The 72089-nt window shown below is 34.4% G+C and overlaps 5 protein-coding genes across 6 annotated transcripts; 1 reads left to right on the top strand and 4 right to left on the bottom strand.

Moving 5' to 3' along the window:
* Window positions 1-20925: 20925 nt before the first annotated feature.
* Window positions 20926-23133, bottom strand: LOC141537851 (uncharacterized). 2 transcript variants are annotated; one of them, XM_074259035.1, is made up of 3 exons: window positions 22032-23133; window positions 21271-21867; window positions 20926-21083 (listed from the first exon to the last, which is right to left on the bottom strand). In XM_074259035.1, exons 1-3 carry the CDS (start codon window positions 22213-22215, stop codon window positions 21025-21027), a joined length of 840 nt encoding a protein of 279 aa, XP_074115136.1. In that variant the 5' UTR covers window positions 22216-23133; the 3' UTR covers window positions 20926-21024. The 2 variants fall into 2 exon arrangements, with proteins under 2 accessions (XP_074115136.1, XP_074115137.1); XM_074259036.1 differs by having other exon boundaries at window positions 21271-21855.
* A 2049-nt stretch (window positions 23134-25182) lies between these two features.
* LOC141537834 (uncharacterized) lies at window positions 25183-27385 on the bottom strand. Its single transcript, XM_074259015.1, has 2 exons — window positions 27094-27385; window positions 25183-26945 (listed from the first exon to the last, which is right to left on the bottom strand). Exons 1-2 carry the CDS (start codon window positions 27383-27385, stop codon window positions 25183-25185), a joined length of 2055 nt encoding a protein of 684 aa, XP_074115116.1.
* Window positions 27386-38627: 11242 nt separating this feature from the next.
* On the top strand, window positions 38628-41476 carry LOC141537833 (uncharacterized). Its single transcript, XM_074259014.1, has 5 exons — window positions 38628-38843; window positions 38928-39123; window positions 39175-39914; window positions 40326-40873; window positions 41047-41476. The coding sequence occupies exons 1-5, from the start codon at window positions 38628-38630 to the stop codon at window positions 41474-41476; spliced, it is 2130 nt and encodes a 709-aa protein (XP_074115115.1).
* A 3035-nt stretch (window positions 41477-44511) lies between these two features.
* On the bottom strand, window positions 44512-45540 carry LOC141537832 (ATP-dependent DNA helicase PIF1-like). Its single transcript, XM_074259013.1, has one exon. The coding sequence runs from the start codon at window positions 45538-45540 to the stop codon at window positions 44512-44514; it is 1029 nt and encodes a 342-aa protein (XP_074115114.1).
* A 415-nt stretch (window positions 45541-45955) lies between these two features.
* On the bottom strand, window positions 45956-49625 carry LOC141537831 (uncharacterized). Its single transcript, XM_074259012.1, has 5 exons — window positions 49618-49625; window positions 49366-49527; window positions 47970-49099; window positions 46135-47274; window positions 45956-46077 (listed from the first exon to the last, which is right to left on the bottom strand). The coding sequence occupies exons 1-5, from the start codon at window positions 49623-49625 to the stop codon at window positions 45956-45958; spliced, it is 2562 nt and encodes an 853-aa protein (XP_074115113.1).
* Between the last annotated feature and the right edge of the window lie 22464 nt (window positions 49626-72089).

Here is a 72089-nt window from a genome sequence, read left to right as displayed (position 1 = left end):
ACATTTTCGGCGATAAGTTGATCCTTCATATACATATTCAAATCCTTCATTGCTCAAGACTGTTGCTTCTGCCACGAAGGGCTTAATATACTCATTCATGTCGGGTTTTTTGGATCCAATGTACACACTACATAGTAAAATGTTCTGTTTACGAAATCGGATTTGTAATTTATTTATGGTACAAACAATAGGTATTATTGAAGTATTGGAACTTTTAAATAGAGGAGCCCCATCAACGCTAAAATTTAGACTTATACAACTTTCGTAATTTTCTTCTGGAAGAGGAGCTTTAAACAGCTTTCCATCAAAAATATCTTCCACTGCGTATGAGCACAACGTTTTACGTGGAGTTTCAAATAATAAACTATCTGAATAACGTCCATAAAATTCTTTTAATTGCTCAGTAAGTGATAAATACATGAATATATTCCGCGAATTATGATTTTCCTTAATGTTCACATCTACTTCACAATTGGAACACTTGATTGTTATTTCAACTCCATCATTAGAATCAGGAGATGTCTTGAGAACCAATTCTTCGCCGATATAAGAACAACAATTCGGACATAGGTGGTGAATTTGAATTGGTATTGAATGGTAGTTGATAATTTTTTTTAAATGATACAACGATGTGAATCCAAAATGTTCACTATTCAATGCTTCTGTAAGTTTAATAACATTTTCAGCAGCTTTATTAATAACATTAAACTTTAATTTGAAGGCTAATACAAGTAATGTCCATATCAAAACTTGAATTGGGTACTTATCACACACATAAGTTTCAGATGACAATCTTTCATAATTTGCTTCTTCTGCAATATCTGTTTCTTCTTCTTCATCTTCATCCGAAACAAATCTATAAAATTCATTGCATAATAAACCATTTGAATCGCTAGATCCAGCAGATTCATCACTGCATTCATCGTAACTCGAAAAACAAATTTCTTCGTTATTACTATCCTCATAGTAGTTGTCCTAAAATGGAATAAATAAAAACTACAATTTTCGCCATAATTAAATATAAAATTAGATATGATACATATATTAGGTTGGGTCGAAAAATCAACTTTTTTTTTTTTACAACTGACACGGAAAAATGGATTGCTAGACATCTTAAAGAAATCTCACCAAATATGAGCTCTTAATTTTAATAAGAAGATCCTCCATATCGCAGTTTTTTTTTTCTCTCAAATAGAAAAAAATGCATACCTTATCATTAATTGATTGTACAGAAAAATGTTTTTGAAAAATTTTGTAGGAAATTTAACGCTCGACAAAAAAGGTGTCTTATACTTTTTACGTAAGCCTCACCATTTGAATGATATTAAAGATGTAAGTTTGATTATTTGAAGTCAAATGTCATTTTTGTTCATGAATTTTATAACTCGACAAGAAATGGCTGCGCAAATTTTTGTAGGAAATTAATTGCTCTATAAAAATGGCATATGATATTTTGGCGATTAAATTAAGCGTTCAAAGATATTCATCATCAAAACTTTAATGTGTACTTTAAAAACTTTTTTCTGTACAATCAATTGATGATGAGGTATGAATATTTTTCTATTGGACTGAGAAAAAAAAACTGCGATGCGGAGGTCTAGCAACCCATTTGTCCGTGTCACTTGTGAAAAAAAAAATAGTCGATGATTTTGATCCACCCTAATATATATATATATATATATATATATATATATATATATATATATATATATATATATATATAAATACACATAAAATTTATATATATAAACATATATATTTGAATATATCGCTGAATATATCTTACGATGTTAATAGCTGGCTGGTCCGGTTCTAAGTCTATTTTATTGGATGTGTTATCTACAACTATTGTTGAATTTCTGTCTGTGTCGCTGATTTCGTCCTAATAATATTGAAAGAGCCATATCATCTACTGAATTAAATTACGGTTCATATAGAAAAAAATAGGCATACCTCTGATTATACTTCATTGACGGCAGTAACTGGTTCATCAGAATCGGAAGATCTGTCAGATAAAATTATTTATAATAGAATTGTATAAAATTAATCATTACTCGAGTTAAGAATGAAAATAACAAACGTACGAAGTAGACGGGCAGTTTCTTGAGATTTCCAATAATTTAGAGTACGATTGGGAATTTTTTCAGTACTGCCATAATAAAGATATCTTTAATACGGTACTCTTTTTCGTTTTACTGATTGGTTATCCATTATTACAAAAACAAGACTAATCAATACGGATGGTTATAAAACAGCTACGATAAATAAAAAAACAAACTAAAAATCTACAGGACTACAAAGTATTAAACCTTATTAAAGAAATAGAGCCACTACAGATAACAGTTACCAACAGAGCAACGATGCCAAAACATAATTTTATCATTAAAAATAAATGTAAAATTTATAATAAAAATAATTTTTAATTAAATAATAATAAATAAATGTGTATTATTTTATAAAAAATTTTATCATTTTTAATGAACATATAACATAACAGCTCTACTCATCCCGCCAAAATACGATATAGAGTTGTGTTGATAACAATGCAGACGCTCGGAGAGAGTAAGATCAAATAGTATTATTTTACAGTGTTCTTTATCCAAGTCGAGTAGCAGCAGCAACAAGCATCTTTATTGTTACAGTTGACATTATTTAATTATTATTGTCAATAGTAATTAAATATTAATGTAAGTCGTAATTAATATAATAATGTCAACAATATAATTTTATTCATAGATAAGACGTGTAAAATAATCAGTTAAATGTCAAAATAATCTTAAATAATTTTTTAGAACTTTGTGCTGTTAATTACTATATACATACTATTTATTTAATAGATAATTAAAATACCAAAAACAATATATGCCTTGATAAAATGGGTCGGAGAAGATGATGATGGCCAATACAGCGTTGGCATCGATACTTCATGGATAAATGATCTTGATTACGACAAATTTAAAGATGATGCCGAGAATCTTGATCAAGTATTTGTCATTGAGTGGCATGAGACGAGAAATGAACCACTTGGTGGATGGCCATGCTTTAATGGTATAATTGTAGCAATATCAGGTAAAATAATTTTTTTTGATATGAAAACGAAAAAAAAATTTACATGCATGACATTTTTCAATAAATTTATAATTACTTTTTTTTCTTATTTAGATCTTAGTCCATTCGAGTTTTGGATAAGAAACTAGATATTTTGAGTGGAATCATATCGCCATTAAAAATTATTTCTCATGACAATGGTAACGTTAGAACTGATGAAAAGCGTTCAGTAAATCAGGTATGATTGATAGCTTATAAATAGTATAAAATAAGGTTTTTAATTAATGAGATGTCGTAAAAAGATAGTCGACATTAAAAATTTCATCGAATTCTATTGTAAATGGTTAAAATTTAAAGGTTCTAAGTTTTAACTCTTTCATTAAATAATAATAGGCAACATAATATTTATTCGTTTAATTGATAGGATTATGACCAAGCAAATAATGGATCTGTGGCCAAAAAAATTAGCTTTGACAACTCGTCTGTAGAGATTATTGATTGCAAGGAAGTAAATAAACACTCAGTTATTGTTCTAGTTTTTTTTTTTTTTTTTTTTTTTAATAATATTTGATCCTAACATATTTTATCATTTCAGGAAGTTGAGATAATGAATGATGCTGAGAAAAAACTTTAGGAACCTGAGATAATTATTGATGCTCAGTAAAAACTTCCAGAACCTGAAATAATTATTGATGCTGAAAAAAAAAAAAAAGAAGAAAAAGAACCGATAGAAACTGTTGAACTTGATAATGATGGAGTTCCTGGATCCTTATTACAAACTTTTGTGACAAAATCAGATTTAAAACAAAGTATACATAATTTTATTTTTTCATTTCTGTATTACAAGTACATCATCAATGTATTTATAATTTTTTAATTTAAGTTTTGTCAGATATATTATCAAAGCAGTCAGGATTTCAAGGTCACTCTAGTCAAGATACTTGATCACAATGTAACAAACATAATAAAATAAAAAATCGAATTCTCATGACGTTGGCAATCATGATGATGAAACTGATGATCGAGTAATTAACTTAAAAATATTTGATGGAAATTTATACATATGCTGTTATACTCAATATTGTTTGTATTTTTTAGCAAGAACTTGGAACGGAAGTGGAGTTTTTATTACCTTGGAACAGTGGAATGCTGTCAAAAAGAAAGCTACTTACACATCAATGGCATTAAGACTATTGGTGGCTGTATTTGATTGATTACTTTACTCAAAATTAATTATAATGGAGGTAAAAGTAAACTTGAAAGCGAAGAAAATGTTCAGTACACTGCATTGGTTTCTAAAAAAATAGATGCAATTAAAGGTTTGTTGAAAAATTACTACGGTTTATTTTTATTGACTTATTATTAAATTATAAACTTACGTTAATATATATTATAATTAATATTTTCCAGAAACTGTGAAGCGCGAATTTAAAAATACCTTCGATGGAGCAAAATTTGGAACTTTAATAAACAATAAATTGGCTGGGATGAGAAGAGAAGCTCAGAAGCATTATGTAATTTAACAATCAATAATTGATTATTATGAGTAGTACGTGAGCATTTTTGTATATCAATAGGTCTATATTTTACTTAATTTATTTTGCAGAAAAAACATGACAAAATTAAAGAAAAAGATGCTTCAGGACATCTCAATAATTTTAATCTATCATCAATGAAGCACGGCATACTTTTAGCACATTGATATATTTTTTTTTTACTTTTTATTGATAGATATTAACATTTATCCTTATTATTATAAGTTTATCTTATCTTTTTTGTATATATCACTCAACTTGAAGTTTTTAAACTGAATTAATTGCTTTTTTATTTAGAGTAGTAGGTACAAAAATATCCTGATTTCAATAACCCATACTTTTACTAAAATATTTTTTGACACATAGTTTCACGTATATTAAAAATATTTTTGCGTAAATTTGTCTATGGATTCCTCCATAAATTTACAAATTTATTTCCCATTTAATTATATATATTTTTGTATATATTTTCAAATATATTTTTGCATATATTTTCGTATATATTCGTGCATATATTTTGGCATATATTTCTGGGCAAATTTTCATATCGTTTTTGTATAATTTTTTTATATACCACATTCTTTTTCGCATATATATTTATAAATATACTTAAAAATATATTTTCTTTTGGTGTGGGTGGATGCGTGTGAGTACTTGATGCCTAGGGATTCATGAAATTCTTTTCTGTTTCTAAGACAGTCACTCAGAAACCATTGCATAGTCACCCAAGTTGAGAATGAAAAACGGTCGTTTCGAGATCTAGATGAAAAAAAGTTAACTAAAATGAATGATGAATCTAATACTCGAGCAAGCAAGGGCAAAATTGTGAATTTTCTGTTGCTCAACGAATGTATGTATATGTCTACTCGAAGTTTTATTATGTAGAATTACCGTAATTGGATGCTGATTTTCCACTACAGAATTTGGGAATCTACTATTCTGAAGGTCCTGCTCTTGCAATAGATTCGATGATGTACGAAGATCCCTTATAAACGGTGAGTTGATGATACAGTGATTGGTTTCCATACTTGTATGTTGCGTTCGGTGGGGAGAATTCGTAGTCTGCACTCCAATATCTAGAACGTTGTTTAATGTAATTACTTTTCTCTTAGTGGTCTAAATAACTTTCATTAGACATCTAGTTCACGATTCTCGTTGTATACTTTTTTTTGTCTTCTTAGTGGAAGGCCAATGGAAAATCTCCCTTTTTAGAGTAGAATCCCACGTTTCGTTATCTTCGTCGGATGTAGAAGAATCTGAGCTGAAAGTAATATGATAAACATGAACTCGTATTAAATGTGTTTTTTACATAAAGACTCCATCCAAACATTTGATTCTTTGTGTTTAATATTCTTTAAACTTTTAGATTATTTCACATTGTTATATCCGGAATACCGTATACAATACAGGGCCCCGCATTCCCATATTTAGGGAACAACAACTAGGACTGCGCAACAACTCACTCGTGGCCGAAGAATACACATTACCGCGCATTGTCACCTCATCAAAAGAACCAATTGTTTAATTAGTATCCTCCCTTGTAAATCGCGACCGTGGTGATAAAAACCGCAAATACCATAATTCGACAGCTTATTTACTAGATAACAGTTCTGCCTTAAAGCCCGAATGAGTCCTATACCCCGACACGTATAGACGGACTTCAAATATTAAATTGTTATGTCCAAGGGCGTTTTTAGAGCAGTAGCGTAAACGGTGGAGGTTTGGAATAACGACTTAAAGAATACGAAACGGAGGTTTTAATTCCATTGTTTTAATTATTTATGTGGGACGTTTTCGATGTACGAACTTACCGCGCCTTCGTTTGAGACAGACGGAATTTTAAAGTAGATAGATGTACTGACTACTTGTCAGATTACGTATTATCGCTGGATTGGTGATTCCAGGGGCTGCTCTCAGCGCCTCTTCTTTTGATTAGGCCCTTCGGTCGTTTCTTGCAGCAGATGGAGTAGGGTGGATTGAGCTGCATATTTTAAGGGCTTCTTATTTATGAATGAGAATAGCTTATTTTTCTTCTGGTTTTTAAATTTATTTATAAACACTAAAACTTACACCTTCACAATTGCATTTTTAGACGTAATAATATTAGTGAATTTTAATCATTTGAGCTAACGTCCTCCAGTCCCCCATAGGGTAAAATGCGCAAATTTAGCTTTAGAAATATTTTAAATAAACTTATTGGCCGGATTCTCGCTCAAGTGCAGAGCAAATTAGAACTTTGAGAATACGACTCTCTATGATAATTTTTATAAGTAATACGTGGCCTGCCGGTTGAACCGAGTCTGAACTTGTCTTAAGTGCAGCGCAAATTAAGATAAGGGACTTTTACAAGGCATGGGCCCGTCAAGTTGAACGCGGAAGTCGAATTAACTAACAATGTAAAAGAGTTGTGAGGAAAGTCATCTGACATAAATATTTGATTTTAAGTTGTTGGAAATTTGTGAAATATCTGAGACGTACGAGACAAGCTAAAAACTTTAAAAACAAGCTGTAACTTACAACTAGATGACTGGGGCTCTCTCCACGGTCCGCGTCTTTTTCGGTACCTAATTTTCCAACTTTTCTAAGTCTCTCTCATTGGTCGAAATGTCCCCTGCGCGGTCATATGAACTAGCCATCTCATTGGCACTCACTTTATTCCCCTACTACTCGCAGCGACAGTATATCAGTAGCAGCGCAGAGGGCCTCGGGCCATTCGTTTCTGTGCCTTCGAGACCAGTTCCAGCCACTAACAGCGAGACTTCAGCAAGCGCGGAAGGCTTGCACGTATAGTGAAATACGAATAAGCAAGCGAGCACGGCTTGCTTATCACCAACTACCGAGCGCAACTACTAACCAAGGACCATCTCAGTGATACCGACCATTTCATCAGCCCGAGTCAGCGTCAAGGGCTTACTCAAACCGCTTCGTAGACTGCAGCAAGCGCGCGAGGCTTGCCTCTTCAGTTAAACACGGAATAGCAAGCGCGCAAGGCTTGACTATTTCCAACGACTTCTCAACAAGTTACGGACCATCTCAACTGCACATATTTATTTAAACAAATAGTTCTCATTAGAACTAAACAACTAGCTTTCTTTTGAGAGCGAGTGACCTTGAGTCACAGCTTAGCTATCATTTAGCTATAATTGTCATCTCGACAAAACTCAGTTCGTCTCGCAGTCTCATCTCAACCAAAAGGCCTTTCACAAGGTCGCCAATTAGTTGGACGGTGTGGCTTAATTTATATTGAATAAACGAAAGTGAAATTTAGTATAGACCGGATAGCTCAAATGGTAGAGTAGCCGACATGTCATCGGAAGGTTCTGGGTTCGAATCCCAGTACGAGCTATTTGAATTTTTTCTCGCATATTCTATACACTCACATCAAGAAGTTACTCTCCTTAATCCCTTCTCAAACCTTTCCCACCAAAATATCCCGTTACGTGAATGTTGGAACCCTTCACGTAATAATTATCTGTAACTCCTATTCTTTCCCGCTTCACAGCATCATGTCGGCTACTCTACCATTTGAGCTATCCGGTCTATACTGAATTTTTATTTTCGTTTATTCTATATACATTAAGCCTCACCGTCCATCGTACGGTTAGCATTTTTCAAATTCGAAAATACTGCTGTGAGGCGGAAAAGAATATAAAAGAATATAAAAGAATATATTTATATATAAAAGAATATATAAGTATTGTCTGAATCGTGAGCGAGTTGACTTGAAAAAAAAAAATTATGTTTCCGACGAAAAAAAATTTTAAGGGATATGGTACTTGGTACCAGATGGTGGTCCGGGTTCACAGTGAGAAGGGAAGTTTCGAATTTGGTATATCTTTTAATAGGGAGACCGGAGGATAGGGGGGGGAGAAAAAGGGTGATCTTAAGGGAAAGAGGAAAAGTTTTTCTGTTTTAAAATTTTGTTTTTTTTTTTCTTTTTTTTAGGACATAAGAACAGGTATCACGATCTTGGAGGCGTTTGCGCATTCATTGAATCCGGGCAGGACGCTCCGCTTGGCGTCCAGGCTCCTGGACCTGTTTGGTCCTCTTCCTCTCGAGGTGGTTGAGGCGATAACGCTCTTCTGCCTCCAGGTCGTCGAGGGTGCCTATCCAGGGGAGTTCGATAAGGTGGTCGCTCCCAACAGTGGGGACGTGGAACGGTTAAGGATCGCCTTGATGGAGGCGATCTTCAACGGGTTGGTGACCATGCCTTAATAATAAGTTGTTTCCAAAAGGGTTTTCCTATGGATTTCTTTAATATCATAATATTTTAATTAATTTTATCTCTTTCCTCTCTCTTTTTTTTCTCTTTATGCAAGTATCAGGTTTCGTTGGAGGCTGGCCGGTGTTGTGGGCGCCAAGCTGCCTCAGCGTTCCTCTCTCTTTTTTTTTTTTTTTTTTATTGTGATTTATATAAAAAAATTTTATTAAACTTTTATGATGAGTAAATAAAAAAAATTTGATCCAATCGAATTTGTCCCTTTATATATATATATATATATATATATATATATATATATATATATATATATATATATATATATATATATATATATATATATATATATCGCGTTAAGCACGCGGAGCAGCGCGTTGACTAATGGGCGTGGCTTTACCGAGACGTGGTTGCAGTCGAGCGGGCGTCGGTAAGCTATCCCGCTTGATTTGTTGGTTTCGTTACGGTTGTCGTTAGATGATTCTTCCTGTACTCTTTATTATTTTATTTCTACTTGTTGAATGTTAAGCGTTCAAAATAAGAATTGTACGAAAAAATTTTCATGATTTCCTAAAAAAAAATTTTTTGAAAAGTTTCATATGGGTGGCGTTAGCTCGATTTATAAAATTTTTCTAATGTATATAAAATTGTTGGGTATATATATTTGGTGATTTGATATAATAATAGTATTAATAGATAATTATATGATTAAATACAATAGTAGATATTAAAAGTGGTAAAATATGTGAAAAAAATTTAAATTAAGTATAATTGGATTATTTATATGAAATTTTTTATAAATTAAATATGGAATATAATTAAATAATTAAATCATGTGTAATGTATTGATATAGTAATAGTCAAATGAAAAAAATGATTTTAAATAGAATTGATAAAATTTATAACGAGAAAAAAAATTTCTCATCGGGATTTTGCGCTGTTTCCACTCGTCCCTTCAAGGCCGGGGATAATCTCATCTTCGTTCTTGTGAGTCCTGCTGCCGCAAAAAAAATTTTGTAAATTAAATAAAAGAATTTGTTAATTAAATAAATGTATGTTTTACATTTTACTATATACTTTTCTTTGAAGATATTCATAGAAACTGTTGGCTCGTTTTTGGCGTTTCTAAATTTTGTTAAGGCGAAATTTCTTAAATAAGAGATTTCTGTGATTATTATTTTAAATTATTGATTTTCAGTTTTCCGCAAATGAGCCATCAGTTTGTATTTAACAATTCTTTAATTAGTAATCTTATTTTCTACGATGTCGATGTTGGGATTGTCGTCTAGATCGGTGATTTTTAGTTTCTTAGTCGAAATGTTTTCGGCTTCTTTGTTTTCTCGACGGTCTCGGGCTAACTCCTTGATTCGCTTGGTTATGTATGTTTCATGTTTTAGGATTTCGTTGATTTCGCTCCTAATAATGTGAGTGTTATTTCGGGACAGGTGTACTAATTCTCTGTTATCTTGATATAACTTGTCTAGCTCTTTGATAATATGTTCCTTGTCGCTGTAGTCCATGGTTCCGAATAATTTTCGTGCGATTGAGCCTACGAAACCGAACCACGGTGCTCTCTTTGTGCGGTTTGGTGAATTTGATTCTTCGAGTAGTGGATCTTCGAGGAACTGTCTTAGCCGGTGTTTTGCTTGTTCGATTTCGGCATATATTTCTCGATAGGTGTTAGTCCTTAGGTACGACATGCATGATGAATAGTTGAATTTCAAGAATCATATCCAATATGCCTCTCATATATTTTGATTCAAGTTTGGATACAGAGTTATTAGTTTCTTGATGTTAATTGAGCTAACTAGTTGCCATTCTTCTCTGATGAGATGGATTCTGTTGAATGGGTCGTACAATAGGCCCGGATTCGTTTCCATTGGTTTTATTTTCACTTTCTCTGCGCCCCATGCCAGGTATCCAAGCCTCAGGAGGAGAAGTAGTACACTGTTCATATTTTCTTTTATAAAAAAAAATTTTGCGTATATATACTGAAACAAACAACTTAAGTTCTTTTTAGTCGAATTTTTCGCGGCTGACAGGTTTAGCCTTCTCCGGGTGGAGTAATTTCCGTTTTCCGTTTTCTTTCTATATTATTAAGTTTCTTTTATTTCGTTTATTTCAACTATCTCGTCTGAGCCGGTATAATAAAGATATAATTTATTTTTTCTAGGTTTTTTTAAAGTATATATGAGGTCTCTAACACTAAATTTCGCCGGGTGCATATGTTTGTCGAATCGGACTTTTGACTCGTGTTTAGCTTTCGTTAAATTTTCCGCGGATATTCTTTGGATTTCAGATATTCGACTGTTTAGATCAGCTAAATAGTCGTTATATGATTCGATTTTACTGAAATCCGGAAATTGAGTCGGGCTCTTGGCTTTTCTTCCGTTCAAAATTTCGTAGGGTGTAAATTTTGTGGTCGTGTATACCGTGGTATTATAATTTAACGTTGCTATTGCAATGTACCGATCTCAGTTATTGAATTAATCTATATACGCCCGGAGGTAGTCGACTAAAGGCTGATGAGATCTTTCTAAGGCTCTGTTTGCTTGTGAATAATAGGAGGAAGTAGTTATTCTTTAGATTTTTAAAGCTTTAGCTAGTTGTTGGATGAGTTTGCTTGTAAATGAGGTGCCTTTATCTGAGAGAATTACTCGGGGGCACCCGTAAAGAGCGATGTAATGGTTTGATAAAGCGTATGTAACAGTTACTGCTATGATATCGGGAAGAGGAACTGTAGCTGCGGCTTTGGAAAAATTATTTTGGATGGTTAAGATGTGTACGTTTCCATCGATGGTCATCGGTAAAGGTCCTACTGTGTCTATACTAATTTCTTCGAAGCGCTCGAAAGTTGTATCTGTGATGGACATAGGTTGTTTTATTTTTATTCGCGTGAGTTTATTTTTCTGACTTATTTCACAAGCTCGGATGTAATTATAGATATTATCTGTTATTCCCGGCCAGTAATATTTTTCGCAAATACGCCAATAAGTTTTCACCACACCTTTATGGCCCCCCATTAGACTATTGTGATTTTCCTCGATTATTTTTGTTCGTAGGGATTCATCCGGTACTTCGATATTCCCTTCGCACAGAGTGATTGTTATCGGACAGTCTTTTAAGTCGTGTGATAAGTAGGCTCGAATGTCAAGGTTGTCAAATTCGTCTCCCTGTTTTTGCACAGCGAAGCGAATGAATGTCGTGTTTATGCATAGACTGTCGGAGATTTTTCACTCCTTCGATCAAGTCAATTGGGTCTAATTTTAAAAAATGCTTTGTTTTGATGAATACCGTGAAGATTTTACAACGCCTTAATTTGGTGACAAATACGTCTCCTATCGTAGGTTTTGATGCTTAAAGATCATCCGCGTTTATAAATTTGAGGTCGAGGAGCAGTTTAGCTACGGGTTTCATCACTTCGCAGTCGGCTGATAGAAAGTGTACTAAATGGTCTCGAGCCTAAGTGAGCCGATCTCGGCTAGTTCTAAAATTAATTTTCATTTCGGAACCCTTCTGGGGTATATTTTCATCTGAGCTGGAGGGTGAGGATATTTTCGACCGATGACGCCTTTCGGCAAAGATGTCTTCTGCCCTTTCGAAGGTCGGCGGGTTATAGGCGACGACGGGTGGTCGAAATGGGCGGTTCCCTACGTCATCCCCCACTGTTACATTCCCGCTTGTAGTTGTACCGCGTTTGGTTTTATCTAAATCGCTAGATTTTTCTGGGCTACCTTGCGGCTTATTATTATTATTATTATTATTATTATTATTATTATTATTATTATTATTATTATTATTATTATTATTTTGTGGACTTGTTAACTTTATTATATACGGTGATATTTTATTTGTTCATCCTCGATCGGTTTCATTAAAGAAGTTATTAGGGGTGGTTAGATCGGTTTCAACTCTTTCGTTTATGACTTTACCGTTTTCACCTACTATTTGGCCGGTCGTGTGATCGTAAAGGATCCCCATGGCCGCTAACTCGTCAGAAATGAGGACTCTTCCGAAGATAGGTGTTCGGGGTTCAGGACCGTCACCTAAATATCCTGTGAATCGGGATTTAATTATATTCTGAGGCGTTAGAGAATTTTTATTTAGTTGATTTTCTTTTTCATCGTGTGTATTGACGACGTTTCTTGTATTAATAATTTCTGCTGAGGTCGAAGGCTTTGGTTCTATGACGACAGAATATTCCGTTTCGCTGGGATTTCCGCTTCTTCCTGTCTCTTCTGGACTGATGTCGCTGCTTGATCCCTTCTCAGGGTTGTCGCTGTCATCTCTAAGAAATTTCAGGTGCTGTGTCGTTATCTAAGGAATCTTCTTCACTTTGCCAGAGTGGAGGCATTTTACTTAATGATTGACGGATTGTTTTCGCAGTTTCGAAACTAGTTCTTTTCATTTTGGCTAATGTTTGGGAGGTGTAATTGAATATTGCTTCTTCTAGACGCATTTTTTCTAGAGCTTTTTTCCTGTAAGAATTTTCCGGTGGGGGTCGCTTTTTAATGAGTTCATCGAACATTTTGACTAGTTCTTGAGTTTTTCGTTGTTGTTTTTGTGGAATAATTGTTTCTTAATTTCTTTCGGTGTTATCGTCTTTTTCAGCTTCATCGTCCCCCTCTTGATCCATGTCTGGTGGCTGATCACTTGTGGAGGGTCCGGGAATTGAGGTTGGTATTGCTCCTAGGGTCTCGAAGGTACTATCATTGAGCTCTTGGAATCTCCTAGCTTTTCCGATATCGATAATTGCTTCGGGTTTTAAAGCGGATGCATTGATGAGTTATACATCCCCCCCGGTATCGATGAGGAATCGCTGATGATTGCCTAGGAGTAAATTACACGATACGTAAATTTTTGGCCCACTTCCTAGAGCGAGGACCTTTTGCTCTGGGAACTTTCTTGGGTTAATTGTCGGAATAGGTTGAATAGGTTTATTTTTTGTTACTAAGTTGTTCCAGTAAAACGAGATGGTTACGCGTTCTTGAATGAAAAATTCGTTTCCGAGAATGGCCTTATAACCGCCAGGTGGTTCTGGCACGAGATGGAACGTGATTTTGACTCCGAAGATTTTAAGATTTATGGAACCGGTTATGGGCATTGAGATCGTAGCAATGCCTCCTACTACTCCTGTGGTTTCGATGTTGCAAAGGGCCTCGTCGCGTAATTCGTCAATGGAGAGAAGGTTCTAATCGAAACCGGTATTGAGTAAGGCGTTTGCTCCCCCATTTCGAAGTGCTGGACTTCATAGGTGGACTGTGGGGCCTCTTCCTGTGGTAAAACATTTTGGTTCGTCCTGGACTATGCTCGTAGCTCTGCTGCAGTCATCAATTGTTGGCCTATTGGTCCCGATGGTGACGTCGAGTTGTTCGGATTTGTTAGTTGTTCTGGTCTCGGGAGAGGCATTGGTTCCGTCATAGTCGCTTGATGTTCTAGGACTTGTTTTTGGGGATTTCGTAATATCGATTGGTTGTATTGATTCGGGAAACCCCAATATTGGCCTCTTTGATTCGTTTGATAGGTGTTGGGACCCCTCGTTGAAGTAGGCGGAGACTGGACGAGCATACTCGCCATTGCCTCCGATTGACGAGCGCCCGATCCGTTTAAAGGATCGAAAGCGTCTCGACGTTCTCCCTTTGGGCAAAATGGACCGTTGTAGATTATCGTAGAGTCCGTCTTATGCCGTAATTTAGCCTCTTCCGAATCTTCATCTTCTTCGAAGTGAACAGCCTTTTTTGTTAAACCTAATACCCTCGGATGGTAACGGTTAGGTTATAATTTTAGAAAGTCCGCGGCTGGTAATAATTTTGAGTTCTAGGCATCAATTGAGGGTTTCACTCGGTTCCGAACGCGAAGATGGATCCTATCACATGCTGTTCCGGTCGGTAATTCGGACTGTAATGATTGTCTTCGTAACTGTTGTGAAATGGGTCTTTATAATAGTCTGTAGGACGTTGGGGTCCAAGAGCACTCGTCCTAGGAGCTTGACTGTACTCCTGGTATTTTAAAATGCGAGGCAGTTCGCGATAATTACCTCTGTCGTCATAATCTCGAGATGATCTCTGCATTTGCGGCTAATGTCTGTTACTGTCGTATCCGGATCGTCTGTGGAATTGTACTGAGGGTGGTAGAGACTCGCCTTGTATAAGTCCATCGTCTCTCATAGATCCTCTACGTTCAGGTCTTCTGTAGGCGTCATTTTCGATGGCTTTGTACATGTCATCTAGAGTTTCGGCTCTTCTTATTTTGCATAGGCATCTTAAGAAGTCCGGCAAGTATTCGTACAGTGTGGTAGCTGCAGTTTTTTCGAATGTCCGTTTTACTATAGGTCTGTCCTCTTCGGGAGCATTAAGTTCAATACGACGAACCATCTCGCTTAACCGATAATACAAGTCTTCAATATTTTCTGAGTCTTTTGGGGCCGCAGCAGCTAAACTTCTCAGCCAGGTAATGTATGGGTCGCCCCTTTTTAATTTTCGAGCTAGGACTAATAAGATATTCTCTACAGAAGCTAATTCGACGTGTTTGATTAATCTTTCGGCCCGCCCGTACAGTTTTTGGGCTATGCGGCGAGCGAAAAAGCCTTGGTTATCGGCTGGGATGCTTGGTAACCAATTTCTTACTATTCCGTCCAATAGTTCGAAATCTTTTACAGCATTGGGAACTTTTCCGTTGAAGTACGGGAGCGCGTCGTGTAGTTCCTTAGCGAGGGATTTTATTTGGACATTAAGGTTTTTCCTCGTTTAAAGAGTTATCGACGCGGAAAGTTTTTCTTTCCATGACTCCAAACGAAAAATCGTTCGAGCAAGGGACAAAAATCGTTCCAGACTCGTCCTCGAACAGTTCCACGATTTTAGTATGAGATAGTCAGGCTATATTCAACTATTCCGTGCAAGGTATGGAATTAAAGAAGGTTCACAAGAGCTTTTATTCGAGGAACTCAAAAGAAAGAAAAAAAGAATTTGGATTTTATTTGATTTAAATCGCGATATATTTTTATTCGGTCACTAGGTAAGTAGGTAAGCAGCTGTAGAGTACAATAACCGGAGAAAATGATTAGTTATCGCGCGTACAGTTACCGAGTGACGAGTACGGAAGTGTAAACAAGGAAGAGTCGGTAGGTGAATTTGTAGTAAACAATTCCAAGGTTGAAATAAGAGAAGATTTGAATGCTTTAATCAGACAACAATAATTTTATCTGATTTTTATTTCAATAAAGTTTCTTTTATTGTTAAATCTATTTGTGAATTGTAGACGAGATTGGAGTCTAGTTACGCATATGTTGTAACTGACTACTCAAGGTTAGATTTAATTTTTGCTTAGTTAGCGAAGAGTAGTTAAGAGAGTGAAGCAAGAGTTCAAAGAAAATCTATATAGTCGCAAAAGAAATTTCAATAAAAAAAATTTTTTTTTCCTTTTTTTTTATAGGAGTTCCTTTAAACTTTTGCTTTTATGAAATTTGAAAGGGTAATAAGGGTGGAAGAGATAAAATTTTATGTTTTGTTATCGTTCGAGATAAATCTGTTCGGAATGGGGGTTTAGAGTCGGTTGTGTAGATGGGTTTAACGGAGCTTTGATGGGTTTGGGCTTGACGAATTTTCAATATTTTTCAGTAAAGTTCAGAAATTGCTTTAACGTTTTCTATGACTTTCGGACCGCTAGCCTTATTGAACCTTTTTCGCGGGTTCCGTATCTTCCTCCCAATATCTAGTTTCAATAAGGGGGCAGTGATAGACCCTGTCGTTAATAAAATACGAATGTATCTTTTTTAGATGGTATCGATAGCCCGACCATCTACTCTCTCCCATCGACCATCAAAAATCTCAAGAAAAAAAAACTGTAATAACCCTAAATAGTGGATTTATTCGAAAACGATAATCTAAATTTCGAATCGCGAAATTGTGATTCGGTCGTTCCACGAGAAGGAATTTAATTGTCCTACAATTTATGTTTGTATTTTAGTAGAACAAGTATATGAATATTACATATATTATAACAGATAGAAAAAAAAATTTTCTTGGTGTTGAAGTATTTTTGTCTCGAGTCAGCAAAAAGATTTCAGTAAAAAATTTTGTTTTAATAAAAAAAAAATTTTGAATATTAAAATTGTTTTATTCCCTCGTGAATGTGTGGTCAAAAAAATGTGCTAAATTCAATTTGAGAGAGTGTAAAGAGCTAAATTCAATTTCACTGTGAGAGTGTTGTAAGAGGAGGTGCTAGATTCACAGCACACTTCTCTTAAAATGTAGTGTAAATGTAGTGTAAGGGGTGAAAACAAATTCTCCAAAATCTCGAAATAGTTATGGTTAAAGTTAATACTGATTAATTAGCAAAAAAAATTTTTATTTTAATTTCTCAATGCCGAAATATAATTAATTTTGCTGACAGGAGTTGCGAATGCAAATTCCGCTTGGTATTAACCAACCCGGATAGAAACGCGTCAGCGAATTCTTTATTGTAATATTTGATTACTAAGCAAGAGTGTACGTTAAGGTCAAAAACTGATTGTGAAACAGTATTATTAGAGTTCTATAACCTTTTGAAAAAGAATTCCGGGCAAAGGAAATTTTGTAAAGTATAAAATTTAAAATATGTTGAAATTTAAGTTTTCTCGAACGAAAGTTCGATATAAATAATTTCGTACTCGAAATCCCACCGCTGCCACCAGTGATCTTTATGTTATGTCCAAAGGAGTTTTTAAAGCGGTAGCGTAAACGGTGGAGGTTTGGACTAACGATTTAAAGAATACGCAACGGAGGTTTAAATTCCGTTGGTTTAATTATTTATGTGGGACGTCTTCGACGTACGAACTTACCACGCCTTCGTTTGAGAATGATGGAATTTTAAAGTAGATAGATGTACTTACTACTTGTCGGATTATTTATTATCGCCAGATCCGTGATTCCAGGGGCTGCTCTCAGCGCCTCTTCTTTTAATTGGGCCGTTCCGTCGTTTCTTGCAGCAGATAGAGTAGGGTGGATTAGGCTGCTTATTTTAAGGGCTTCTTATGCTTGAATGAGAATAGCTGATTTTTCTTCTGGTTTTTAAATTTATTTATAAACACTAAAACTTACACCTTCACGATTGTATTTTTAGACGTAATAATATTAGTAAATTCTAATTATTTAAGCTAACGTACTCCAGTTCCCCGTAAGGTAAAGTGCGCAAATCGAGCTTTAGAAATATTTTAAATAAACTTTTTGGCCGGATTCTCGCTTAAGTGCAGAGCAAATTAGACCATTGAAAATACGACTCTCTATGATAAGTTTTATAAGTAATACGTGGCCTACTGATTGAATTGAGTCTGAATTCGTTTTAAATGCAGCGCAAATTGAGATAAGGGACTTTTACAAGGCACGGGCCCGTCAAGTAAAATGCGGAAGTCGAATTAACTAACAAAGCCCAGGCGTTGGCTAACACTGGCCTTTTTGGAACTTCGCGGTGCTGAACTTGCAGAAGTCCCAGCTAGTCAACCAGCAGTCGCGTAGTATGTGTTTTATTGTGGCTTTCGCGAATAGAGATGTTTACCATCTTTACGGGCGATTTGAATTTAAGAAAAATTTTGGGGTGGACATAACAAAATTAATTAGTCATCTTTTCCCTAATTATTCATTCCGATTTCCTTAGCGGTATTTCTGAGGTCTGAGATAGTGATTCTTCGAACAACGATTCGTCTTTACGATAATCGAGATTCCCACAGTCCCGGTGACCTGGTCCCCTCTCAAATTGAATTTTTCTTTATTAACTTTAAACGGCGAACTTTTGTTTGCCGGGGTCGTTACTTCGGTTACAAACTCATAAACTTTTACTCTTCATTTTATATTGTTAACAGTTAATAATTGAATAGTGTAAATTGAGACGTGTTTGCCCATAGGGCCATCCAATCAAAATATACAAACTAAAAACCCGAATCGAAGTGTATCATCGTTTCCAAGTTAAGAATCTGCAATCTTCGATTTCCAGTCAGCAGGAGGAAGAAAGCAGCCAAGCAGCGGAAGAAGATAAAGATAAACGTCTAATCCAAGGCTGAATCATTATTCGAGTCAAATACGTAATAGTTAGTGGAGGTTATTATTATTATCTCCGAGGTCGATTGTCTATTCCAAGGGGCCCTCTCCGGGGTTTTTACCTTCGCGAACCCAAATATTAAAACCTAACGATCCTTCCGTTAGGGAAATTCATCTGTTATCCGTACCTCCGATAGTCCAGCTACCGAATTCTAAGATTGTATTTTTTGTACATAACAACATAATTTCCTTAAAAAGTATGAGAATTAAAATTTCTTTTTATAAACTAAGCTATTTCGGTGTGCATTAGGGAGATTAAAAAAAAAAGAATATTTTTTTTTTCGTTTGGTACTCTGAAAAATAGGTTCCTAGACACCTCTAAGAAAGCCTCTCCAAGCATGAGTTCTTAATTGTAACGGGAAGGTCCTCCTTCTTACAGTTTTCTATTTTTTCTTATTATCAGATAGAAAAATTTATATCTCGCTTCCAACTACTTGAAAAAATATCTTGTTCCTTAAATTTTGTAGGAAATTGAATGCTCTACAAAAAAGGTCTCTTACGATTTTTTCGTAAACCCAACCGTTTAAAAGATATTAACGGTTAAAGTTTGATTATTTTTGGGAAAATTTTTTATTTCTTATGAATTTTATAACTCAATGAAAAAAAATTATTATGAATGATGAAACTCATAGTTTTGTAGGAAATTTACTGCTCTATAAAAATGGTCTCTTATGATTTTTCGATCAAGTTGAGCGTTTACGAGATATTCATCGTCAAACATCAATGCATATCAATTTTTCTAGTTTTTGATCAATAATTCGAAAAATTTCAATTTATTCTGTGAGTTTCAAGGAAATTTAGACAAATTTGAGTTTCTATGAATAGAAATATGTTATGAACTATTTTTTTAATTAGTTTTTTTAGTCTTGGACATGTTTGATTACATTAAAACAAAAAATTAGTGCATTTTTTTAAATATATAATTCAATTTAGTGTGTTTCACATGTGTTTCACTTTTTTATCGAAGAATTTATTTATTTAATTATCAACTGCCATATAATTTTCAATATTTTCAACATAACGGTACACTTTTACTGTAAATAATTTCCTCTATTGCAGTTTGGGTAGTTTTTTCGATGTTCTTTGATAATTTGCAATAAGTATTGGAATTGCTCTTCATTTTTGTCAAGCATTGATTATACTCACTAACTAATGCAACAGCTCGTTCTGCTGAATCATTAACAACTTTCAATTGGTTAAAGTATTCTTTATTTTCAATGTAACTGTCATTAGTAGGCCACGATTCAATATCTTTATCAAGGAAGTCATATGGTAAATCAAAGATTTTAAAGAGATTTAAAGACTTTTTAGAAACAAAGTCACTCAGACTTTTTGCGTTAATGAATTCAAATCGTTTTTATCAATTATAAATTTTTAGCTTTAGAATCTGTACCGTTACGAGTATTAACAGCTCCAACAATATTTTTTTACTTCCAATGAAACGGTATCGTCAAATAATGATAAAATGGCAAGTTCATCACTTAAATACCATAAATGCAAAATCATTTTTTCACAAGTTGCTGAAGAAATCAATGAATTGATATTTTTGTATTCGAATAAATTTTTCAAAAACTGCAAGTAATGATTAGCAGCAGTTGTTGCAGAAGTTGATGAAAACCAAGCTTTTAAATACAGTGTAACTATAAATATACAAATTTGCCGAAGACCGTCCAATTCTTTATTAGAAAGTTTAAATTCATTTCTGAATAGAAACATTTTTAAACTGTAAATTGCCTTCGCCATCCACCTAGCATGATGAATTGCACCAGGACGTTTGAAAAAATTTCTTCTTGAGGCATTTCTCCAAGGAAAATCAACGACAATTCCAACAATTCTTTATAGTCATCTCGGGGTTGTAGTAACTATCAAAAACAATTAAAAATTTGTCAGAAACAAGAAAATTTTTTTCTTAAAATCGCAGTTAAATCATACCTGTAAGGATTGTGCAATTAAACTAGATATTTCATTTTTTTATCCAAAATGATATCAGCAACAACAGTATCTTCAATTCCAGATTTATAATTAGTTTTATTTATTTCATCCCATGATTTTTAAATCTTCCGAACATTGGTACGTTTGGCCCAGATGACACAGGCCAATATACTTCAAATGCACTTCTCAATATGATCTCAAAAATGTGGTGACGACATGGTAACTAGATTAACTCTCTTCCCAAAGTCTTTTCAATTGCCTTACATGTACCGTTATGAATTCCTGTATAAAGAAAATAGATAACTATCGTTAAATTTAATATTTTCAACAAATTGTAGATTATATTTAAAATCCAAATGAGTAAATAATTCTCAATAATTTCAAAAGTGAAATTCAGTAAGCAATAAAAATTAAACTAGAACGTTAATAATTAAATATTTTTTAGATTAAATTATCATTGATAAGTTACCTGTATTAACTGCCGTCGTGTCAAAACACATCGCCTTAACATAATTAGTAATACCCCATTCACTCAATGTCGATAAAATGGCTGATGTTTGATTGTCTGCCGTCCCAGAATTCATTTTTGGAACCCCAAGTAATTGTTCGGTACCAAATGCAGTTAAAATAACTGGTAGCCGTTCCACAGATTTTGATCCAACAAGGTCATTCAGCATTTTTCCGTCCCAATGCACAACGTATTTATCGTGTGTCTTAAAGTAGTCATTAAGTCCTTTAGCAATGTCTTCTCTTTGAAGCATACGAGCTCGTTGAATTGAACTATAACTGAGCGTTGTATCTTCAATTTTAATACCTACTGCTAGTAAAACCGGAGCAATAATAAACATCGCATTTCTACTGCTGACATTAGCTCGGTCGAGTCCAAAAATGACTTCAGGAGTTAAGACATCAAGTTTTGCTCGTTTTGTCGGAATTGGAGGTTCATACTCTGAATCAGATCCAAAATTTGTAACTCCACTTAATGTATACGTAGAGAACGACTCTGATTTTTCACTTGGAACAATCGCATGACTGGTAGACGGTTGATCTAAGTCTGGAATAAGATCTGTTTTATAAATTAAACGAAGAAAATGTATAGAATTTATTCATTTTGATGACAAATAATTAAGAAAGGACTCCAAAAATTGTCTAGTCAAATGTCATCTAGTCATCTATGAAAAGTTACACTACTACCTGACTTTATAATAATTAAATATCTCAGATACTTACTACTCTCATCTATTCCCATCATAGTTGTGGTTAAGTTTGATACAGGTACATTATTAGAAAGAATCTCTTTATGGGTACCGAATTTTTGATCCAAATACAACTTTCTAATATTATCATCAAGCACTTTTAAGGATTTTTCGCTCACAATGTCGAATAATTGTTCAAGATCAGTCTGAAATTTCATTTCCTTTTGGTTTTGCGCTGAATTCTTTTTATCGAAATTTTTTTGTAATTTTAACCATTGACTGTGATAGCGAAGAAATTTTTTGACTGCATTAGGAGCTCCACTAGTTGGAATCTAATTTTTTCTCCACAGTTCAATAACTTGGTCAACTGAATTTTTAGCACTTTGTTTGATTGAATACTTTAAAATTTTAAGTTGGTAGAAAAACACACGCATAACCTCTTTCACTTTTGGTAACTTACGTTCCGAAATTCTTTGTAGAGGTATTCCGATAAAACGTATTGCTTTATTCATTGTAGGTTAATTGATGATAAATAAATTTATGTGATGATTATAAGACTTATTTAAAATGAATTATTTTATTACGTATTCAAGATGATCAGTTTTAGGAACACTGAAAATACGGTATTAAATGGGTAGATACTGAAGATAGTTGAGAGTAAAAAACATAGATGGCGTTAGTTTCAGAAGACAAACAGAAGAAGAAATGGAATTCAAAACAAAAATCCCCTCGAACGAAAATTTTATGTATATTTTGTGAAAAACAATTTAAAAATACGCACTGAACAAATTTCATAATAATAAATGACAACGCGATTAAGATTTTAAATTATTAAAGATAAAATTTAAAAAAAATATTATTAGAATAAAAACTTTCAAATGAATTTTTGAACAGAAAACATCTATAGGAGTTGCTTTTATAATAAAAACTCAAATTTGTCTAAATTTCCTTGAAACTCACAGAATAAATTGAAATTTTTCGAATTATTGATCAAAAACTAGAAAAATTGATATGCATTGATGTTTGACGATGAATATCTCGTAAACGCTCAACTTGATCGAAAAATCATAAGAGACCATTTTTATAGAGCAGTAAATTTCCTACAAAACTATGAGTTTCATCATTCATAATGTTTTTTTTTTCATTGAGTTATAAAATTCATAAATAAAAAATTTTCCCAAAAATAATCAAACTTTAACCGTTAATATCTTTTAAACGGTTGGGTTTACGAAAAAATCGTAAGAGACCTTTTTTGTAGAGCATTCAATTTCCTACAAAATCTAAGGAACAAGATATTTTTTCAAGTAGTTGGAAGCGAGATATAAATTTTTCTATCTGATAATAAGAAAAAATAGAAAACTGTAAGAAGGAGGACCTTCCCGTTACAATTAAGAACTCATGCTTGGAGAGGCTTTCTTAGAGGTGTCTAGGAACCTATTTTTCAGAGTACCAAACGAAAAAAAAAATATTCTTTTTTTTTGAATCACCCTAGTGTGCATATAATATTATTAAAAAAACTGTTAAACTTCTACTTAGTGAGACGTAGTTCACCCTTCCGACATAGTCAATGATATAAAAAATTAATTATGTTGTTATTCTTGTCAAACTAGAAATGAATAGTTTATTTTTATGAATTCTGAATATCTACATTCAATTCCTCTAAGTAATTGTGTAACGGGTTGAATTCCGTTCCTTGGTCACCCCTTTATTTAAGTTTCAAATTTAAGGGCGCCACTGGAATTTTTATCACGGTTTCCCAAACCGGTCCAAGCAAGAGAGATATCATAGGGTCGAGAGAAATTATAAAAGATTGACGTAAATAAGAACAATTAAAATTAACATTAATTATAAATTTATTTACTTAATTTTACAACAATTTAAACATCACATTAAATTTCACATACACTTTCATATACATAAACGTTTTCCCTATTCCTAACGATACCCTTATATGGAGCGTCTATATCGCAGTTTCTATCATAGTTGCTTATTCCTGACGGTACCCTCATAAGGAGTGTCTATAACGCAGTTTCTACCTAAGTCGCGCTATCCACCGGACCCTCACGCTCTATGACTCTAGATATGACTTTGGGTGGTCGCCCGGACCCCTGCCCACGGTCTATACCGTCCTTAGTCTTTTCGCTGTCGCCCGTACCTTCACAACGGGTCTAAGGAACCTGAAGTCGACTAGGACAGAGGAGGATACTATAACACTAGTCGACAACCTGCTAAATCTAACCTCCTCGACAGCCCGTGAACAAGGAGTATATACTGTAAAATATTTCCCACACACACACACACACACACACACACACACACACACACACACACACACACACACACTCACACACACACAATTTAATAAATTAATTCCATCCAAATACACACTTGACTTTAATTTACAATCATTTTAAAATCCGTAATACTTTTTACAACATGACTTATTGAGAATCAAATTTCCCGGTCCCTAACTTGACTTCGATAAATAATTTAATTAAATTCTGGTTGCTTAATTATTAATATCACAGCAGCGTTTTATTCAACCTAAATTTTAGATTAATTAAAATTTACTCGAATTCAAACTGCCTGAATAATCGCCTTAAGTCTATTTTGAATTCCAGTTAAGATTTGAGACTTAGTCGTCAACTTGGCTAAATTTTTATGTGAATTATTTTTGAAATCATCATACTGGAATTTGACAAATTTATTTATCGAAGTTTTTGAAAAATTTTGATCTATTAACAATTTTACGCTTGTAATTTTTTTAATTTAATTTACTGATTGATGACTTTAATTTTCTAAGTTAGCGAAATTTGTTTCCATTATAATTTTATTTTTTAATTCTTGATAATTTTCCAAAAGTTAATTTTAATTATTAATTTTCATGCAAAATTTTAATTAGTTTTTAATTGTTAATTTTAATCTAACTTGAATGAATGTTGGAGATGGAGCTACGGAGATTGGCCAATATTCTGGAGATTGAGGTAACCATGGTGGGCCCGTCCACCAGAGATGATGCTGAATTAGTTGAGAAGCGGTTAGACCTCTTGAAGCACAATCTGCTGGATTGAGCTTTCCTGATGTGTATCTCCAACTTGCATTTGGGAGTGTCTGATGGATAGTTGAAACTCTGTTTCCAACGTATTCCTTCCATTTCATGGGGTTATTTTTAACCAATGCAAGTGTTATTGAAGAGTCGTCCAGAGAAATACTGGGACATCTTGGAGTTCCAATGTAGTTTGCGTATGCCTTATTAGGTGGGTGAGAAGTACAGCAGCTGAAAGCTCTAATCGTGTAATAGTTAGCCGCTTGATCGGAGCGACTTTGGTTTTTGAGCAGACTAGAGTGACTTTCGAAATTCCTCTATGATCAGTGACTCTGAGGTAAACAACTGCTGCCATTGCTAGCTGAGATGCATCGGAGAATCCATGTAGTTGGATGGAGTACGAATTAGATTGCAGATTAATCCATCTGGGTATTCGAAGGTCAGTTAATTTTGAGATGTCTTCTCTAAACTTAGCCCATTGATGAATTGTATCAGGGCAGAGTTGATCATCCCAGTCTAGCTTTTCAAGCCATAGCTGCTGGAGTAGAATCTTTTCTCGAATTACTACAGGTGAGATGAGTCCTAATGGATCAAAGAGCTGAGCTACTTCAGAGAGAATCGTCCTTTTAGTTATTGAGTTCGTTTCTGAGATAGTACCTTGAAACGTAAACTGATCTTGAGAGGATGACCATGAAATGCCAAGTACTTTAGATAAAGAATCATCAAAGATATGAACTGTTGACTCGTCTTTTAATTCAGATGCTGATGGGATGATGAACTCCTGACTGTTGCTTTTCCACTTATCTAATGGTAAGCATGCTGAAGCGCACATATTGTTGAGCTGTTGAGCGATTTCATTAAGAAGTTCAATCGTGTCAGCTTCACCAGAGATGTCATCTACGTAACTTCCTTTCAGAATTGCATCAACTGCAAGAGGATAATTCTCTCGTTCGTCTTCCACTAGTCTCTTGAGGGTTCTGCAGGCAAGATACGGCGCTGATCGAGTCCCATACGTAACCGTTGTCAATTGATATGCTTGTACGTTACGCTGCTTGTTGATCCAAAGAATTCGTTGCAAGTCCCAATCTTTCTTATGAACTTGAATTTGCCTAAACATCTTTACAATGTCTGTCAAAAAAATGTATTTATAGCGTCTGATCCATAACAATACATCAATGATGTCTCGTTGAGTTTTTGGGCCTGTGTGTTGAATGTCGTTGAGAGAGACTTGAGAAGTGGTCTTGCACGACCCGTTGAACACGACTCTAAGCTTGGTTGAAGTGCTCTGTTCTCTGAGAACTCCATGATGAGGTAAATAATGATGTTGAGGTTCAGGGGCATCCTTTGGAACCGCTACCATGTGGCCTAATGTTTCATACTCCTGCACGAAGTCCATATACCGCTGTTTGAGAATTTCGTCGGAATCTAGACGCTTGAGAAGTCGTTTCAAACACCGGTAAGCGATAGCTCTGGAATCTCCTAATTGTGAGATTTCAGCTGATAGTGGTATTCGGACGACGTAGCGACCTTCTTGGTTTCGTGAGAGTGTGCTGGTGTTATAGTCTTCACAATGAGCTTCTGCTAAACTGAGAGATGGCTTTGTTTGATCTGGTACTTCTTCCTGAACCCAGAATCTTGTGAGGGAGTCCTGAAGCTCATCGTTTGTCACAGTATGAAGCGACCTGAAAGGGAGATTTCGTGCTTGAGATGATGCTGGTCCAAGAAAGGCCCATCCAAAGATTGTGTGAATTGCTAATGGCTCATCTGATTGTGCTTTAATTTTTGGAGATGGTTCTAGTATTTGATTAAGCGTATCTGCTCCTATGAGTATTTCAACGTGTCCAGGCTTTAGTAAGTCTGGATCTGCTCTCTCTAGCTTGCTCAGATGAGACCAATGCTGATCTGTGATGGAGACTGATGGAATCTTAGTAGTGATTTGAGGCAGGATGTATGCTCTGGATCTATGCTCTGAGATGGACTTGCTTATGTGAGATGCAAGACTCAATGGTCAAGTTCGTTTGACCAAGGGTTTTGCTCGAAGACTGATTACCCACGCCTAATATTGGTATCACAGCTGCTAGTTGGTTGAGTTTTGCATCTTTAACTAGCTTGGCTGAGACTAATGTCAATTCTGATCCTGGATCGATGAGAAGACGAGTTGTATATGTTTTCATATTTGGAGACACTACTAGTACTTTGCAAGTAGCCAGGATTACTGCAGTTCTTGTTTTAAATGCTGATAAAGCTGTCGCTTTTGCCTGAGCAGGAAAATTGCTCTGGCTGAGATGACTTAGATATGTCAATTGTCTGAGATGACTGGATATATTTCGTAATATTAGCATCAGTTTGAGATGCTCTTGATCTGAGATGACTTCCTGGCTTGAGATGACTGCGTGGGTTTCGACATGACGGCTGACACCGTCATTGTGGAGTTGATTTGTCTTCTGTCTGTGAATGCTGAGACAGCGATGTTAACTTTTCAGAAAAGGCTGTTAGAGGTGCTGGCTTTTCTTTGGGTTTTGTAAACAGGCCGTGCAACAATGTATGATGGCGCTCTTTACACAGCTTGCAAGTTTGAGTGTTAATACACTTGTACAAGTTGTGTCTACCTAAGCAGTTGTAACACAACCGCTCGTTATGGACTAACAAGTTTTTCAGCATCAGGCTTCGCTGAGAAGTCTGGACAGAAGGAAAGGTAATGATTCTTGCCACAGTACTTGCAAGTGTTGTTCAAGTCCTTCACCCATGGCTTTGCTTCAGTTTGAAATGACGTTCCAGGTTGGTCTGAGATGACATGATGAACCTTTGCTGTTTGAGATGGCCTAGAGTCTGGTTTTGTCCTTCTCAAAGCTGCTTTGGATTGCTCTTCAATGCTTTCTAGAGCTCTAGCAGCACCAGTTAGAAAACCAGTTAACTGTTCTAGAGATGGATACTCTGTTACTGACCCAAGGTGCATTTCCCAATCTTCACGAGTCTTGGGGTCGAGATGGTGTGTCATGAGATGAACTATGATTGAATCACATTGGTCAACTGGAAGTCCAAGGGCTTTTAGAGAGTTAGTCGACTCAGAAACAACATTGAGAAGAGCATTGAGAGTGGCTGATGACCTAACTCCTGGCGTCTTCAGGCGCAGAAGCTTATCCAGTTGGGCTGCGATGAAAAGTCTTTTGTTTTCATATCTTTTGATTAGCATGTCCCAGGATACTTGAAAGGAATCAGCTGAGATTTTGATGTTGGAGATGAGACTTGCAGCATTGCCAGAGAGACTATTTCGGAGATGGACAAACTTTTCTGCATTGGAGATGGCTGTATTTTCCCCAATTAGTGAGACGAACAAGTCTAAGAAGGCTCTCCAATCTCCGAGGTTACCAGAAAATGGTGGAATCGGAATCTTGGGCAATGAAGATGGTCTGACTGTTGCACCGCCGGTTAGACTTACGTTGGCAAGGCTAGATCCACTTGGTGGGTTAGCTGCTTGTAGCTCTGAGATTCTTTCTTCCAGGGCAGCTTGGATATTAACAACGCACTGCATAGCCGTTTCGTAAGCGTTGTTCTTGATATACGTATCGTCTGGTGGGATCTCGACCTTGGATAGGATGATTTTTTCGTGCTCAGCTTCAAACTTTTCCCAGTTTGTCTTGAGCATTAGCAATTTTGCCTTGGCCACGTGAATATTGAAGTTGTGGTGAGCTTCTGCCTGGACTTCCTTCTGAAGAGACATGATGAAGACGTATTTGGACTGCTGCAGAGACAGTCTTGCTTGAAGTGCCGACATTATTGAGGATTTGAATAACAAAACTTCCCGCAGCACTTAGTGCTCCGCAATGCGCAAAGTCGTGAAATCCAATCTCAAGAAATGTCACACACGCCAAGAGATGTGTCTTGAGATGTCGCTGATAACTACCCAAGTTGAGGGAAGATCCGGCTCGAGGGACCACAAAATGTTCAGTACTAATACCGGTACCTCCCCTCAAACTTGGGTAGGTTTTCTTACAAGTAGAATTATTTGTTGGTCTTGAGAAAGATCGTTTTGGTTAAGACTACGTAGTAGTCTTGAGATGACTTGTTAGTCACAAGCTCTTAAATAAGAGCAATGAATATTGAGCTCTGAAAAGAACTGTTTAATATTTAGCTCTTAAAAGAGCTGGTTGGATGATACTCGAACGTAGCTGTAGTTGAGATTGAATAAGTATATCTAATATAGTCTGAGATGACTGATTGAAGACCTTCAGTTGAGTATAGAAAAGCCTTGCACGCTTGCTATCCTAAATACTGCACTGTAGATGGTAAGCCTTGCTCGCTTACTGTAGATATTGGAGTACTTCGTTCTTCTTCTTCTTCTTCTTCTACTTCTTCTTCGCTCGATGGTTTAAAGTGGACTGTGCTAGTAGGTCTCCTTGTTTCCTCTTTTAAACAGTCTGGTGATTTGAGAGGGGGTTGGACTATGTGAATACATTGGCTCACTAGCTCCGATGGACTGAGTGGGGGTTTCGAAGGTAGCGGCCCAATAACAATTTAGAATAATTTCCCACTATGAATAGAATAATTTTCCACTAGCTCTCTCGTTATGGTCCGCGCTTTTGTTAGTACTATGACTAGCTCTCTAGTCATGGTCCGTGCGATTGTTAATGCCAAATGATAATTTTGGGTTTTTTCAACACGGGGAGTTGCAGGGATGGCCCTCAGATTCAACAGTTTCCCTAATGTTTTATTTGTTGGTAATGATGTTTTGTTCATTATTGAAAACAATTTTGTAAACCTATGTAATTTCTTCCAAATTTAGGATCCTAGTATGTGGATGCTGTTTCCTGATGGACACTAACGAAATTCTTGAATTTTTTATAGTGTTTGGAACCATAATCGAAAAAGTTGTTAATTAAGTTAGCAAGACTTGTTGAATTTGAATAATTATACTCAGAAACTCTATTCTGAACGAAAAAAAAAACTCTTTCAGGCTTTGTTAAGAAAATGCCATGCACTTTCGAAAAATTGAAGCGACGCCGCCCGGTGTGCAGTCCTAGTACTAAAAATCACTAGTAGGTTATAGTTTGATCAACAAGAGCAAAAGTATGACCATGCCTTAGCCTCCACTTAATATTATGTACGAGGTGTCATTTGATGCGGATTTTCATGTAGACATGTTTCACGGTTAATATCATGTCACGCAAACAAATAATTTAAATGTTATAAGCAAACTAGTAAGAAAAAAAAAGAGGTGGTTTTTTGCAAATATCTCGGATAGTTTTTGAGGTATTGGAAATTTGAAAAAAAAATCAATAACGAGCATAAAATTTCCTAAAAAAAAATTAGGGAAGAAATTGGCCCTAACAATATGATATATATATATATATATATATATATATATATATATATATATATATATATATATATATATATAGGGTGTCTCAGAAGTCGTGAGCCACCGGACAGGGTGTGGTAGAAAATTGGATTCTGAATAGAAAAGTCCTTTACCATTTTTCGATCAGACCCATAGAAAAATTACTACAAATTTATGAAAATAGACCAATGAGGAGCGCGGTTTAGCGGCAGAACGGTAGGCGCAAGAGCGAGCGAGTGGAAGCGCGACAGGCAATGAGTGCGCGCTCGCTTGCACACGTGTGATATCATTGCTCAGTTATAGCGGGATGCCCGCATGCAATAATAATGATCAATGATACTCCTGTAAATAAAAAAAAATTAATATTAGAAAAATCATCCCATAGACAGCCCCATAAAATAAAAAATGTGCGATTTTTTGATAATTAAAACTCAAATTTTCGGTGTCACCGAAAAATGAAAAAAAAAAAAAAACCAACAGTCATATTCAATGATACCCCTGTAATTAAAAAAAAAAAAAAAGTTATAAAAGTACCCCATACACTCTGAGATACAGCCTCATAAAGCCAAAAATTTGCGATTATTTAATGATGAAATTCAAATGATCAGTGTGCACTTGAAGTTAAAAAAAAAAGCAATAAAAATAATCAGTGACACTACTGTAGACCAAAAAAATTGAAAAAAAATAAAAAACTACCCCATAGACAGGGAGATACAGCCCCGTAAAGCCGAAAATTCGCGATTATTTAATAATGAAATTCAAATGATCAGAGTGCACTTGAAGTGAAAAAAAAAAGCAATAAAAATAATCAGTGACACTACAGTAGGTGAAGAAAATTTTTAAAAATAAAAACTACCCCATAGACAGGGAGATACAGTCCCATAAAGCCAAAAATTGTGCGATATTTCAATAATTAAAATAGAAATTTTCGACGACTACTCAAAATTTCAAATAAAAATCTAGGACTAATAGTTAACTATACCCATAACAATCAGAAAAAAATTAAAAATTACAAAAACCACCCCATATAGACACTAAGATACAGCCTAATAAAGCCGAGTATTTCGGGATTATTTAACATAAAAATTAAAATATTCACAGTGCATTCGAAATAGAAAAAAATACCAATCAAAATTATCAGTGGTACTTTTGACCATCAGACAAATTTAAAAAATTGTTGTAAAAACACCCCATAGATACCGAAATATGACTTGATAACGCACAAAAATCGGGATTGCTTAGAAATTAAAATTCAAATTATTGGTGCCCATTGAAAATCAACAAAAGAAACCTTTTGTACTTATCGATTAAACTCCTGTGTATCGAAAAAATTATTATTTAAAAAACCACCCCGCAAACTCCGAATTATGATCCCATTAAGCTGAAAATTTCTGATTTTTTAGTAATTAAAATGCTACTTCTCGGTGTCCGTTGAAAATAAATGAAAAGTATGAAAACTCATTTTCAGATATACTCTTGTAAGCAAAAAAAAAATAAGATTTGAAAAAAACACCATACACTCGCGATTTGTCGATTTTTATTTGACGTAAATTGAAATTCTCGGTGTCCACTTAAAATAACAGAATTACAATAATCTTCCTATCTAATGTAACCTCGGTTATACACAAAGATACCAAAATTATGGAATCCACCCTATAAACACCGAGATACACCCCCATAAACTGGCGATAAGTCGATGTTTAATTTACTTTCAATGAAATTCTCGATGTCCACTGAAAATAACAAAAAGAAAATAATCCTTCTACTCAATTTAACGTCAGTCATACATAAAAATATCAAAATTATGGAGTCCACCCCATAGACACTGAGATGCGCCCCCATAAAGCCGCGATTTGTCAATTTTTCATTTATTTAATTTGAAATTTTCGGTATCCACTGAAAATAAGCCAAAGAAAACTATCCCACTTTCCAGTTCAATCTTTGTCATGAATTAAAAAAAGAAAATTTCGGAATCCACCCTATAAACATCAGGAGACAACCCTATAAAGCCGCGATTTTTCGATTTTCCATTGATTTAAATGGAAATTCTCGGTGTCCACTGAAAATAACTTAAAAAAAATTATCGTACTTTCCAATGTAACCTTTGTAAAGAATTGAAAAATCAAAATTTAAGAATCCACCTCATAGACACTGAGATACACCCCCATAAAGCTGCGATTTCTCCATTATTTGTGAAGTTAAGTTGAAATTCTCGGTGTCAACTCGGAATAACTCAAAGAAAATTATCTTTCTTTCCAGTTTAACCTTTTTATGAATTAAAAATCAAAATTTTGGAATCCACCCCATAAACACCGATAGGCAACCCCACAATGCCACAATTGTTCGATTTTTATTGATTTAAATTGAAATTCTCGGTGTCTACTCAAAATAAGTAAAAGAAAATTATTGTACTTTTTAATGTTATCTCTGTTATAAAATAATAAATCAAAATTTTAGAATCCACCCCACAGACACCGAGATACATCCCCATACAGTCGCTATTTATCGATTTTTAATTGACTTAAATTGAAATTCTCGGTGTCCACTTAAAATAAAGAGCATAAACTCATTCCACTTTCCAATTTACTCTTTTTAATAAATGAAAATATCAAAATTCAAGAATTCACCCCATAGACCCCAAGATACGCCTCCATAAAGCCGCGATTTATCGATTTTTTGTGGATTGATATCGAAATTTTCGGTGTCATATGAAAATTTGAATTTTAATTATTGAAAAATCGCGAATTGTTGGCTTTATTTGGATGTTTGTTAGTGTCTATGCGGTGGATTTTCAAGAGTTAAGTTTTTTTATGTTTTTAAGGGTGTAATTTAAAAGTACAATAGGTTTCTCTTGTTTTTGTTGAATGGACACCAAGAATTTCAATTTCAATTACTAACAAATCACAAATTAGCGGATTTATGGGGTCCTATCTCGCCGTTAATGGGGTGTTTTTTTCAAATCTTATTTTTTTTTGCTTACAAGAGTATATCTGAAAATGAGTTTTCATACTTTTCATTTATTTTCAACGGACACCGAGAAGTAGCATTTTAATTACTAAAAAATCAGAAATTTTCAGCTTAATGGGATCATAATTCGGAGTTTGCGGGGTGGTTTTTTAAATAATAATTTTTTCGATACACAGGAGTTTAATCGATAAGTACAAAAGGTTTCTTTTGTTGATTTTCAATGGGCACCAATAATTTGAATTTTAATTTCTAAGCAATCCCGATTTTTGTGCGTTATCAAGTCATATTTCGGTATCTATGGGGTGTTTTTACAATTTTTTAAATTTGTCTGATGGTCAAAAGTACCACTGATAATTTTGATTGGTATTTTTTTCTATTTCGAATGCACTGTGAATATTTTAATTTTTATGTTAAATAATCCCGAAATACTCGGCTTTATTAGGCTGTATCTTAGTGTCTATGGGGTGGTTTTTGTAATTTTTAATTTTTTTCTGATTGTTATGGGTATAGTTAACTATTAGTCCTAGATTTTTATTTGAAATTTTGAGTAGTCGTCGAAAATTTCTATTTTAATTATTGAAATATCGCACAATTTTTTGGCTTTATGGGACTGTATCTCCCTGTCTATGGGGTAGTTTTTATTTTTAAAAATTTTCTTCACCTACTGTAGTGTCACTGATTATTTTTATTGCTTTTTTTTCACTTCAAGTGCACTCTGATCATTTGAATTTCATTATTAAATAATCGCGAATTTTCGGCTTTACGGGGCTGTATCTCCCTGTCTATGGGGTAGTTTTTTATTTTTTTCAATTTTTTTGGTCTACAGTAGTGTCACTGATTATTTTTATTGCTTTTTTTTTTTTAACTTCAAGTGCACACTGATCATTTGAATTTCATCATTAAATAATCGCAAATTTTTGGCTTTATGAGGCTGTATCTCAGAGTGTATGGGGTACTTTTATAACTTTTCTTTTTTTTTTTTAATTACAGGGTATCATTGAATATGACTGTTGGCTTTTTTTTTTTTTTTTTCGGTGACACCGAAAATTTGAGTTTTAATTATCAAAAAATCGCACATTTTTTATTTTATGGGGCTGTCTATGGGATGATTTTTCTAATATTAATTTTTTTTTATTTACAGGAGTATCATTGATCATTATTATTGCATGCGGGCATCCCGCTATAACTGAGCAATGATATCACACGTGTGCAAGCGAGCGCGCACTCATTGCCTGTCGCGCTTCCACTCGCTCGCTCTTGCGCCTACCGTTCTGCCGCTAAACCGCGCTCCTCATTGGTCTATTTTCATAAATTTGTAGTAATTTTTCTATGGGTCTGATCGAAAAATGGTAAAGGACTTTTCTATTCAGAATCCAATTTTCTCCCACACCCTGTCCGGTGGCTCACGACTTCTGAGACACCCTGTATATATATATATATATATATATATATATATATATATATATATATATATATATATATATATATATATATATATATATATATATTAGATGACCCGGTGAACTTCGTATCACCTACAAAAATTTTTTTTTTACAAATTTTGATTTGTGATTTTTAACCTGTAAACTCTAATTTATTTTTGTCAACAATTAACACTGGTCGTATTGTAGACGGTTAAGTTGGTATTAAGTTATTAAATGAAACTTGTTGATCATTTTAATATGTTTTATGTGTTTTATGTATATAATAAATGTATAACAAATTATAGAGCCTTTGGCGCATAACCAAAAGATCTGGGTTCGATTCCTGGTCTGGGCTGTCCGAATTACTTTTTCAGTTACGAAAATTCCTACTGAGTAAAGGTCCTCCCCTTCCCCCTTTATCCTTTATTTCCCCCAGTTCCCAAAAATTTGTCTTTAATGACAAATTTAGCTATTATATATGGCTTTTATATATATATATATATCTATATATATATATATATATATATATATATATATATATATATATATATATATATATATATATATATATATATATATATATATATATATATATATATTAGGTGGTCCTTATGTTGGGTTTTTTGAAATTTTTTCCACGATAGTTCAAAATCGGTTCAAAATCTATAAAAAAAAATCATGCCAAGTTATAGCTCTTAATTTTAATATTAACCCGCGCCCCCGACGGTCAAAGTTTTAAAGGAAAATAACATGGGAAAAGTTATATTTTTACTTTGGAATTTTTACGTCATAAACTAACCAACAAATCACATCAAAAATATTTTTTCTAATGCAAAATTTAACGGTCTACAAAAAAGGTCTCTTATCATTTTTTGATAATTCTAACGGTTTTGAAGTTATTCGAGGTCTAAATTGAAACTATAATCTTTTTCATAGTTTTTTCTGTTTTTTTGGTCATTTAATAGTTCATAAATCATGAACCGGTTATTCTTTATAATCTCATTGGATTTTTTTGTTTAGAAAATTTTCAAAGTAACTGTAACGTTGGAATAATAGTAACACCATTTCTTTTTTTTAGCCTGAACTGTCGAACATTTTAAAGATTTTTAACTTTTTTTGGATACAAAAGAAATTCGGGACCTATTGTCTCGATTTTTATTGTTATTGGTACAAATATCAACAAACTCCAATTTCAAATTTTGATTTCTGGATAAAAACATTTTAGAATACTTTACTCATAACCTACATTTATTTCTCAGCTTGATCAAAATCGTTCAATTACTAGTACTGATGCCTTTTTGATATATAAATAAATTTTTTGAGTTCATTTATCCGATATTTAAGTAATCAGTTAAATATGGAGTTATCACGTTTACGTCAAAACATTTTTTTGATTGGTGATGTCAACGTTCAAATCGTAGGTAACAAATTACCATCGAAATTGCAAGCTTTGAAAGTGTTATTTTTTTATACACATATTTTAAATAATACTATCACAGATAGTGTTGCTGCAGTGATTGATGAAATTATTGCACGATGGATGGCAAAAGCTATTTATATATTGAAAATGTACATGCTTCGGGAGCAATAGTCATTGAAAAAGGTGAAGATAATAAACTACGGCAAATATGTGTTTTTGTGACAATGGTTTATGTTAAAGCTTGATTTTCGTCGTCAAATAGTGTCAAAGCTCCGTACCATGATCTTCAGTTCATAAAAGAACTCAACAACTTTAAGGCAATCAACAGTAATCTTGCTACTGTGGCAATTAGTAGATTTATGAATCACTTGTGGTATTTATCACCAGAATTAGCAATCATGGCTATTTTTAATGAGGAAGTTTCACAAGAAACAAAATTAAAAATGGTCGCTAAGCTGCGTAAAGAAGAAGAAACAATTGTGATTGATGATATTCCGGAAGAAGACTTGGATTATACTAGTGAAAAATGTAGTGTTAAACGCTTTCAAATTAAGAGCATAACTGAATTATTATATAATGATATTGACTTTTTCGTAACTGCAGAATCGATCAATTTTTTCAATAGATTCGAGTTACAAACAGAATTTTCAAAGATTCATCCTTCTGAATGGGCTCATAATGAACACTATAAAACTGCATTACGATTCGCTAAAAAACTATCGGTTGTGAATGACTGTGCTGAAAGAGGAGTTAAACTAGTGCAAGATTTTTGTAATCGTTATACTAAGGATGAAAAACAAATGCAATATGTGTTACAATTGGTTAAAGATCATCGTCAAATGTTTCCTGACGCACTTAAAAAAACTAATGTAAAAACTTCATGAAAGTATCTGTAATTAAAAATAAAAATGGTAATGTTTGTACATTTTCGATTCATTAAAATATTAATAATACACTTCTTTAATTGATTAATACTTTTCACGTAAATTATAGTTCAAAATTATATGCATAAGTAAAAAAAGTAATCTAATATGAATAATAACCCGTCTATGATTGTTGAATTATTAAATGACCAGAAAAAACTATGAAAAAGATTATAGTTTCAATTTAGACCTCGAATAACTTCAAAACCGTTAGAATTATCAAAAAATGATGAGACCTTTTTCTAGACCGTTAAATTTTGCATTAGAAAAAATATTTTTTGATGTGATTTGTTGGTTAGTTTATAACGTAAAAAATTCCAAAGTAAAAATATAACTTTTCCCATGTTATTTTCCTTTAAAACTTTGACCGTCGGGGGGCGCGGGTTAATATTAAAATTAAGAGCTATAACTTGGCATGATTTTTTTTTTATAGATTTTGAACCGATTTTGAATTATCGTGAAAAAAATTTCAAAAACCCAACATAAGGACCACCTAATATATATATATATATATATATATATATATATATATATATATATATATATATATATATATATATATATATATATATAAAGATACGCAAAGTATACTTGTACGTATCTTCCTGCATATTGGACAATTTTGTATACTCTTGGAACGTTGAGGCTCAAGCGTAACAATAGCGATTTCGATACAAAATTAACAATTTTTTATTTTTTAAGCTGAAATTTTTTTCAATTCCAAAATTCCAAAATTTTTTTTTTCTAAACCATCCCTGAACTATAACGAACAAAACAAAAAAAATTTTGAAAATCGGTCCAGCCGTTTTTGAGTTTTAGCGAGACTAACGCACAGCAATTGATTTTTATATATATAGAATATATATATATATATATATATATATATATATATATATATATATATATATATATATAGGAGCAGGAAAAATATTTTGTTGTAAATATTTTCTATGCTTCTACTTTAGTAAAAGTATTCGGGGTTTAAGTATTTTTATTTTAGTTTCAAGGATAATTGGTTGCAAATTTAAGAATTAGATGAGTAACTAGTATTTCTAACATGCTGTCGCCAGATGTCAAAATATAGTTACTCTGTAAGATGTTTAAATATATTGTAGCTTGAGTGCGAGTGAGAGAATGAGTAAGGGTGTATGAAGTATGTAAGTATACTGTTTAGAGATGGGGGTGAGAAGGGACCAAGAGGCCCAAGTAATTTTAAAGGATAGTTTTGTAAGTTAGTCTAATACCACCCAGGCTAGCGAGCAGTTGTATGTTATTTTCCCTTATCAATAAATCTATTATTATACTTTTAAAAAAATATTGTCTCGTCCTGTAATTTCTTTTAATTAATATAATCTAAAAATCTATATGCTACATTTTGGGGGCTCAACCGGGATTACAGCGAACAGGCATATAAAAGTTTAATAAATTAAGACGAAAGACGGATTGTGAGGGAAATAAGTTTAAAGACGTGAAGAGTTCTGTTCGATTTGATAAGTGTTTAACTTGGAAATAATGGCTGATGAAGTTATTGACAATGTAGTGCGAGGTGTCAACGCGATGGAGTTGAACGAGGGTCAACTCGCGTCGATGAGGGTTCCCGAGCTCAAGATGGAGCTCAGACAGAGACACCTGCGAACCATTGGTCGTAAGCGTGAGCTATTAGAACGTCTGCGAGCTGCACTTTTGGTCGAACGAGAACAAGTTCAAGACGAAGAAGAAGAAGACGAAGCAGACGACGACGACGACGATGAAGAAGAAGATGGAAACTCAGATGAAGACGAGAAGATTGTTTCCCCGCGGAACAATCGCCAGAACCGACTCCAGGTTCCGGAACACGATGATGAAGCTGGCGCCCGAAGAACACCGGTCATTCGACGGCCCCGAGGAAGTCAGCAGCGCGTGCTGTTAACGTTCAAGGATGTTGAAGGTACGCTGAAAAAGTTCAGTGGTGATGATCACACTGATGTACGACGATGGCCCCAAAAGTTCGAAGAGATGGCGGAACTCTGTGAGTGGAACGAAGTTCAAAAAGTGGCTTATGCCAAGTGACTGCTAGTAGGTTCCGCAGAATTATTCGTGGAGTACGAGAATTGTAGTAGAACATGGACAAAATTAAAGAAGGCGCTGAAGGAAGAGTTTGAAAAAACCGTAGACAGTTTACAAGTGCACCGAGAACTTGTGAAACGAAAGAAAAAATACGACGAAACGCTACAGACCTATGCGTATAAAATGCTACAGATCGCATCCCAAGTCAATCTCGAAGTGAGTGTAGTTATCAAGTATATAATTGAAGGTATTCCCGATGAAGCTGTAAATAAGTCAATCTTGTACGGAGCTCAAACAATGAGGGATCTAAAAGAACGGTTCAGTCAGTACGAAAGTATGAAACAGGAAGCTGCAAAAACGAAGACCAGAGCAGTGGAACGAAATGACAAATTTGGAAAAGCTGACCACAGGAACATCAAGAAAAATAGTGAAGTGAAATCAACCACGGTATCAGTGAAACGTTGCTATAATTGCGGAAGTGATAAGCACGTAAGTTCCGCGTGCCCTGACTCGAAAAAGGGTAAAAAGTGTTTCAAGTGCAATGGTTTCGGGCATATCGCGACGGAGTGTCCAGACAATCGTAGGCCGAAAGATGTGTATGTTGTATCGCGGCCAAAGAAAGAAAAATATCAGAAAATTGTTTCAATTAATGACTATAAGACTCTAGCATTAGTTGACACAGGTAGTGATTTAACTTTAATTTGTAAGAGTGAGTACGAGAGGCTGGGGGCACCTACCCTCAGAGAAACGCAGGTATGTTTTGAAGGTTTAGCGTCTGGTATGAATGCAACTATGGGTGAGTTTATCTCTAGCATGACTGTAGAAAATGATGTATACATTGTTACTTATCATGTCGTACCTGATGCTATATTAAAACACCCTATTCTCCTGGGTACTGATTTTCTAGATCAAGTTTAACTCCGCGTACGGCATGGTGACGTTACATTTTTAAAGATTGATAAAGACGATCATGTTAACATAGATGAATCAGGAGAATCTTACATTCACCAAATTAATGTTATTGATAAAGCCGACGAAGTAGATCTTTCTCACATTACAGAAGAACATTATCGGGAAGCGATTCTTAAGATTATAACGAATTATAAGCCAGATAAAACGGAAGATATCGGAATAAAGGCAAGGATAATTTTAAAATCTGATTAGCCAATTGTTTCGCGACCGCGACGGTTGTCTCCTTCGGAACGTCGAGAAGTTAACGATATTGTGAGCATTTGGATGGACGAAGATATCATCCGTCCTTCAAATTCAGAGTACGCGAGTCCGATTGTTCTTGTACGGAAAAAGGACGGGTCAGCCCGGCTTTGCGTAGACTTTCGGAAATTAAATAGAATTGTTTTGAGACCGCTTTCACCTTTGCCTTTAATTGAAGATCAGCTAGACGCGTTAGCAGAAAGAATATATTTTACAGCCGTTGATTTAAAGAACGGATTTTTTCATGTCAATGTCGCGGAAGAATGCCAAAAATATACAGCTTTTGTATCGCCCGATGGTCAGTATGAGTTTCGAAAACTGCCGTTCGGATTGTCTATCTCCCCTACCGTTTTTCAACAATACATAAATGCTGTTTTTCGAACGTTAATAAAAGATGGTATTTTAGTTATTTACATGGACGATTTAATTATTATTGCAAAGACCTTAGAAGAAGCTGTTAAAAGATTGCAGATGGTTTTAGAAGTTGCAGCTAAGCATGGGTTAATAATAAAATGGTCGAAATGCCAGTTTGTAAAAACTACGGTCGAGTATCTTGGGCATATTGTATCCGAAGGGACAGTAAAGCCCTCGGAACGTTAGCTGTAAGTATTTTTCCGGTCCCAAACACTATCAAAAAAGTACAGAGTTTTTTGGGTTTAACTGGATATTTTAGAAAGTTTGTACCTAGGTATTCCTTAATAGCTAGACCCTTGACCGACTTGTTAAAGAAAGATGTTCAGTTTCACTTTGGTGCAAGGGAGACAGAAGCATTTAACGCACTGAAGGCCGCACTAGTATGCGGGCCTGTTTTAAATTTATACAGAATAGGAGCTGAAACAGAGTTGCATACCGATGCATCATGCTTAGGGTATGGCATGATTCTAATGCAAAAGGATTGTAACGATGGGAAATTCCATCCAGTCTATTATGCTAGTGGAAAAACGACCGAGGCTGAGGCAAAATATTGTAGTTACGAACTGGAAGTGTTGGCAATAATAAAAGCCTTGGAAAAATTTAGAGTTTATTTATGGGCAATCCCATTTAAGATCATAACAGATTGTCAAGCTTTTACAGCCACAATGAAGAAAGAGAAGCTATGTTAACGAGTAGCCAGATGGGCTTTATTATTGGAACACTTCGAGTACGAAATTTGCCATAGGCCTGGGAATAGTATGATGCACGTAGATGCCTTAAGTCGAAATCCATTACCGACAGTTTTAATTGTACGCGAGAATGATGATGGAATTTTGGCACGTGTGAGGAGTGCACAGGAAAGAGACGATGACTTAAGGATTGTATTAAGTAATTAACAGTGTGATGATATGAATGGGTATGTAGTGCGCAATAAGTTAGTTTATAAGGATGTGAATAGTGAATTATTAATTGTAGTACCGAAAAGTATGCAATATCAAGTAATAAGACGAGTGCACGAAAAGGGACATCTTGGTGTTAATAAAACAGAAGAAATTCTCAAGAAGGACTTCTGGTTTAAAGGGATGAGACCGAAGGTTGAGCAGGTAGTCGAAAGTTGTGTTGCCTGTATCTTAGCCGAGAAAAAACACGGTAAGCCAGAGGGACTGCTGAATCCCATTAGTAAAGGTGATGTCCCCATGGATACCTACCACATAGACCACGTGGGCCCAATGACCAACACTCAGAAAAGCTACAAACATATTCTTGTAGTAGTTGATGCATTTACCAAATTCGTTTGGCTATATCCAACGAAGTCGACCGATACAGCAGATGTACTCAATGGACTTCGAAGTCAATCGACTATTTTCGGGAATCCTAGAAGAATTATTTCTGACAGGGGAACGGCATTTACATCCAACGACTTCGAGCAGTATTGTAAAGAAGAGGGAATTCAACATTCACTGATTGCAACTGGAGTACCACGAGGAAATGGCCAGGTTGAGAGGATCAATCGAACTGTTGTACCTTTGTTGACAAAGCTGTCGTCTCCAACGTCTGATAAATGGTATCGACATGTCGACGCGGTACAGCGCTACCTGAATGCTACCCCAAGTCGTAGTACAGGTAAGACACCAAGTCAGCTGATTTTTGGTGTCAATATACGACTAAAAGAAGATTTACGCTTACCTGAGCTATTAGAAGAAGAATGGGCTACTCAGTTTGTGGAAGACCGTGAAGAATTACGCAAAGAAGCTAAAAAACAAATTGCGAAAACCCAAGAGGAAAATCGACGAGGGTTCAACAAGAAGCGGAAGGTAGCAAGGAGCTATCAAGTCGGGGACTTGGTGGCCATTCCGCGAACGCAATTCGGTCCAGGATTGAAGTTGAAGGGGAAATTCTTGGGTCCGTATCGTGTAAGGAAAGTCTTGAGGAATGATCGCTATTTGGTGGAAAAGGTTGGAGAGCATGAAGGACCGCAAAATACATCTACTTCAGCCGATCATATGAAGTATTGGGCTATGGAGCCTGAAGGAAACAATAGCGACGAAGAGCAAGAGTCCATTGACGACATCTGAGAGCAGATGTCAACGCAGGATGGCCGAATGTAGAAGCAGGAAAAATATTTTGTTGTAAATATTTTCTATGCTTCTACTTTAGTAAAAGTATTCGGGGTTTAAGTATTTTTATTTTAGTTTCAAGGATAATTGGTTGCAAATTTAAGAATTAGATGAGTAACTAGTATTTCTAACATGCTGTCGCCAGATGTCAAAATATAGTTACTCTGTAAGATGTTTAAATATATTGTAGCTTGAGTGCGAGTGAGAGAATGAGTAAGGGTGTATGAAGTATGTAAGTATACTGTTTAGAGATGGGGGTGAGAAGGGACCAAGAGGCCCAAGTAATTTTAAAGGATAGTTTTGTAAGTTAGTCTAATACCACCCAGGCTAGTGAGCAGTTGTATGTTATTTTCCCTTATCAATAAATCTATTATTATACTTTAAAAAAAATATTGTCTCGTGCTGTAATTTCTTTTAATTAATATAATCTAAAAATCTATATGCTACATATATATATATATATATATATATATATATATATATATATATATATATATATATATATATATATATATATATATATACTAGCTAAGCGGCATGATGGCCGAGCGGACTAAGTCATTATCCCGTTAGTTCACGCACATCATGCCGTGAGGCGAGGGTTCGAGCCCCGACGGTAGTTAGAATAGTTCCAACACCACCCGTCAGGGGTCGCTCCGGTAGCCGAACTGTACTGGCATGGGTTTTCTCTGTGGTTTCCCCATCACCACTATTCCAACAACCGACCGAAAGGGGTGAGGAATAGGGTAAATGCAGTACAGAAAGCACAAGTCGGTCCACAGCCTCATGGAGAATAATAAAAGATATGTGCAAGAATAATATGTTGATAATCGAAAAACAGTGCAAAAGAATGTTGATAATAAAAAATGGAAAGATATTTGAATATGTTGATAATAAAAAAGTGGATAATATATTGGACTATGTTGATAATAAAAAGTGGATGAGGTAAAAGATTGTGTTGATAATATCAAAAAAGCGAAGAACATATAATGATAATAGAGAGAAAAACTATATGTGGAGACGCTGAGACAATCAGCCTTGTAATAACCAGAATTGGTATACAAGTCAAACTCATAATAAAAAATATATATACTAGCTGCCCGGCCACGCGTTGCTGTGGCTAAAATTTTTGTTATATTACATTATAGTAAATAATCTAAGAGGAACAATAAGAGAACATCAGTCACGGAGTCCACTATGCTTTTTCACAGAGATGGTATTTGTAAAAAAATATGGTGATCTCCTCATTTGACTTTCTACTACTATAACCCTTTAGTACAATGAAATTATTTACGAACAAAGACGAAAATGTTGATGTTGGTGTACAAATTCACTGGATTGAGATTTGAAGGGGAAGTACGTTGAACACAATTAATTAAAATGTTCTTACACTTGATATTAAGCAGTAATCAATCGGTACAAAATAAAAATTTATCAGATTTATTATTTCCATTTAATTTTATCACAAATATAAGTATATTACAGTATAATACAGTAAATAACATGTGACGCTTAAACTCATGAATGAGGTAGGCAAGGACAGACAGTCTTAAACTTTTAAACATTAATATCTATTTTTTTGAATTATAAATACTTTTAATTTCAATTTAATTTAACACCAATCGGTACACAATGTTTTTGGTTAACCTTTCTTTAGCTAACACAAATAGATTCGACGGTTTCCCAACACGTGAACACGTAACATATAGTTGCCCATGAGAAAAACATCGATTTTCCAAATCTAAACCACAAATGGACATTGTTTGACCTTGAGATTTATTTATAGACATGGCGAAAGCTAAACGAATTCGAAACTGTAGCCTTTTGAAGGGTATGGTAGAATCTGATGGTATCATCGGAATACGTGGCAGCAGGACCACTTTTCCTTCAAACTTCCCAGCCAAAATGGTTGCTCCAAGAATATTTCCGGTGATCTTTTTGATGACCAAACGCGTACCGTTACGTAATTGAGGTAGATTCAAATTACGGAGGAGAATAATAGGGGAACCAATCTTTAATCGAAGATTATGTGGTGGCATTCCAGGGATATCTAATGAATTTAAAAAATCAATCGGAAAATTTACACTTTCATTTTCATCAACAACAGTATCGATTGATTTAAAAGACATCAGATCGCCTGGTAACAACTGTTGTATCTGGAAGTTAATTTCGTCAACATCAACGTTTTTGGCTGCCAAAATCTCCCGTTGACTAAGCCATTCATGATTCAAATAATTATTCTGTATATCCGGGAAAATACTATTAATTAATTCATTTTTATCCTGAACAACAGTGCAAAAATTGTCTGGTAGTTTAATGCATTGCGTATTTCGTTGCAGTTCTATTTTAACGTTCCCAATATCTAGTAGTTGTTCGGAAAATATTTGTGCTGATGGATCATTTTGCAATTGTACTCGCATATTTATGGTCAATCGAAGTGTTTCAACACTTCGCCATAAGAATGATTGTTTCAAACATACATTAATCTCATCCGCGAAAGTAGAGCGAGGTATAACCGGTAAGGTCTGCCGGAAGTCACCAGACAAAAGTAAGATGGCACCACCGAAAAGTTTATTATTGCTGTTTAAATCTTGCATAGTTCTGGTTAATGCTTCAAGTGAATGTTTTTGTACCATTGTGCACTCATCTCAAATTATTATAGAACTCTTCCGCAACACTGCAGCTATTCCACTATTGTTTTTGATGTTACACATTGCATCTGGTTTATTATGAACGTCCAATGGCAGCTTGAATGTTGAATGTGCTGTTTGTCCACCATCCAGTAAAGTAGCCGTAATGCCTGACGATGCTACTGCTAATGCGATTTTTTGTTGCGACCGTATTTTAGCTAGAATCAAGGATATTAAAAATATCTTACCGGTTCCACCAGGTGCATCCAAGAAAAAAAAATGCCTTGTTCAGCAGCAACAGCCAGCATAATCCGATCATAAATAATTTTTTGTTCTGATGTCAGTAATGGTTCACTGTTCATGATAATTGTAGCTAAACTTTCATGGTCATATTGATTTTCTCGTTGTAAATCGGTATTGACTAAGTCGGTGCTGGACGACTAGGTGATGGCATACCATAATGATTAAGTGGTAAATTTGAAATAAGAACACATAAATCCTCGATCAAGACCAATGCTTCATTGTACATCTCTGGTGTATAATCTATGTTTTAGCATTGATTTGTTTGTCTAATTCGGTGCAAGATGTCTTTTGTCATACAATTTTCATATTTTTCCCACAAAGTTTGTGCTTGCAAGGGATAACATGTCGTCAAAATAATTGCAAACAACTGACGAATGTTATTCGGTGTTGATGTCAACGCAGCATCAGCAAGCGTTAAGTCCCAATGGTTATCGTCTTCTAGCAATTGCAGTTCACGACATGCATCCTGGTATGTATTGAATACTCGACCTTTAACTGTTCGTAAAAATTCAAAAGACGTTGGTCCGGGAACATTCACCAATAACAAACGTAAATAGAAGCACTCACGTTGCTTTGGATGTACCGTGTAAAGTCTCCCCAATGTCTTAGCTTTGAATATGCCTGTAATGGAAGGATGTGGTTTTCCTTGTTTCCGTGGCTCCCATTTTTTACTGGATTTGTTCCATGTGAAATAACGTGGAACATCACCATACACCAATGTCTTCGCGAATTGGCCAAAAAAAACAACAGGTTTTTGACACAATGTAAAAAATTCAGTTAGAGTCGTTTTCAAAGCTTCGAACGCTCTTTGGAGAACATTTTCTTCAGTGAAGTATACACGTTGACCGTTTTCAAGATGTATTGCCAGATGTTGGACAGCAGGATCTCTTTCGTGGATGGGAATGCTGAGAATATGCCAAATAGCTTCATTGCTGCTAATGTATCTGCCCATTTGATATCGTGCTGTTTCGTCATTTTTATTTATGTTTTGTACTTCAAATATGGCCAAATCACTGCCTTTGTTTACATATTTACAAATATACTTAATTGATTTAACAGAACTGCAAAGCTCAACATTGATATGAGCTTTGTAAGTTTTTGAAAGTAGTGGTGAGTATGGTACCACCCACTGATTATCAAACTCAACTTGATTTGGAAAGTTCGGCAGTCGCATTGTAAAAGTGTGGCCACCATTCTCAGTACTTCTGCGGCGATATATTGGATAACCATCAATATCCGTGATCGTGTCATTCGTATGCGGCTTTGGGAAGTTTTTTTTACATTTTCCATTTTCCATGCACGATGACGTCATGTTGAAAGCGTCGCATGGCCCATGGATCATGTGTTTGGTGACAATATCAAATAATTCTTGATCAATTAATGGGTCTGGAATTTCGGCTGAAATTATTTGATCGATTTCTTCAGGACGGATTCTATCTTTAATCCAAACCAAAATGTGGGCATCATGCCCACATGAGGCAAACCTCGCTTTTGCCACTCTATCGTATACAGCCAACAACGTGTGATACCAAAAATTGAATATTTAACAATAAAATCAATTAAGGATTTCAATTTTTGTTTAAAAAAACGTGCAGTTAAATCATGACGATGAATGGCTTGTTGTCCTGACAATAGTAAAGTTTGTATCTCTTCCCAATTCGGATTACATGTGAATGTAATTAATAAATCCGGTCGGCTGTAATGACGTACGTAAGTCATCACATCTTGTATGTATTCCTACATGTTCCGTGGACTGCCGATGTAGCTTCAAGGTAAAATGAAAGCATTACCGATGTCATTGGGATTTAAATTTCCATCGATGTTTTCAGCAACAGCATCTCGTAAGTGAATATATTCTTCCGATCGTAGTTATGCCTGGTTGAATCGAAGGAATCGCAAGCGTTCGCTTTCGACCTTAGCATACATATCAACAATGTATTGATGGAACAGCTTACGATATCGAAGGATATAATTGTCTTGATGTTGTCTAACCATTATTCGGTGTGCGTAGTAGTTCATTGAGCTAACTTTATTATTTCTGTAATCATCTAAAAAAATAAAAAATAAAATGCAATACGAAATTAAAATCTATACATACAGTAAGAAAGTAAATAGATAATTGTCAAATTTACCGGTATTTGGATCATACTGTTTGATATTAAGGTGATATTCATCTTGTCCTTGCCAAAATATCAATGGATATTGTAGTGCGTCATATGAACGGTGTAGATCCGAAATCGTACTGACAGTGATATTTCGCCCTGTAATTTTTATAGATCTTTTGTCAACTGGATCACCAACCATGATAGCAGCAACCTCATCAACAGTTGGAGCGTTGAATCTACCAGCATGTTCACCTAATGGTACTTTGTCGGCTTTTATGACGATTTGATAATTGTCATTTTGCAGTCGTGGTGAAACTCTTTTGATCAATTGAATTAGTTGATTGTGATCTTCTAAAAAATTTTCCAATAATATCACAATTGCTCTTTCCTCTGCTTGTTTAATAAAATTATACAGGCACCGAGTCATCACGCGCTCTTCACAATCGCCCATAAAATAAATTTGAAGAAATTTCGGATTGTTATCAGGCATTGGCATCAGTGATACGATTTTATGATATACCTCTCCTTGAACTTTGAATGTAGTTTCAAAATTACGTCCATCGGATGCACGATCGCAAATTTTATTTGCCCCAAATGACCTCATTTGGAAGCAAGAATTAAATTTGCATATCTTACGCAAAAATAATTTGGAATCATCTGAATTGTCAGTAAGAAGGGATAATAAAGGCTCCGGCGGAGCGGGTAGAGGTGACAGCACAACTTTTCCTGATGCGCAGCACATGCCGGCTGCTTCAGTCCGAAATTTCAATGCCTGACAATATTGACATACTTTATCCATTCCACCGATAGCAATTTTTGAATGCGCTGAGTAGTTAATATCTGGTGCATATTCAAAGGCAAGCCGAACGAATGATGCACGTGTTAATGAGCGGCTGATCCGTTGCCTTTGTCGATCTAGTATCCGTACTGTAGCTATGTTTCGTTCTCGTGCCGCTTTTGTTCTCGTAATATTCTGTTGCAGACGTTCGTCACGCTGTTCTTGAGATTCTTGTGCACGACTTTCTGCAGTCCTGATTCTTTGAGCTGCATTTCTTGTTTCGATTTGTTCTGGTAATTGCTGAGCTCTTTCAACACGTTTGCGTCGTGACCCTTTGCTGCTCGCGTTGTTGAGGTTAGATTTTTTCGGTGGCATTTGCCTGAAAATAATAATTTAATCGTTCAAATGTTAGAAAGAGGAACTGAAAAACATGTTATCATAACACATTGAAATAATAAGTGCAAAATAATTTTCAATGGAGGTTAAATAAAAATATATTGATATATTAATTAACTTTTATAAAACTATGTGATATTACTTACATGTATAAATTGAAATTTTTGTTCCTGTGCTCCTACTGTGGCTATGTCTCGTTCTCTTGCTGCTCTTGTTCTTATGATATTCTCTTGAAGACGTTCGTTACACTGTTCTTGAGATTCTTGTGCATGACTTTCTGCTGTCCTGATTCTGTGAGCTGGATTTCTTGATTCAATTTGTTCTGCCAACTGATGGGCACTTTTAATACGTTTGCGTCGTGCCTCTCTGGTGCTCGCGTTGTTGAGGTTAGATTTTTTCCGTGGCATTTGACTGAAAATAATAAATTAATCGTTTAAATATGAGAAAAAAAAAATTGAAAATCATTCTAATTAACTTTTATAATTATGTGATAATACTCACATGGACATATTTAAATTATAGAGTTTAAATAATAATTTCAATAAGAATTGAAATACTAATTTAATCGTATAAATATAAGAAAAAAAATCTGAAAAACTTGTTATCATAGCACATTGAAATAATAAGTGCTAAATATTTTTTAATAGAGGTTAAATAAAAACAATAAAAAAAAATATTAGTACAACTATTGAAAAAGTGTAGGAAATTGTGTATCATTTTTGCATTGACATTTTAACTAAATTTTATATTTATGTGATAATACTTACATACATATATTCAAATTAAATTATAAAGTTTTGATCAATGAAGCACAAATAAGTAAAAAACAGGATTAATTTCACTGTATTATCTTCATGATAATATGAATTCAATTTACACTTCAGTCTAAGTAACACGTGGCCGGCTATGCTAACACCAAAAATTTAAAAAGTGGAAATAATTGAATTATACGGTATTTCGTCCACTACAAAATAAATTTAATTAATTTTATAGCGTCAACAACACGTGGTAATTATGTTGTTAAAATGTAGCTTATATGACACGTTCGTAGATTTACCATAGTAGCTTTTTTGTTGTCCTTCCTATACAAAAAATTGTCCTTCCTATACAAAAAATGTTAAGTAGCTTAGTTTTTAGATGTACCAGAAACATTAATTCTATGCTATACGTACCTAATTTCGATTTAGGTGTTGAAAGTAGACCCTTTATTTCAACCAACTTTTTTGCTACCCTTGTTAAATGTCGTGATGTATTCATAGTTTCACAAATACGTTATTCACTCTATTTGTCAGGTAATAATGTTAAAATTTGTATCTTTAAAGACTTATCCGTTTCTTCATCATTGAATTTTTCATGCAGCATTTTAATTAAGGAGCGAAAATTTTCTCCGTCGTCGTCGATCGATCCTTCTTTGGTAGCTGAGAGCAAAATTATATTATGCTGTCAGATATCTGATTTATTTTATTATTTAAAAATTAATAATCATTCAATTTTTTTGAAGGAATTGGCGATTGATTCAATTGTCGCAATGCATCGTTTATAACGGGTAATTAAGTTTCAGCGCTAACTTAGGATGCCGAGCTTGATTGTGAATTTTTGGGTTCGCTATTAAATGAGAAGGAACCTTAAAAAAACAATGAAATGTGTAGTTACTAGGAATATATTTAAGTAATGTATAAATAATTTCAAAAAACTTACGGAATGACAAGGATAACGGGAGATCCGTGGCAGTTGTGTTACTATCATTTTCAGCACCAATATTGTTCTCATTAATGTCACTAGAATCATCTTCATGGTCATTTGCATCAACATTAGGATCATCATTAGTATTTGTTTGTTTTTTTAATGATTTTGAAGCTTCTTTTCAACATGAACTGTATAACAAATAATTTCCACTAATCCTAACGTTACTTTCATAATGTCAGTGGCTGGACGAGAACCCATTTTTCTTAAATGTGATTCCAACTTAAATGCATTACAACATCGATTGAATTACTTCGAAATAAATATAAAAAAAAATTGGACCACTCCGGGATTAGCAGGGATAGTTGTCGAATGAATCAAAGTTTATTTTGAGGAAAAAAAACAAAAGAAAATGGCGGACTTCGAAAAAATGACAATTTTACCCAAAAAAAACCGATTATTTTATGTAATTGATCATGTTAAATTTTTTTCGTGTATTTTTTCGAAAAGTTCATTCAAATAAAAAAAATTTTAAAGAAAAAAAGGTACCCAAAAGTAAATTTCTAAAAAAGTTATCGCTATTTGAAAATAAGAAAGCCATCTTTTTTTTTTTTAATTCATAACTTCCTTTGGGCTGGACAAAAAAATTTGAAAAAGTTCTCAAAAATCTTTTTCAAAGAGTAGAAAGGAATGGAAAAGTTCCAGCTAAATCTAAAGGGGTCGAGATCATAAGTGGTTGATTTGGCATGGAATACCCCATATATATGTAATTTAAGATACATCAAACACCATTTACCATTTTAATTTGAATCATTAAAATCAGTATAATCATTTAACAATATCAACATTAATATTTATGTTCTATTTATGTTTTATGATGCAATGAAGTTCATCCTTAATTATCATTCCAATACATATTAGCTATTTCAGTTATTAATGATTTAACTATTCTTTCTTAAAAATAGTATGATTATGAGTTCCTACTGTCCTAACAATCAAATGATAAAAATCGATGGATTTGCCTAACATTGTATAGAATAATACTGTTGAATCATAATTGTATAGAAAATTAATATTTAGTAACTTTCTACTTTTATTTTAATCATTCCTCTGAATTTAGTTTACAACCGAATTTGTTATTACAATTTATTTATATTAACAGTTGTTATAACAACGGTAACCATTGCAACGGTAACCATGGCAACAGTATCCGTGCCAACGGTAACCATGGCAACGGTTGATTAGCATGGGTGGTTGCGGGGGGGGGGCTAAGTTCTATAATTGATGGATGCCACTTCATGGGTTTCTTAGATTGGCGAATCAAAATGAAATTTTCTAAAAAAAAAAAAAAAAAAAAGAGAAAGAGATATAGAGAAGGGGGAGAAAGGCACGGGAGGGGATTGGGTAGCATACGTGATGGTCGACGAAAAATCCATTTTGGCTAGGAATTGCGTAAAATCCGTTCTTAGTGAGCGTCTACATCACGAATGGAGTAATTATGCTTAATTTCAAGTCAATCGGGCGAATAGATTCGGAATTCTCATGATGAGTGAGTGAGTGAGTGGTATTTCGCTAATATATATATTAGACTGTGTCAAAAAACGAAAAAAATTTTTTTTTTCGAGTAAGTACATTTAAAAAGTTTCTTCGTTAGACAAAAAAAATTCTCCTCAAAAATAAGCTTGATATTAAATTTAAATTTAAATTTAAGGATCCTCACTACGGGACTAAGGAACCTGAAGTCGACTAGGACAGAGGAGGATACCATGAAACTAGTCGACAACCTGCTAATTCTAACCTTCTCGACAGCCCGTGAACAAGGAGTATATACTGTAAAATATTTCCCACACACACACACACACACACACACACACACACACACACACACACACACACACACACACACACACACACACACACACACACACACACACACACACACACACACACACACACACACACACACACACACACACACACACACACACACACACACACACACACACACACACACACACACACACACACACACACACACACACACACACACACACACACACACACACACACACACACACACACACACACACACACACACACACAATTCTCAATAAAACAATCTATCCAAATACATACTTGACTCTAATTTACAATTACTTTAAAATCCAAAATACTTTCTACACCTTTCTACACCTCAACACGAGGTCAAGTTTGGAGTAGACCCAAGTTTCATCAGTTCAATTTACAATTTAAATTTTTCATTTCGTACGCGTTGTTTTAAAGCAGATTCGATTTAATTCTTTCCTTAAAGCTACTGAAACAGACAAGAAACGGTGACACAGATATTGAGTAAGTGTAAAATTATAACTTTCGTTTTGTGTATTTCTTTTTATTCCGAATTGAAATTTGTATTAGAAGTTTAAAATATATCTATGAAATTTAACTCATATTTATTATTGGTCATTTCACGAAATTTTTCCCGTAAGCTTCAGATCCTTATCTATTAGCCTAACGGCTAGGATAAAAATAATTAAATTCTAGTTGCGTTTTCGACGTAATATAATTGGGGGCTCGTCCGGGATAATGAAGCTTTGCATGGAATTTTACTAAAAATTGTTTCGCTACAAAAATAAAATTTTTTTTCTTTCTTTCTGATTTTTGAAAAATTATTTTTAATTATTCTAAAACTAGTGGAATACAAAAGAACTTTACAACCTTTATAGTTTAAATTAGATATATTTTAAAATTTTAAATTCATTTTAAAAATTTGTTTTTTTTTTTATGAATATTTAATTTTGTTAATACTGAATAATGTTTCTGTCCCAACAACCTATAACGAACAATTAACTTAAGAATTAACATCGTTCCAAATTTAATCGGATTCAGTAATAGTAATCAATTTACTAGAGTATACAGTACCTTTTATGAGACCTTTCGTCAAATAGTATTTAAAAGAAAATTTTTTGTCGTAAAACAAATTTGGTAAGCTCCTATGATTATTCACCGAAATTTTTCTCAATTTTTTTTGAAAAATAGTCTCATGTCTGAATACTAGAAACAATCAATAGTATAAATCGAATGGTGTCTGAATTTTTGACTCATTAAGAGAATTTTAATTTTTTTTATTTATAAAATTTTTTCCTCTTCCCCTCTAATCACTATAAAAACATTAACCTTAACCAATTGAGAATATGAGAATGCAATTTTCCGACGATCTTATTAACTAAATGTCTGATGATAAATCTAAACCATCTTATCCTTTGAGAAATAAGCCGGGTCAAAAACTTCATCCTGGGTTACCTCCGGTTAAGCGGGAAAGAAAGTCTAATTTAACTTTTAGAGATTCTGGTGTAGGAGTATCAGCTCTTTCAATTCCAGAATTTACAGTCGACGAAAGTTCAGGGGAAGAATAATCTAATAACCTTGAAGCTCAAAATCCAGTAGTTAATCCACCTCAAAATATTAATAACTCAATAGAACCAATTCCGAATCGCGGTAACGATCCAGAAATTGAAATTAATTTAGAAGAAATGGCCATTAATCCAAATCAACACATATCATTAAACGACGCGTTAGTCTGTGTACCCCGGTTTGATGGGAACCCAGCTGATTTAATAGATTTTGCAATTTGCTGCAGGGATGCGAAAGGAATGTTGCCTGAAACCGCCGAAACAAACTTAATTAAATTAATATACTCTAGTAAATTAGGTGCCGGTGTCAAAAATTCTCTTAATAACAGGGCACCTGAAAATATAGAAAATTTAATCAAAGAGCTAAAGAAAATTTATATTCCGGTATCGTCAATTACTCAGTTACAAAGGCAATTGGCCTGTATCTTCCAAGGAAATTCAGAAACGGTAATAGATGTCGTGAATAGATTAAAAAGGAAGGGTCGGGAAATAGCTGATTGCTATGAAACTCAAAATCCTGAGGCAACTGAAGCACAGATAACAGCATTTAAGAACGCAACAGATAAATCCGTTTCAGAATGTTTTATTCAGAATTTAAATGACGAAATTGATCATAGAATGCCATCCTGTCAAACAACAGAAGAGGCACTCCGGGAAGCTCTTAAAATCGAACACAAAATTAACGCGCGAAAAGAATTGCGGAAAGATTCGAATACAACTAAGGTTGAAGAAAAGAAGAAGGGTACACCTAACAAGCCGGTTAATTTTACATCAAGTAGTAATATCGGTAACGTCGCTTCTAAAAAAACGTTAAACAACAACAGTAATAATAACCAGTTTAATAATAACAATAATAATAATAATAATAAATATAAAGGAAATAATAGTAATAATGAAACGAATAGTCAAAGTCGAACCATAATTTGTTATCGTTGCAAAAATTCCCGGACATATTACACAAAATTGTCCTGAAAGCCAATGTCAAGTCTGCGATACGAATGGACATACAGCGAAAGCTTGTCCAGTAATTATGGGAAATAGTGGAAACAGAAATTCTGGAGCCGTGCGATGCCAATTATGCGGTCAATATAGACATTTAGCTAAAAATTGCCCTACCCTAACCGGTAACTCTAGAACAACACCCATCTCTCAATATTGTGGCTGTCATAATAGTAGGACTCACAGTGAAGATAATTGTTTTGCGCTAAAAAATAGGAAAATCTCCCAGGGAAACCGGGTACAGTTCAACCCTTCGGGCGCGGAGATGGACGATCGCTCTGCGCGCCCAGTCCATGTAGTGCAAGAAGTTACTTTGGACGACAATATCGAGTAATGACAATTGAAAATAACCATGATTGGGACGATTTGCCATATTCAATTGCGTGCAAATCGCCCCAAAACGAAGATATAATAATGATATTAGATTCAGGAGCCTCTCCAAATTTAATTAAACGAAAATATGTAAAATCAACTTCGACAATAGACTCAAATGACATAATAGAACTACATGGAATAGCGGATGTACCTTTATTTACCCTAGGTAGTGTTAGTTTGGAATTATTCGGGAAAGAAGCGGTTTGCCACATTGTGCCGGATGAAATGGCAATTCCTCACGCCGGTCTTGTGGGATCACAATTCTTCTCTTCACATAAAGCAAAAATAGATTACGAAAACCACGTTTTAGAAATTGATAACGTCAAACACCCATTTAAAAAAACAAATAAAATCGAAGACGGCGTTATGTATATACCGCCTCGTAGCGAGTCAACATTTTTTATTAATGTCAAAAATCCATAATTAAAGGAGGGATACCTCCCTCGAGTTAAGGTCTGTAAAGGAGTTTTTACAGGGAATTGTCTAGTTCGCGTTAATAATGGTCGAGTTTATATGCAGATCTTCAATACAACAAATGATGAAGTAGGAATTAAAATTCCAAATTTAGCTATACGAGAAGTAGAAGAAGCGTATACACCTCACACGATTGATCCAGAACAATCCTACGAGAATTTAATTGAAAGTCTTGGAGTCACAAAGAGAATCATTACGGTAGTCAAAAATCAATTCGATAAATGTAGATTTGAAAAATTAAAACCTCTAATAAATTTAGATTATTTGGAAAAGGTAGAGAAAATTCATGTAGAAAATCTATTGAGGAAATATTTAGATTGTTTCCACATTCCTGGTGAACCTTTAGGTTCAACTAATAATTATAAACATAGAATCCCAACAATGTACGATGTTCCATTCACGACTAAACAGTACCGGTTACCCCATTCTTTAAAAGCAGAAGTGGAAAAGCAAATTAATGAGGCACGCCAATCAGGCATTATTAAGCCTTCGGAGTCGCCCTATAACAGTCCCATCTGGATTGTACCCAAAAAATGTGACTCACAAGAAAATAAACGTTGGAGGTGAGTAATTGACTTCAGAAATTTGAACGAACGAACAATAACAGATGCTTATCCTTTGCCGAGCATTGTAGAAATTCTGGATCAATTGGGGGGTTCGCAGTACTTCTCCGTCTTTGACTTGGCATCCGGTTACCATCAGATCGAAATGGATCCGCGAGATAGTTGTAAGACAGCGTTCTCTACTCCGCAAGGTCATTGGGAATATTCTCGAATGCCTTTCGGATTGAAAAACGCTCCTGCAACGTTTCAACGATTGATGGATTCGGTGTTAACGGGACTCCAAGGAGTATCAATGTTCGTATATCTGGACGAAATTATTGTTTTTGCTAAAGATCTGGAAGAACACGAAAAACACATAGATGATTTAATCACTAGACTAAGAAAAGCCAATTTGAAGTTACAACCCGACAAATGTCACTTCCTTAGACCCGAAGTTAATTATCTAGGTCATATCATTAGTAAAGAGGGTCTAAAACCTGATCCGTCCAAGCTAGAAGCAGTTAGGAAATTTCCGATACCAAAAACGCAGAAAAACATTCGAGAATTTTTAGGTTTAACAGGGTATTACCGCCGATTCATTAAGAGCTTTGCAAAAATTTCTAAACCATTAACAGAACTATTACAGAAAGAAGTAGATTTTATATGGACTGACGAAACGCAACAAGCGTTTGACATTTTGAAGGAAACATTATGTACCGCTCCGGTTCTTCAATACCCCGATTTTTCAAAACCATTCATTATTACCACGGATGCGTCGGGTTTTGCTTTAGGAGCCGTATTATCTCAAGGAGAAATCGGTCAAGACCGTCCAATCGCGTATTATTCAAGGGTTCTGCGAGGAGCCGAACTACGATATGACACTTACGAAAAGGAAGCCCTAGCGATTGTACAAGCGGTTAAAAATTTTAGACCATATGTATACGGTAAAGCTTTCACGGTAGTAACTGATCATAAACCGTTAGTTTGGTTCCGGACCGCAAAGGACGGTAACGCAAGGATTCTAAAATGGCGGTTACGTTTAGCAGAATACGATTACACAGTTATTTACAAACCGGGGAGGATTAATGTAAATGCAGACGCGTTATCGCGGAACCCAACAGAAATGGTTAACGTTACAACTCGTGCTCAAAGAAGAGTAGAAAAACGCGAATTTTTAGAAGACCGATTACAAAAGGTAATAGACGATTTCGAGAACTCTCAGGAAAAGATAGTAGAATCAGATAGTTTTCAAGAGTCACCACTCCAAGAACCTCGGTTGTCACCGGTTGCTGACAGGCCTGAGTTAGAGATTACACGAAATAATACAATACAAACAATAGAATCGAATGAACTAGAAAACCCTGAGTTTCGGTTGTCACCGGTTGCTGACAGATCGGAAAGTACGGAGATAGTCCCCGGAAAGATAAGCGGATTATCTAAGGTACGTAGGGGTAGGCCACGCAAAGTGGTTGTTAATTCGAACAATTCAGTTGAAATCGAACGAGCTGAATCAGGTTCAGACTCGGAAATTTCCTAGAGCAGTGACTCTAACACGGAGGATGACGAACCATCCGATGTTGAGTCAAAACAAATAGATAACACTGTAGGATTTGAGAACAATGATATTACTTTACCAACGCAAACACCAAACATAGTAACGTCAAAGGAATTATTTCAATATAGACAAAATAATTTAGTATACTTCCTCGATTCGAACGGTTCTCCTTGCGACAACGGTTCAAGAGCTTTAAAGAAACTAAACAAACTACCGATTACCGGAGTTATAGAAACAGGACAAGTATTCTGTACTAAAATTAACAAGAAAAATTATTTTGGATTAATTGTATTGAATGCCAGTGGGGAGTCTTCATTGCGCATTCAAAGTAATATCGGGAAAAATTTAGTTAAATTAAAGGGTATCTTACGGGACAAAAATTTGAATACCTTCTCAATAGCTTCATCGGAATACATCGCTAATGTGCCTTGGATAGAGGTTTTGAAAATGTTGACCGAAGTATTTAGTAATCAGATCAATATCAAGGTCATAGTCTGTTTAGGAAAGGTTCGTTACGTTTCACTTGAGGAACGTGATAGAGTCTTTTATGAAGCTCATAAAGCTCCATTGGGGGGACAGAAAGGGGTTTCTAAAACTTATAATAGGATTAAACACACGTATTATTGGGAGGGTCTAAAGGATGACATTCAACGTCGCATTCAGCAATGCCTTGAATGTCAATTAAAAAAACTGGTACGAGTCAAGACTCGTCAACCTATGCTCATTACCGATACGCCGGGAACAGTTTTTGAAAAGATCGCCATGGATATTGTCGGTCCATTACCAGTTTCAGAGGCCGGTAATGAGTATATCCTGACGATACAAGACTCCTTGTCAAAATTTTGTATAGCAATCCCTCTTAATAATATGTTGGCTGTAACCGTTGCTGACGTTTTTATTAAACGTTTCATCTGTCTTTATGGAGCCCCGAAAGCTCTGCTTACAGATCAAGGACGGAATTTTATCAGTACTTTCATGCAGAGAATAGCTAAGCGTTTCAAAATTAAAAAGATCCAAACCACAACCTTCAGACCCCAATCTAACGGTTCCTTGGAAAGATCGGATCATGTGTTAGGAGAATTTTTAAAACAATATGTTAACAAATAAAAAGACTGGGATCAATGGTTGGAGGTAGCCACCTTTTCGTATAACACTTCGGTTCATGAAGGAACTAGATTCACTCCTTTTGAATTAGTATACGGAAAGGTTGCGCGAGTTCCTTCTGAGGAACCCCTACATGATTTAGATTGTCTCCCTACTTATAATAATTACATTAAAGATCTAGTTACGAGATTAATTGAAATTCGAAAGCTTGCTAGAGAGAATCTAATAAGCGCTAAAGAAAAGTCAAAAATTCAGTACGACAAACATTTGAAGGTAGTTAACTTCAGAGAAAATGACCTAGTATTCTTGCTAAAGGGGCCTAAGCCAAACAAATTTGGTGACCATTATGATGGGCCTTACCAAATATTACAACTTTTACCCAACGGAAATATAAAAATCAAAAAGAACAATCAAATTAAAACAGTACATCCAAACCGTTTAAAATTGACAAAAATTTCGGAGACAAAAAAGAAAATTAAACCTAAACCATAAAAGGACAAGAAACAAAAGGATCCAGACCCTGATTTTAAACTTTAATTTTAACTTATTAATATTATTTGATTTACAGGATGAGCTCTAACATATCAATGGCTATTTCGTATTTGTACTTCTTATTTAATTTTATTCATTACAGCTACGCAATAATAGGAAATGATTGTAGCAATCAAATCACAAACATGACCACCATCTCGTTGGTGGACATAGACGATTGCGACATTGAACCGGATCACGTGGACATAACCCTAGTAGACGTACATTTATTACAATTAAATGATTTCGAATACACCGAAATCCTTCAATGTAAAATCGAAGTGAATCGATTAATTTATTATTGCGGATATTGGGAACATACATATATAGTTAATAATGCCTATATGGGATATGTCCATGCGATTCACCGTGAAGCGTGTCAGATAGCGCACGATCATGGTACGTTTCACCTCGGTAACGCGATAATTGATGGTTTAACATCGAATTCGACTACTACTCGTAGTATTACGCTTGCAGGGAAAGCGGGTCTTGATGGAACTTGTAGAGGGGCCCAATATTCGGATCCTTACGGTACCTGGGACAATGTTGTAGTCACAGGAAGCGTAAAGATCACTCTCCAAACTTCTTGGGCCCGATTAGAGTCTGAATCCAACAAAGTTTATATGCCATCAGGATCTACTTGCAAGTTAGAAACGGGGTCTTGTATTGACTCTGAAGGAGGGAATACCTTTTGGAATTCTCTACCAAAAAAAATTTTGTAAAGCTAATACTTATTCTGTACTATTTAAAGGAGCTGTAACTAAGCTCAAAACAAAAAAAGAAATAATATATTCGGTAAATGTAAGAGATACGAGCTTTTCTTTGATTGTAACCAGGGAAGAGACCTCATGCGGCTTACCTATAATTAGAACTGAACATCCTAGACTTTTTATTGTTCAAAGATCAGATTTAAAAATATTAGATGAAGAAAATATAGTAAATATGCATTCTGACAACAGGGATATTTTCCTTTACATAAATACAAAATTTATATATGTAGAGAGGTTCATTAGGTCTCAGATCCGTTATTTGTATAGAGATGTATTGTTACACCGTTGTAGATTAGAAAGAGAGATACTGCGAAATAGCCTAGCGATAGAAGCGACCCAGCCAGACGAGTTCGCCTACCGATATATGGGTGGGCCAGGTTACATGGCGATCTTAGCGGGAGAGGTCATTCATTTAGTTAAGTGTGTACCAGTTGAGTTAAAACTCTGGTCAGCAGAAAAATGTTACAACCGTTTATCAGTCCGAAGAGGAAATCAAACCCTCTTCCTCACACCTCGCACACATGTCATCACCACCCAAGCAGCTGAAATCCCTTGTAACCCTTTACTATTTCAATACTACATGGTGGGAAAAACTTGGTACAAACTCCTGCTTAGTCCTGTCGAGACTGTAGCTCCACTAAGTTTGAAACCCAGTACTAAAGTAACGTGGAGTTATAAAAATCGACATCATCTGGCTACGAGTGGGATATACACTGAAAAGGAGTTGAATGAAATGAAGAACCGCATAATGTTCACTATGGAACAAAACGCTATAGTTGCCAACGTTATGCAAAGAATCACCAACGGAGTCCACAGTAACCAACCATCGGTGATGAATCTACTGGACAAGGAAGCCCTGGAAAAATTAGCCGAAAACGCCTGGGAAAAGACCTGGGGAAAATTCTTGAAATTTGGAACCTTCAGCGCCGGAATAATTGGAATTTACGTCATGGTTAAACTAGTCAAAGCAATTGCAGATACGGTAATTCACGGTTACACTCTCCATTCAGTTTATGGATGGTCAGTAAAATTGATTGCAGCGTTGTGGGCCTCAGCAACTCATTTATTGTTGCATTTGGCCGAACCAAATGACCCAACGAGTGTTCAACGACAGGATCCTGAATCAGGAAATGGACCTACAGCACCACTAATGAACTCTGACCTCTACCCTACGTTGCCGCCAGTTTCGCCTGACCCAAAGGACCAACCAACTTCGTCAACTCCAAAGGATCTAAAGTCAACAACGATGACGAATGGAGGTCGCACTTTTATAAACTGATCGAGTAAATGACCTTCAACCAATCAGTATGCAATAATAGAATTGATGTCGTACTCATTTCAATCGTACTTCCATCAAACAATGGGGGTGTTATGTCGGACTCAATGTTCGACATTTTTATTTAATATTGAATAGGCTTTAACTATTTTAGTAATAATATTGTAATTTTGTAGTTACGTACATTTACTTTGTTATCTCAAATTTTTGTTATCTACAAATTTATCAATAGTATTTTCAAAACAAACTTATTTTAAAAAAATTGAGTTTTAGCTGGGCCTGACCACACTAAGAGATTTAAGCCTGAACAAATACCCTAATGGAATTTTAAACTTTGTCGAGATCCGCAATAGAAGTTTTCGATAACAAAATAAATGTATATATAAACAATATTCTAAATAAAACGAAAGTAAATAATGATAAAAGAAAAAAATAAAAAGGAATGTCATGATAATTCTAGTATCAACAAAAAAAAAAAATATAAATGTTGATAATTTAAGGAACAAAAATTAAATAACTATAGTTTAAGTTTAAACAAAAAAATAAATAAATAAATGTTTCTTTTATTTTCGAATAAAATAACGACTTAAATAAAAAGAAAAATTTAGATCTAAGAAACTAATGATAATTTGTAATCTATGCACAAATTATTTTTTATCTAACTAATTTAATAATACCTCGTGAGTAGAATAATGAGATATGATCATCGGAAATTATATTTTAATTAATAATTTAAATTAGTGAAAAAGATAAAAATTTAATAATAATTCTTTTCTAATTGTTAAATATAGTATTTAAGAGAAGGGGATCAAAAGGCCCTTGAGACCACGTGGAAGGAGTAGTGCGCTACCCGAAGCGATGGGCTTTTTGAGAAGGGGAAACTCGGACCACTTAGTGTTATTGTAATTGGCCTAGAGTTTCCCCGGAACATAGAAATTAGGAAAATGTCACCGCCCACAAGGTCTTGTCGATTTCAGTTTTCCAAGTTTTTTCAAATCAGTTCAGTTCAAGTTTTTACCACCTCAACACGAGGTCAAGTTTGGAGTAGACCCAAGTTTCATCAGTTCAATTTACAATTTAAATTTTTCATTTCGTACGCGTTGTTTTAAAACAGATTCGATTTAATTCTTTCCTTAAAGCTACTGAAACAGACAAGAAACGGTGACACAGATATTGAGTAAGTGTAAAATTATAAGTTTCGTTTTGTGTATTTCTTTTTATTCCGAATTGAAATTTGTATTAGAAGTTTAAAATATATCTATGAAATTTAACTCATATTTATTATTGTTCATTTCACGAAATTTTTCCTGTATGCTTCAGATCCTTATCTATTATCCTAACGGCTAGGATAAAAATTATTGAATTTTCTATTTGTTCAAATTTTATTTTAATTAATTTTAACCTCGACTTATAATTTAGATATTTTAATTAAATTCGAATAATTAATTAATTAATCAAGTAGGGTGATTACTTTCAAGGGTGAAAACTTTTGACGATTTCTTCTCTTAAGTTCGGCTCTCTTTGTTGTTCTCATGGATTTCTATTAGAGGCAACTCTGTCAGCCAAAATCACGGTGTTCTCGGTACTCGGTTCGCTTGCGTCGCAGCTCGGGATTTTCAACAATAATTTAACTGGAAATTCAGGCTAGTTAGAATTGTTATAATTGGATAATTAGGCTGGCTAAATGCCTAGCAGTAATTATCAAATTTATAAGTTAAAATAATCGCTCTGAAGGTTCCACAGGAATCTCAGAGGAATATTAATATTTACCTGGTATTTCCAAAATCTCGTGTTGGTTGCTCGGGCTCCGACTTCACAATGTCGTTTTTCCGTTCGGCAACTTCACTTGTCCCTCGCGGGATTATCCCCACCCGCGGAACACTTATTTCCTAGGCCCCGGAACTTGTGTAAATTTTATTTCTACTGCGCGAGCATCCTAGACCACAGCGCCCTGTGATCTGTCGATAACTAACCACGGCTAGGGTGAGGACCTTCAACGGGTAATGAAGGAGCCCCGTGACAAATCAAATTCTCTACAAAAAAGTCATCTTTCATTTTTTCACTAAAACCCATAGGAAAAAAGTTACAAGGCTTTAAAAAACGAAAATTATGAAAAGTCAAAAATAACTTTTATTTTTATTGTTTTCGACAGTAAATTATTTTAACTCGTAGAAATCTTCAGTTTATTATGTTTACCTTCAGTTTGTCAATCAATTTCATCCACATTTGATTAATAGTCAAATATCAATATCCACGTGCTACAGTCGATAAAGCTGTTTTCTTTCCAAGTAGTGACATCTTGCGGAAATCATATTAACTTTTAAACAGTAACGTAACAATTGTTATCAAACGCTGGTATTGACTCATTTTTATTTTTCTATTAATACTTGTTCTCTCATTGGTTGATTCAAAATTCGAAAATTTTGCTTTGATTCTATTTGTTTATGTCTCTGGGAATAATTTATTACAATATTTTTCATAAAGTTGGTAGTTTGTAAATAATTTAAAGTTATAATAACTTCGTACTATAAACAATTTCATTCTAAATCATTTGCACCTCGAGTCTAGGTTATAAAAAAAATTAATTCAAATTTAAATAAGTAACAGCAATCAGTCATTTGAATTAATGTAACCATTTTTCAAATTGATGTAATACTTTTTAATAATATCAGACAAAAATACAATAGTATATCGGATTGGTCTTTGCAGTAGTAAACTCAATTGTCGTAAGCTACCATGTAACCTACAAGTTATGAGCATATTTTTTCATAAATATTTATGTTTAAACAAAAGTATCCGTGCTTTTGAAGTGCTATTGAAGTTAGTAAAGAAGTGATTGATATTTGGAGCTCAACTGGAATAATAATTATTCATTCTCAATTTATTATTGGAAAAGTAGGAAAATTGTATCATGAATGGAAAAATTTACAAAAAAAGCTCTTTAAGAGAAAAATCTCTTACTCAAAAAAAGAATCAAGAGAATTATTTTAGAAAAACTGGAAGAATTATTCAATACATGTTCAAAAAAATAATTCTAATACATTAACAGATAATCCGAAACAAATGTTGGCGTATGAAAAAAATGCAACTCGATCTCATATAATATCATCAGATTCAACAAATTTAAAAGTAAATAATCTAGTTTCAGCAGAAGATAATATCATCGGAGGTAAATGATTAATTTATTCATTTTATTTTTTTCTACGAACTTTATTAATATTTTAATATATTTTAGAACTCAGTAGAACCATGTCCGATGTCAGTGTGTCGTCTCAAGCACTGTCTCGTTTTTCATAATCGAATTCTGGGGATTTTTTAGAGAGAACTGTATCAAATTTTGAAGACAAATTACTACAATATTTAAAACCACAAAGAAAAGTAAAAAATATCATCACTCCGGAAGAGACAGCTACGTTAGACCGTATATAATTAAGTAGTAGAAAAGCTGCTTTCTTCGTTAATTCGATTGCCAATGTTCTGAATGTTGATGTCAAAGATATTAATTCCAGTGCTAGTTCGATTCAGCGAAATCGAATCCGATTAAGAGCTTCAATTGTGTCTAATATGAATGGAAATTTGAAAGTAAATTTAAAAACGTCTAATTATTTAGTTTTACACTGGGATGGTACATTGCTACCAGATGATAACGAGTCAAAAAAAGTTGAACGATTGCCTATTGTTATATCTGGAGAAAATACTGAGCAGCTTCTTGGTGCACTAAGACAAATCAAATAGAGGCAATTTGTTTTGTTACGACGAGCGTCAAAACAGGTAAATATTTATTTTTCAAGTGATATTTTATCAGATTAAGGAATCTTAATTTACTCATTTGGATTTTTTTTTTAGGCCAATACCATGGAACATGTAAATTACTCGTAAAAACATTTTAATAAAAATTTGTTGTACTTGGCATGTCGCCACCACGTGTACGAGCTAGTATTGAGTAGCGCAGTCAGCGGCATGATGGCCGAGCGGACTAAGTCATTATCCCGTTAGTTCGGTCGCACATCATACCGTGAGGCGAGGGTTCGAGCCCCGACGGTAGTTAGAATAGTTCCAACACCAACCATCGGGGGTCGCTCCGGTAGCCGAACTGTACCGGCATGGGTTTTCTATGTGGTTTCCCCATCGTCACTATTCCAACAACCGATCGAAAGGGGTGAGGAATAGGGTAAATGCAATACAGAAAGCACAAGTCGGCCCACAGCCGCATGGAGAGTAATAAAAGATATGTGCAGAAATAATATATTGATAATTGAAAGTGAGAGCAGATATGTTGATAATAAAAAGTGGAGAACATATTGGAATATGTTGATTATAAAAGTAGATAAGAGTTGAAAGATTGTGCGATAATATAAAAAAGCGGAGAGCATACGATGATAATAGAGAGAAATTATACAGGGTGTCTCTGAAGTGGCGGGAGTAATTGTTGGGGTCGATAGAGAAAAAAATACTGAATCGAAAGTTCCTGAGCCAAAAATTTTTTTGGGCCATAGAATTTGAGTTATGAATTAAAAACGATAGCCAATCAGAAGCGCGCTATTCGAGAAATGAAAATGAGCGGGAAAGTAGAGGAGACGCGAGAGTGAGATGCTGCAATAGCAGCTTACTCGCTCACACAAAGCCGAGCATGAGAGGGGATTGTGACGCTATGAGCCGAGTACGTAAGTGTGAATGAGTGGATGTATGAGGTCGCAAGCGGACGGCTTAATGTATGAGTGTGTGTCCGTGTATCGCAGCATTATTGGAGGCGTTGTAACGCTGAATTAAAGCTAACCGGGTACTCTAAGACAGAGGAAAAATTTTAATTTTTATTTTTATTCGAAAAAATTTAATAAAAAAAAATAAAAAGGCCCAAGATTTAACCAGACCCACAGAAACGGAGAGTAAATTTTTAATTCTCATTTATTTTGCTGGGGATTATTTTCAAATACAAAAAAAAAAAAGGCTAAGATTCAACTGGAATCCAAAAAGAGATGGATGAAAAAATTTTATTTTTTATTTTTAATCAGCAAAATTATTTTTCTTTAAAAAAGAGCCCAATCTCGACTGGAGCAAGAAAAAATGATTGAAAAATTTTATTATTAATTTTCAATCAACAAAATTATTATAAAAAAATAAATGGGCCCAAGTCTCAACCGGACCCAAACAAACGGATAAAAATTTTTATTACTTACTTAATTTGGTGGAAATTATTTTTAAAAACGAAGAAAATTCCCAAGACTCGATCGGACCCAAAAAAATAATTAAAAGAATTTTTCCTTATTTTCAATCACCAAAATCATGTTTCTTCAAAAAAGGCCCAATCTCAACCGGACTAGAAGAAACTGATTGAAAAATTTTATTTTTATTATTAATCGAGAAAATTATTTTGAAAAAAAAATAGGGCCCAGAATCAACCGGATAAACAATGGACTTGAGTTCAATTTTTTTCTTAATTTATAATTTGACATTCTACCTGTTAATTCACCGATAGATAATTCTAATAAAAATATCAAAATTATTCGGACTTGAGTTCAATTTTTTTCTTAATTTATAATTTGACACTCTACCTGTTAATTCACTGATAGATAATTCTAATAAAAATATCAAAATTATTCGGACTTGAGTTCAATTTTTTTCTTAATTTATAATTTGACATTCTACCTGTTAATTCACTGATAGATAATTCTATTAAAAATATCAAAATTATTCGGACTTGAGTTCAATTTTTTTTTTTAATTTATCATTTGACATTTCGCTTGTTGATTAAGTGATTAATAATTTTAATAATAATATCAAAATTATCAGGACTCGAGAGCGATTTTTTTAGTATATTTTTTTACATTTTACCTGTCAATTAACTGATAAATAATTTCAATTAAAATATCAAAATTATTCGGACTTGAGTTCAATTTTTTTTTTTAATTTATTAGTTGACATTTTACCTGTTAATTAACTGATAAATAATTTTAATAAAAATATCAAAATTATCAGGACTCGAGAGCGATTTTTTTTTTCAATTCCTTATTTGACATTTTACCTGTCAATTAATTAAAAAATAATTTTAATTAAAATATCAAAATTATTGGGACTTGAGTTCAATGTTTGTTTTAATTTATTTTTTGACATTTTACCTGACGATTAATTGAAAAATTATTTTACAGAATAATTCCCAGCAAAATAAATGAGAAATGAAAGTTTTCCATCCGTTTGGTTGGGTCCGGTTGAGTCTTGGGCAATTCCTTCTGTTTTCAAAAATTATTCCGAGCATAAGAAATAAGTAATAAAAATTTTCTATCTGTTCGTTTTGGTCCGGTTGAGTCTGGGGCCTATTTTCTTTTTTGAAATAATTTTGTCAATTAATAATTGATAATAAATTTTTTCAATCAGTTTTTATCGTCTTGTCAAGATTAGGCTGATTTTTGTTCAATAAATTTTTGTTTGTTATTGAAAAGAGAAAATAAATTTTTTTGCATTCTTCTATTCTTGGCTCTGGTCGAGTCTTGGGCATTTTTTCGTTTTTAAAAATAATTCCTAGCAAAATGAATGGGAAATAAAAGTTTTCGATCCGTTTGTTTGGGTCCGATTGAGTCTGGGGCCTATTAATTTTTTTAAGAATAATGTTGTTAATTAATAATTGATAATAAAATTTTTCAATCAGTTATTCGAAGTCTGTTTGAGATTGGGCCTTTCTTTTCAAGGAAAATTAATCTTGGTGATCAAGTAATAAAAATTTCTATCCGTTTATTTGGGTCCTGCTGCGTCTTGGGTCTATTTTTTTTTTTCTTAATAATTTAGTTAATTAATATTTAGAAATAAAATTTTTCGATTTATCTTTTTCGGGTCCGGTCGAGTCTTGGGCAATTTTTTTGTTTCGAAAAATAATTCCCAACAAAAAAACAGGAATAAAAGTTTTCTTCCGTTTGTTTGGGTCCAGTTAAGTCTGGGGCCTATTTTCTTTTTTAAAAAATTTTGTTGATTAAAAATTCATTATAAAACTTTTCAATTATTTTTCTTGCTCCAGTCGAGATCAGGCCCTTTTTCAAAGGAAAATAATTTTGCTGATTAAAAATAGAAAAACAAAGATTTTCAATTTATTTTATTTCGGGTCTGGTCGAGTCTAGGGCATTTTTATCGTTTTCAAAAATAATTTCCTGCAAAATAAATAAGTAATAAAAATTATTTATCCGTTTGTTTGGGTCCAGTTGAGTCTAGGGCCTCATTTGTTTTTTTAATTAGTTTTGATGATCAACAATAAAAAATAAAATTTTTGGATCATTTTTTCTGGGTCCGGTCGAAATTGAGCCTTTTATTATAAAAAAGTTAATTATGATGATTAAAAATGAATAGTAAAATTTTTTTATTCATCTCCTTTCGGTCTGATGGAGTCTTGGGCATTTTTTTCGTTTTTAAAGATAATTTCCAGCAAATTAAGTAAGTAATAAAAATTTTCTATCCGTTTGTTTAAGTCCGGTTAAGTCTGTGGCTTATTTTCTTTTTTAAATAATATTTGATTAATAATAAAAAATAAAATTTTTTAATTAGTTTCTCTTAGTCTGTTTGAGATTGGGCCTTGTTTCGAAAAGAAATTAATTTGGCTGATTGAAAATGAAAACAAAATTTTTCAATTTATTTTTTTTTCGGGTCCGGTCGAGTCTTGGGCGATTTTCTTCGTTTTTTAAAAATAATTCCCATCAAAATAAATAAGTAATTAAAACTATCTATCTGTTTGTTTGGGTCCGGTTGAGTCTGCGGACTATTTTTTTTTTTAAATAATTTTGTTGATTGAAAATTAATAATAAAATTTTTTAATCATTTTTTTTTGCTCCAGTCGAGATTGGGCCTTTTTTTAAAAGAAACAATTTTGCTGATTGAAAATAAGGAAAAAAATTTTTTTACTGTTATTTTTTTGGATCCGATCGAGTCTTGGGCATTTTTTCGTTTTTAAAGATAATTTCCAGCAAATTAAGTAAGTAATAAAAATTTTTATCCGTTTGTTTGGGTCCGGTTGAGACTTGGGCCCATTTATTTTTTTATAATAATTTTGTTGATTGAAAATTAATAATAAAATTTTTCAATCATTTTTTCTTGCTCCAGTCGAGATTGGGCTCTTTTTTAAAGAAAAATAATTTTGCTGATTAAAAATAAAAATAAAATTTTTTCATCCATCTCTTTTTGGATTCCAGTTGAATCTTAGCCTTTTTTTTTTTTGTATTTGAAAATAATCCCCAGCAAAATAAATGAGAATTAAAAATTTACTCTCCGTTTCTGTGGGTCTGGTTAAATCTTGGGCCTTTTTATTTTTTTTTATTAAATTTTTTCGAATAAAAATAAAAATTAAAATTTTTTCCTCTGTCTTAGAGTACCCGGTTAGCTTTAATTCAGCGTTACAACGCCTCCAATAATGCTGCGATACACGGACACACACTCATACATTAAGCCGTCCGCTTGCGACCTCATACATCCACTCATTCACACTTACGTACTCGGCTCATAGCGTCACAATCCCCTCTCATGCTCGGCTTTGTGTGAGCGAGTAAGCTGCTATTGCAGCATCTCACTCTCGCGTCTCCTCTACTTCCCCGCTCATTTTCATTTCTCGAATAGCGCGCTTCTGATTGGCTATCGTTTTTAATTCATAACTCAAATTCTATGGCCCAAAAAAATTTTTGGCTCAGGAACTTTCGATTCAGTATTTTTTTCTCTATCGACCCCAACAATTACTCCCGCCACTTCAGAGACACCCTGTATGTGGAGACGCTAAGACAATCAGCCTTGTAAAAGCAAGAAATGGTATACAAGTAAAACTCATAATAAATAAATATTAAGTAGCGCAGCAGAAACTTGTTGGCCTGCTACATCAGGTCCAAATGTTGCTATATTTATTCGCTTCCGAATCAATTATTCAGCAATTAATAAAAATTACTTTGAAACTGGAATGCAAGATAGTTTTATTTATGTTATGTCCAAGGGCGTTTTTAGAGCAGTAGCGTCAACGGTGGAGGTTTGGACTAACAGTTTAAAGAATACGCAACGGAGGTTTTAATTTCGTTGTTTTAATTATTTATGTAGGACGTTTTCGAGATACGAATTTACCACGCCTTCGTTTGAGACTGACGGATTTTTTATGAGAGTAGATGTACTTACTGTTACAAGAACTTTATTGATGGTCAGATCCGTGGTTTTAGGGCAGCTGTTAGCGCCTGTTCCTTGATTGGGCCCTTTGGTTGGTTCTCGCAGCGGATGGAGTAGGGTCGATTTGGGCTGTTTATTCTAAGGGCTTCTTATCTTATGAAATTAACGAACTCGAATGGAATTTCACTTCTTTTTAAGATTTATTTTAATAAACACCTAAACTTTTACACTTTCACAAATTTTATTTAATCGAAATTATATTAATGAATTTTATTTATTTGAGCTAACGTCCTCCAGTCCCCCGGAGGGTAAAGTGGGCAAATTTAGCTTTAAAAGATATACTTATTGACCAAACTCTCGTCTAAGTGCAGGGCAAATTAGAACTTTGAGAATTCGGTTCTCTAGATTTTACCTACTTATCGACCTCTCGCCTAAGTGCAGAGCAAATTAGAACTTTGAGAATCCCGACTCGTAGATAATTAAAACTAATACGTGGCCTGCCGGTTGAACCGAGTCTGAACTCGTCTTAAGTGCAGCGCAAATTAAGATAAGGGACTTATACAAGGCATGGGCCCGTCAACTAAACGCGGAAGTCGAATTAATTGAGCAAAGACAAGGCATTGGCTGTTGATCGCCTTTTTAAATACTCGCGGTGCTGAGATTGCAGAAGTCCCCGCTAATCAACCAGCAGTCGCGTAGCTTATATTTTATTGTGGCTTTCGCGCATGGAGAAGTCTTCCATCTGAGCGGGTGATTTAAAAGAAGAAAAAATTTTGGGGTGGACATAACATTTACCAAAATATTAAAGATGAAAAAAAAATGTTTTTCAGCTTATATCGAATCAAACAAAAAATACAATTTTTTATGTTGAAAAACATTTTGTAGGAATTATTCAATATTCGGATGTATCATATTTCAGCAATCTTGAATTTTTTAAAAATAATTTTAGGAGTTCTAGCCACGCAATGACTACAAAGAATTACTGGATATATCGTGTATATTTTTAGGATATTGATTCGAAAATATCACAAGTAACTTCCCAAAAATTTGCAAAACATTTATGGTATCTTTCAGAGGAACTTACAGCCTTTGCTTTTTTTGATAGTTCTGTGTCGATCAATATAAACTTAAAAATGG

Source organism: Cotesia typhae, unplaced genomic scaffold, assembly GCF_013202065.1.
Source record: "Cotesia typhae breed Kobodo isofemale line unplaced genomic scaffold, CoteBio_Ctyphae contig_17, whole genome shotgun sequence".
Taxonomy (NCBI): Eukaryota; Metazoa; Arthropoda; class Insecta; order Hymenoptera; family Braconidae; genus Cotesia; species Cotesia typhae.
The sequence above is the reverse complement of the archived record's forward strand: the minus strand, read 5'-3'. Positions and strand labels throughout refer to the sequence as shown.

Excerpts from the sequence above, each read along its gene's own strand:
- LOC141537834 (XM_074259015.1), bottom strand. The coding sequence starts at position 27,385 with ATGCTAATATTACGAAATATATCCAGTCATCTCAGACAATTGACATAT. Across the intron at positions 26,946-27,093 it reads GATACCAATATTAGGCGTGG|ATCAGCATTGGTCTCATCTG; the intron begins GTAATCAGTCTT and ends TCTCCATCACAG.
- LOC141537833 (XM_074259014.1), top strand. The coding sequence starts at position 38,628 with ATGGCTGATGAAGTTATTGACAATGTAGTGCGAGGTGTCAACGCGATG. Across the intron at positions 39,124-39,174 it reads CGAAGAGATGGCGGAACTCT|GTTCCGCAGAATTATTCGTG; the intron begins GTGAGTGGAACG and ends GACTGCTAGTAG. Across the intron at positions 40,874-41,046 it reads GAAGTTGCAGCTAAGCATGG|AAAGTTTGTACCTAGGTATT; the intron begins GTTAATAATAAA and ends TGGATATTTTAG.
- LOC141537851 (XM_074259035.1), bottom strand. The coding sequence starts at position 22,215 with ATGAAATTTCAGACTGATCTTGAACAATTATTCGACATTGTGAGCGAA. Across the intron at positions 21,868-22,031 it reads GATGGGAATAGATGAGAGTA|ATCTTATTCCAGACTTAGAT; the intron begins GTAAGTATCTGA and ends TTTATAAAACAG. Across the intron at positions 21,084-21,270 it reads CACGACGGCAGTTAATACAG|GAATTCATAACGGTACATGT; the intron begins GTAACTTATCAA and ends TTCTTTATACAG.
- LOC141537832 (XM_074259013.1), bottom strand. The coding sequence starts at position 45,540 with ATGGTACAAAAACATTCACTTGAAGCATTAACCAGAACTATGCAAGAT.
- LOC141537831 (XM_074259012.1), bottom strand. Across the intron at positions 49,100-49,365 it reads GCACAAGAATCTCAAGAACA|GCAAATGCCACCGAAAAAAT; the intron begins GTGTAACGAACG and ends TATTATTTTCAG. Across the intron at positions 47,275-47,969 it reads ACAGTATGATCCAAATACCG|ATAGAATCCGTCCTGAAGAA; the intron begins GTAAATTTGACA and ends TTTGGATTAAAG.